At 33.0% G+C, this 72,089-nt stretch overlaps 3 protein-coding genes and 1 long non-coding RNA gene across 5 annotated transcripts; 2 read left to right on the top strand and 2 right to left on the bottom strand.

The window, feature by feature from the left end:
• Nucleotides 1–24,234: 24,234 nt before the first annotated feature.
• On the bottom strand, nucleotides 24,235–24,846 carry LOC133031555 (uncharacterized). Its single transcript, XM_061105086.1, has one exon. The coding sequence runs from the start codon at nucleotides 24,844–24,846 to the stop codon at nucleotides 24,235–24,237; it is 612 nt and encodes a 203-aa protein (XP_060961069.1).
• Nucleotides 24,847–31,033: 6,187 nt separating this feature from the next.
• Nucleotides 31,034–33,769, top strand: LOC133031077 (uncharacterized). Of its 2 annotated transcripts, XM_061104347.1 has the most exons (4): nucleotides 31,034–31,833; nucleotides 31,928–32,580; nucleotides 32,690–32,788; nucleotides 32,867–33,769. In XM_061104347.1, exons 2-4 carry the CDS (start codon nucleotides 32,302–32,304, stop codon nucleotides 33,203–33,205), a joined length of 717 nt encoding a protein of 238 aa, XP_060960330.1. In that variant the 5' UTR covers nucleotides 31,034–31,833; nucleotides 31,928–32,301; the 3' UTR covers nucleotides 33,206–33,769. The 2 variants fall into 2 exon arrangements, with proteins under 2 accessions (XP_060960330.1, XP_060960331.1); XM_061104348.1 differs by lacking the exon at nucleotides 31,034–31,833 and having other exon boundaries at nucleotides 31,913–32,580.
• Nucleotides 33,770–63,444: 29,675 nt separating this feature from the next.
• Nucleotides 63,445–71,230, top strand: LOC133030828 (uncharacterized). The gene is made up of 5 exons (XM_061103742.1): nucleotides 63,445–63,590; nucleotides 63,684–64,199; nucleotides 64,281–64,415; nucleotides 70,002–70,465; nucleotides 70,565–71,230. Exons 1-5 carry the CDS (start codon nucleotides 63,449–63,451, stop codon nucleotides 71,210–71,212), a joined length of 1,905 nt encoding a protein of 634 aa, XP_060959725.1. The 5' UTR covers nucleotides 63,445–63,448; the 3' UTR covers nucleotides 71,213–71,230.
• LOC133031076 (uncharacterized) lies at nucleotides 67,238–68,941 on the bottom strand. Its single transcript, XR_009684582.1, has 3 exons — nucleotides 68,449–68,941; nucleotides 67,738–67,801; nucleotides 67,238–67,337 (listed from the first exon to the last, which is right to left on the bottom strand). It is a non-coding gene; the product is annotated as an uncharacterized LOC133031076 (long non-coding RNA).
• Nucleotides 71,231–72,089: the final 859 nt, after the last annotated feature.

Genomic DNA, 72,089 nt, shown 5'->3' with positions numbered 1-72,089 from the left:
AAACAATTACCTCCACCCAACCACATACAACTCCACCACCTATACAACGCCCACCTACTCACCCTATGATACTCGGGCGAAGGCTGGTATTCGAAAACCTCGCACCTTCACTGTCTTCTCACCATCACCCGTGGCCTTTATAACCGAGTTTGAACCCGATAATGCTCTCACAGCCATTCAGAATCCTCGCTGGAAGTCTGCTATGGATACTGAAATTTTCGCCTTGCGTAAGAATAAAACATGGGTCCTTGTCCCTCGACAACCGGGTATGAGCGTAGTGGATAATAGATGGATTTTTCGAGTGAAACTTAATCGAGATGGTACTGTGCAACGCCTCAAAGCTCGCCTTGTCGCCAAAGGTTTCCAACAACAACCTGGTATTGATTTCTTTGAAACCTTTAGTCCGGTTGTCAAAAGTGCCACCATCCGAGTCATTCTCTCCCTCGTTGCCACCAATAATTGGGATATCCAACAAGTTGATATTGACAATGCTTTCCTCAATGGTGCTCTCACTGAAGATGTATATATGGAACAACCATTTGGTTATGTCAGCCCCACACAACCATCTTATGTGTGCAAGTTACAAAAAGCTATTTATGGCCTCCGTCAAGCCCCTCGGGCTTGGTTTGATCGACTTAAAAATGTGCTCTTTTCTCTTGGTTTTTGCAATTCTGTCTCCGACTCCTCATTGTTCTACTACAAAAATTCTGGTGCTGAGCTATATCTTCTTGTCTATGTCGACGATATATTATTAACTGGGAACAACACTCACAAGGTCAAAACAAAGATTACCCAACTCCAACAGTTTTTCTCACTCAAAACTCTTGGCTCTGTCAATTATTTTCTTGGTTTCGAAATCACTAGAGGGGCGTATGGTATTCATCTGTCACAAGGAAAATACACTACTGATTTACTCAACAAAACACACATGCTGCTCTCTCATGAGAGTCCAACTCCCATCTCAGTAAGTGACAAACTCAGTGCCACAGACAGCAAGCTATTCGAACAGCCCACATTCTTTAGAAGTGTCTTGGGGGGACTACAATATTTGACACTCAGCCGGCCTGACATCGCCTTCACCGTCAATAAATTGAGTCAATTCATGCATAACTCTACACAACATCACTGGAATGTGTGCAAGCGATTGTTAAGGTATCTAAAAGGGACAATCGGACAAGGTATTATGTTCAAACAATCTAAAGATCTCAATGTCGAATGCTTCAGTGATGCCGATTGGGCTGGATCCATAGATGACCGAAAATCCACAACTGGCTACTGTGTCTACCTGAGAAGTAATCTTATCACTTGGAGTTCTAAGAAACAAAAGGCTGTTGCAAAATCGTCCACAGAAGCTGAATATAGAGCCTTATCACAAACTGCCACTGAAGTGGCCTGGCTTATTAACTCCTTGTTCAAAGAACTTGGCATACCACACAAACTGGCTGCCATAATCTGGTGCGACAATGCAGGCGCCAAACAACTCGCCTCCAATCCTATCTTCCACAGCCGCACAAAGCACATAGAAGTAGACGTACACTACATCCGTGATCAAGTGAAACAAGGAAAAATCGAAATCAGGCACATTCCCACTTCTGAGCAAACAACTGACATATTCACAAAGGCCATCTCAATTCAACAGTTCGAGTATCTGAAAAACAAACTTGCTGTGGTGGCTCAACCACGCCAAGTTTGAGGGAGCGTGTTAAATTAAACAATAGTGTATGCCGCACCAAATCACAGCCCTATTTTGGTGTGCTGTCAATATTGGATTCTGCTGATATCACTCAATCATGAGCTGTCATGATATATCCTAAAATCAAAATCGTGGAATCCTTTTGTGTATTAGCCAATCATTGATCAAGAGAATATTTTCTTGTTAAGGAAAATATTCCTTTTACTGTATTATATATACTCCCATTATTCATGTAATTATTCACTAAGAAATCAAATACAATATACTATATCGCATACTACTGTTATTTCTTGCTCTGTTATTCCTCTGCCTTATTTTACTCTGTTTCTCACCTTTTAACTATATGTCATATATGCATTGATTAATTTGAAAAATTAATGAATCTATTATATATAAATAACTATATATATATTTATATAGTTTTATCATTAGTACTTTTGTTGGCGAAAGTGTAATGTTGGTTTGTTTCAGATACAAAATTTGACGAACATATGAAATGCACATCATTGTATAAATATTATTATAACTCCAACTTAACTCATCACTTTAATTAATTTGGTATTTAATTTTGTCACCAATTTCTATTTATTATTATTATTATGCATTATTTAAATTGCAAATCTGGTTATCATCATATTAATCCTTTCAATCTTTTTCATTCAATTTTGTGACAAATGTCTCAAACTTATACATTCTTTGTACTTAATTAAGCCTCGAACTTTAAATTTTCACATTTTTGTTTTGTATTAAAGTCGAAATAAATTAAAATTCATTTAAAAAAAATAAAATTCATTTCATTTACCCAAAAAAAAAAAGAGTCTAAATAATTAAAATTATAATGATGACATTTAATTGTATATTCTAAAAATATTTATAATTTTATCTTTCAAATTTTATAGAATTTATTTTATTATTATTGCAGTTTATAATAAATATATTAACAACTATTTATATTGCACCTACGTAATTAAAAACACAATTAAAATATATGAACTCTAGTTTAAATATTATAATAAATTTTTTTTTGAGATATAAATATGAAATAATTAAGTATATATGAAATGTATTTTTTTAAGAGAAATATTAATAATTTCAAGATCTAAGTGATCTCTACACGCACTAAAATTTGAATTTTATAATTTATAATAAAAGTAAAATTTAAGAAGTATATATTTTCATATGAATGCAATTCAATTTTGGTGGGAGTGTTCACAAAAATTAGAAGAGGAAAATATTTTCATATTAATATAGCTCACCATTCTTATTAATCTCTAGCTATATGATTTTAGTGTGTATATAGTTAATTTATAAGTTAAATAATCAAGCTTAATTATGAGATGATTTTTTTAGTTGATTTATATATATATATATATAAACATCAACAACCTATATATTTATAGGTAGTGGTATTTAAAATATTATCCATGAACTTTGAGCCTACCCACAACTTTTTGGCCCTTTAGTTGACAAAGTAGACTAAAGCATTTAGAAATTAAATGGTGTGGTAACATATGCTAAAAACACATAATAAAAAAAATATTCAAAAGAAAAAAAAAATAGGATCTACAAAGACTAGCAATTATTCGTCATATTGACTTCATTCAAGATTTATTCGAACTATTAATCAATAAGTTTTGGTTTTATAAGAAAAAATAAGTAAGTAAAAGAGATATTTTCGTCGTTTGGGGAATTGCAGTCATACAAAATTATAAAATATACTATAATTATAGTAGATTTATACACAATATTTGTACAAGAAATAAATTAATGTAAGAACTAGTCAACTAAATTGTAATTTTGTAAAAAATGCTAAATTTACTAAACAAGAAAAAGATTCTCTAAACATCCAAATGTTATATTATTAATTTATTATTCAAATAATATAATAGATTAAAGGGTAGGTATAATATTTTAATTTTTGTATTTTACAAAAATTATAAATTAGATCTTCTATTTTGTTAAATAATATTTTGAATTTGAAAATGGTATAAAATATTACTCAGAGATCAATTTTCATTGAAAAGTAACTTAATAATAACCTGAACTAAAAGTGTTATGACTATTGGGTATACTTTTTACATATGTTAGTGTTAAAAATTTGCTTCAATTGATTATGTTAAATAAAATGACGGAAATTGAACTTAGGGTACTATTTTTAAAATTATAGGATTTGATTTGTTATTTAATAAAATAGATAGTACAATTAATAATTTTTACAAAATATAGAGTTTAAAATAGCATTTATCCTAAATTAAAATGTGATCATTAAAATATAGTGTATAGTTTCACAAGTTTAACATGATCAAATGTATCACATATAGAAAGAGTAACTAATTTGTAGCTCTTTATTGAAACCCTTTTATATATTGATCGGATGAGTGTCTATTTATAACTTTTAAGTCTCTCAAATATGACTTGCTTCATATTGAACTTTCCTGCATTAGGTTCATTATTGAAAGTGGTTGAAATAAATTGTTAATTCCATCTACATTGAGGGTTATTAGTTGTTTTTCATTACAAAAAAGACCACCATAATTATTATAACATTGAGAGAAATTATCATATTCCTTTTTTTTTAAAATGTTAGGAAAATAATAAGACTCTGGTGGTATAGGAACTACAAAAAACTGCTACTTTTAGTGACAACTTTTTAGTCACAACATAAATTTTTTGTGATTAAATGTGACTTTTAGTCACAACAAAAACTTACTTGTGACTAAAACATAGTATTTAGCTATAAGTTATCACTAATTTAGTTTGATTGTGACTAAAAACACATTTAGTCACAACAAATTGTAATTTTTGTGACTTATACTTTTAGCCACGGACCTTTTAGTCACAACATAAGAATGATAATTTATAATTAGTCACAACTTTTTTAATTTTAGTCACAAATTTTGTTGTGACTAAAAGTAAACTTTTTTGTAGTGAGGAGAGACGATCTTACATACACTACAAAAGATCCTACTTTTAATCACAATAAAATTTATGACTAAAAGTGAAAAAGCTGTAACTAATTATGAACTAGCATTCCTACGTTGTGACTAAAAAGTCTGTGACTAAAAGTATTAGTCATAAAAAATCACAATTTCTTGTAATTAAATATGTTTTTAATCAAAATACTTGTTGTGACTAAAATTAAATTAGTGATAATTTGTGTCTAAATACTATGTTTAGTCACAAGTAAATTTTTTGTTATGACTAAAGGTCACGTTTGGTCACAAAAAATTATTATTGTGAGTAAAAAATTATCAATAAAAGTGACATTCTTTTGTAGTGTTAGAAACCTAATTGTTTATCGAGCTTTTCGGAAACTAATTTAAAATTAATTATGCTAAAGGTCGAAAGTGTAACTAGAAGTAAAGAAGACAATAATTTTTATGTAGTTAGGGTGTTAAAGAACCTTAATCCACAAGTCATAATAAAACATTCTCAAATAACACAAACATAACTCGAATAATAAAAAAAAAATCTCAAGCTCCTCCAAGATGTTAGGAGTGTGTGTAAGCATGTAATTATATTTATTATTTTATTTGAATAAATAAATACAATGATTTATTATTAATATATTTAATTAGTTATATTATTGATTGAATAATTTATGTAAATATTGAAAAATTCTATATTTATTATTAAGAATGTGATTTTGTATTAGTACAAAAGAATTAAGATTACATGAATGAAGAAAATAGTCAACAACTAATTAAAGTTTTAAAATTCGTTAATTGGGGTTGTAATAAGTGCAGTTTATTAAGTATCATGTTGGTACAAATTTTCTAAATTTAGATTATTGATGTGGTTAGACATCTCAGTAAATATATTTTATATAATATGATTATATATGACAATAACTGATGTGTGAATCAAAATCTTTATACAAAATTCATTTAATAATAAAGACTAGTATTCGTATCATAACAGATATTGTTTATAAACCAACCTAATGTTAGATAAATTAACAATTAACCCAAGATCTATTTGTATATAACATAGAACACAATAATAAGATATAATAATTAGGTATGTGTACCTGATTGATCCATAGCAATTATCTCTGATTGATCCACAGCAGTTACTCCAATTCGATAGTGCAATACTATCAACTAAGTCTTCCTCCCTAGATCTCTAAATCAGAAGCAGTTTATTTTATCTGATTATCAAAAGGTATACAATTGTGATGAGACAATATGTATTTATAGAGTTAGGGAGGGGACTTAGCTACAAAACCCTAGTTGGGCTGGGCCTGCTCATCAAAGGCTTCAGTCAACTAGGTAAGCCCACACTTCTGCTTCACCTAGACTTTACTCACAGATGTTAAGCCCATTAACAATTGATCACCAACAACATGGGCTAACACAGCAAAGAACTATCCAATCAACCCAAGTTTTAATAAAACCAATAAAATATAATGTAAGCCCAAATAAAAGTCTAACATTCTCCCAGTTGGGCTACATTGATTTTAATACATATATATTATATATCAAAATAATTTTATTTGAAAACGACTCATGGGTTGAACAACAGGAAAACATTTGTGGCCACTTTAAAAAATGATAGTTCTCTGATAGCATCTCAACATACCGGTCCAATTTAACCTTTGATAATGAACTATGACAGTCATATTGTTTTTAACTCAACAAAAGACATTCATAATCACAAATACCAAAGTATTAAATCGACATGGTCAATAAGTCTAGTAGTGTGGTAAGAAATTATGTTCAACATGTGATCAATTTAAAATAACATAATATCCTTATCAGTCCTCAATTTCACTGATACCGTGATGCTTAATAAATAAGCCAGTGAAATTAAACATACACCACTTAAAATAAGTAAGTGTCACTAAACTTGCTTAAAGAATTAAGCCAACAACATATCATTGTCAATAAGCAAATAAATTTAAAAGACAATGATCACAACAATATGAACCACATGCTTTCAATTCAATCATTCTCGAGAATATAACAAAACATAATTGAAAACATATCCATTCAATAATAAAATATTGAAACATAAAATGTAGTTCATAACTTTATTCAGAAAATTATAAATAATAATTTCTAAAAACAAACAGAAAACAAAACTCCCACTAACCCAAAAGATCAAAAGATTCTAAAATGCCCATATTAACAACATGTTTATTAAACAGCACGACACTTAACCCTTTGGTTAGAGGATCTGCTAACATCGACTCGGTCTTGCAATTTTCAATAACAATGTCTCCTTTCTTGACCAAGTCTCTGACAGTGAGATACTTTATTTCCATATGTTTAGAAGCACTACTAATCTTGTTATTCTTTGAAAAGAAAACAGCAGCATTATTATCACAATAGATTAGCATAGGTGTGGAAATAGAATCAACCACTCGTATCTCCGAAATAAAATTCTTCAGCCACAAAGCTTGCAAAGATGCCCCATAACATGCAACAAACTCAGCATACATAGTAGATGATGTGATCAAAGTCTGTTTGACACTCTTCCAAGAAATAGCAGCACCTGCCAAGGTGAAAATATAGCCAGAAGTTGACTTTAAATCATCTACACAACCACCAAAATCTGAATCTGAATAACCAACAACTCGAAGATTGTCAACATGCTTATACACAAGCATAAAACTCTTCGTTCTTTGCAAATATCTCAAAACTTTCTTGGCTGCAACCCAATGATCATGGCCAGGATCAGATAAATATCTCCCAAGAACATTTACTACGAAAGCTATGTCAGGTCGAGTGCAAACCTGAGCATACATCAAACTCCCTACTACACTTGCATAAGGGATGTTCTTCATTGCTCCTCTTTCCAAGTCGTTCTTAGGACATTGCTGCTTAGTGAACTTGTCCCCTTTCAGAATAGGAACAGAACCAGCTTTACACAAATCCATGTTGAACCTTTTGAGCACACGATTAATGTAAGCTTCTTGAGATAAGCCAAGAACTTGTCGATTCCTGTCACGATGGATCTCAATCCCCAAAACATAGGATGCCTCTCCAAGATCTTTCATATCAAAATTGGAAGACAGAAAATTTTTGGTCTCATTTAGTAGTGACAAATCACTGCTGGCAAGTAAAATGTCATCTACATAAAGAACAAGAAAAATATAACGACTCCCACTGATCTTCATATAAATACACTGATCAAACTTGTTCTCTACGAAACCAAACGATGTCACAACCTTGTCAAACTTCAAGTACCACTGGCGAGATGCCTGTTTGAGACCATAAATGGATCGTTTCAACTTGCAAACTAAGTGTTCTTTTCCTTTCTCCTTGTAGCCTTCAGGTTGAGACATATAGACTTCCTCATTCAATTCTCCATTCAGAAAAGCAGTTTTAACATCCATTTGATGCAATTCTAAATCAAAATGCGCAACTAAGGCCATAATAATTCTGAATGAATCTTTAGTGGAAACAGGTGAGAAAGTTTCAGTGTAATCAATACATTCTCTTTGAGTAAAGCCTTTAGCCACTAAACGCGCTTTAAACCTTTCAATCTGTCCCTTTTTATCCCTTTTAGCCTTTAAAATCCACTTACAACCTATTGGTTTAAAACCATCAGGTAATAAAACTAGCTCCCATACACCATTTTTCTTCATGGAGTCGATCTCATCATCCGTAGCTGCTAACCATTTTGAAGATTGTGGACTATTAAGTGCTTCACTAAAAGTGACAGGATCCACAAAATGATCAATATCAAATTCTCCTTCTCCAAGATAAACAAAATTATCATGACACTTTGTTGACTTCTTTTGTCGCTGAGATCTTCTTAGAGGAGGTACTTCTGGAATAACTTCTCTTTGTTGATCATTGTTTTGAATAACATCTATCACAACTGGAATTTCTTCAATAACAGGATTCTCATTAACAATAGGAGCTTCATCATTAACAAGCCCTTCATCAATAATAGGACCTTCATCATCTTCGATATCGGGAGCAATGTATTCATCAACAATTGGAGCATTACCAACTGGAGTAGGATGGAGACTACTATTATCATCTCTTGAAAATGACATAGGAATACAAATTCCTTTAGATGACTCCCCCATTTCAAGAGATGTTGAAGGAATTTTTTCAGCAACATCAAATTCCAGAAATTTAGAAGTCTGAGATTCGACAATTCGCGTACCACGAGTGGGACAGTAAAAGCGATAGCCTTTTGAGCGCATTAGATAACCAATGAAATAACAGCGATTTGTTCTCGGATCTAACTTTTTCAAATTAGGATCATAAATCTTTACTTCAACTGGACAACCCCATACACGAAGATGATTTAGACTAGGCTTCCGCCCAGTCCACAACTCAAAAGGGGTCTTGGGAACAGATTTACTGGGAACACGATTTAAAATATAAGTTGCAGTCATAAGTGCTTCACCCCATAAAAACTCTGGAAGATTTGTTCTACTCATCATACTTCTAACCATATCCATGAGAGTGCGATTTTTCCTTTCAGCAACGCCATTTTGCTCTGGTGAACCAGGCATAGTGTATTGAGCAACTATACTATTTTCTTGTAAGTACTCTGCAAAAAGCCCCATGTGTTGTCCAGATTCTGTATAACGACCATAATATTCTCCTCCACGATCAGAATGAACAACTTTGATGACTCTTCCTAATTGTTTCTCAACCTCATTTCGAAAAATTTTGAGTTTATCTTCTTTAATTAAATAGGTGAATCCATAACGAGAAAAATCATCGATAAAAGTGATAAAATATTTATTTCTGCACAATGTGGTGGAATAAGGACCACTGATGTCTGTGTGGATAATTTCCAATAAAGATTGACTGCGGTTTGCAGTCTTCTTTCTTGTTTTAGTCAATTTTTCACGAGTACAATCAACACAAGTATCCCAATCAGAAGCATCAAGAGGAGGAAGTATTTCAGATTTAATTAAACGATCAACCCTTTCTCTGGAAATATGACCCAATCTTTTGTGCCATAACAATAAGGATGTTTCCTTAATATGAGGTCTTTTACCCACAGTATTCACAACATTAAAAGAGGAATCTAAAGGAGCCAATGACAACTTGTAAAGACCATCAGAATAAAAGCAATTTCCAATAATTCGACAGTCAAGCATAATGTCAACATTATCATTTGCAAAATGAAAAGAATATCCTTGTTTAACCAAAAGCGGAAGCGAAACTAAATTCCTTTTAAAAGTAGGAACATAAAAAGTATTGTTCAGAATAATCTTATCACGAGACTGTAATTCAAGAATAAATGTTCCAACATAGATAACGTCAACTCCAACATCATTGCCCACTTTAAGCTTGGACTCCCTCTCACTTGGCTTCCTGAGATCCCTTAGCCCCTGTAAGGAAGCAGAAACATGAACAGTAGCACCACTGTCTAACCACCAAGAATCAATAGGAACATCAACTAGATTAGATTCAAAACAAACACATGCCAATGGATTACCTGATTGTGCTTGCTTCTTTTCTAACCAAGTCTTAAATTTGTGACAGTCCGTTCTCCGATGTCCCAATTTTTCACAAAAGTAACACTTCACATTAGAGTATTTGGACTTTCCATTGTTATTCTTCTGTTTATTCTTATGCTCCTTACCATTACCATTCTGTTTAGTAGCACCATCATTTTTATTCTTGAATTTTCCTTTTCCTTTGTTAGGCTTGAGGTGAGAAACATAGTTAGCAGATTCATTCTTCTCCCTTTTAAGCTTGCTTTCTTCAGCTACACACTGAGAAATTAGGTCGCTGATAGTCCATGTTTGATTGTAAGTGTTGTAGGCTGTCTTGATAAGGCTGAAAGAGGCAGGAAGAGCATGAAGAGCTCGATGAATAATGAAAGAGTCAGGAAGAGGAATATTATGATCTTTCAACTTGGACTGAACATTCACCAATTTCAGAATAAAATCTCGCACTCCTTTTAATTCATCATACTTAATTATTGTCATTTCATCCATAAGATGTCCAGTTTCAGCGTTTTCTCCAGTGTCGTATAATTTTTCTATAGCATTGAAAAACTCTTTGGCATTTGTAGTGTCTGGCAAACCACTTAATAGATGTTCAGGAATGGATCTTTTCATAGTAAGAAGACTAAGACGACTTGACTTTTCCCATTGTGCATGATGAGTTCTCTCGGCAGCTGTACTGGAGTCAGTAAGATCAGCAGGTTTTTCTTCTCGTAGGCACAAGTCCATATCCATTATGCCTAAAGTAAATTCCACATCTCGTTTCTAGGTCTTGTAGTTGGAAGCATTTAAAATATGGATGGAAGCATTATTGTTGTTCACAGAAAAGGAGACTGAAAAATTCAAAAAATTAAAACTTGAATAAGCAATATGAGCAATGTATTAGAAAATATTGTAGAATCAACTGGTCATTATAAACTCCCCTTTGGGGTGAGAATATAACACACACATGATCTACCTTCATGAAGTTAACAACAAAGGAAAAAATACATATCATTTAAGAATTTTATTACCTTTGGGCAAATAAATTTCTTAAAAATATGTATTAATTCAAGCAAAAAATAATAATAAATTTATATATTTAAATTATTACCTTTGGGCAAATAATTAAAATATATATATTTAATATTAACTCACTTCATGGAATGTGAACTAATATATGTAAATACTACCTTTGGGCAAGTAATTACACATATAGTCAACCAAAAGATATAATATTTTCTTCAACATGTGAAATTTGGTGATAAAACAAGCATTGAAAATTAAGAATTTTCAACCAAATTTCCAAAAGAGATATATAATTGCTTTTATTATATTGATAATCAAAAAATAAAGTGTCCACCATAACACATTATTTTTGTATCAAACAACCAAGTTTTATAACTTTAGAACAACAAATAATCAAAAGATATGAATATAAGAAAATTGGTGGAGACTACATAGTCAAAATAAATTAAATAAGAGAGTGACTATGTCATATGGAACGAGAAGAAACCCAAAAAATTTTCTATGATCGACAGATTTCGAAAAATAATCAAAAAATATTTTTAATAATTTTTTAACTACATAATTATCATTAAAATAATAATAATTATTAAACGGAGTCAAAAAATTAATTAAAAATTATAGAAAAATCAGAGATTAAATTCTAATAACGCTGAAAAAAAAACGTCGAAAAACGACATCCCAGGCGGCCCCACGCGCCCCCACGCGCCGCCTGCGCGAGTGGGCTTCGCGGCTGGGAGTCACCTTCAACCTCCAGCATCTGCATCCGGGTCTGAATGCGGGTCATGCGACCCGGTTTGGCCCAGTCAGGTCTGATGGTGTTTTCCGGCCAAAAAATCGACGAAAACACCGGATTTTGAATGGGTTTTGTTCGGGAATCGATTTCTAATTGATCTACGCTACTAATTTCGGGTATTAAAGATTAAATCTCTAGATTTCAAGACAATACCAATCCGAAAATTGAAGAACACAACAAAAAAAAATTGTAATGCCAATCTTAGTTTAAATCCGAAATTAATTATGTAGTAACATTCTTAAACAATTGATAATGAAATATCTATAATCAATTTTAGATTAAAAACAATAAAATCAAAAAAACACAAATTATAATTTCATAATATAATCATATAAACCCTAAAACTTTTAAAGTTAAAATTCTCTTAATATACACAATGATTTTATGCATATAATATATCAATAGAACGAGAATTTAATAATAAACAAAACCCCTAAAGTTTTAAGATTTAAAAACAAAAAATTCAACATAAAATAATAACGAAATTCATATGTAATTATGGATAATTAACATATGCTAATTAATTATACTAATTATAGGTTCTAAATCATATACAATAGGCAATCTGATACCACATGTTAGATAAATTAACAATTAACCCAAGATCTATTTGTATATAACATAGAACACAATAATAAGATATAATAATTAGGTATGTGTACCTGATTGATCCATAGCAATTATCTCTGATTGATCCACAGCAGTTACTCCAATTCGATAGTGCAATACTATCAACTAAGTCTTCCTCCCTAGATCTCTAAATCAGAAGCAGTTTATTTTATCTGATTATCAAAAGGTATACAATTGTGATGAGACAATATGTATTTATAGAGTTAGGGAGGGGACTTAGCTACAAAACCCTAGTTGGGCTGGGCCTGCTCATCAAAGGCTTCAGTCAACTAGGTAAGCCCACACTTCTGCTTCACCTAGACTTTACTCACAGATGCTAAGCCCATTAACAATTGATCACCAACAACATGGGCTAACACAGCAAAGAACTATCCAATCAACCCAAGTTTTAATAAAACCAATAAAATATAATGTAAGCCCAAATAAAAGTCTAACACCTAAATCCTAAGTGTTCAAGAACTCCTGTTCATGTTAATTGAATTTTTTGATTCATTTGTTAATCTCTCCATAGAATGAGACTAGTGATTTTTAATTTGGAAATTTAATTATGTGGATGGCTAGGAACATGAATTAACACTAAGGAATCCAATCCTTCTTAATAGGCTATAAATTGGTTCCTTAGGGTTAATTCAAGTATTAAATGATTTAGAGCTCAAATCAATAATTACATTATAGATTAATTATTCATTAGTGAATTAATGATACTTAAGGAATACGAAGTAAATTAGAAGGATAAAATAACAATTCTTCAATTATTTTTTCATTGACATCTATCTATCTTAATACTACTAGTAGTATATTATAATTTATTTAAAAAATAGTTAATTCCAATAGAGTCAAATAATAGTTTTATCCTGTTGGAAATGTCAATCAAAAAGCTTAGATTTTCCAAGGTTATTTTTGGAAGATCTTTTTCAAATATGGCAGTCAACTTCTATAATTGATATAAATAGAAATGGATCAAATTATAGTTTCATTATATATAGTAGGATTTAGGTTCATTGTTTTTTTACTAAATTACATACTAAAATTTATTTTAGATGATATGATCTTAGTAAAGGATGGTAACTTTAAGAAGGTTATGAAGTAGAGTGTTATAATTCAGTTGCTACTAGCCAAAGGGTAATCCCTTTGACTAGTTCTAATAATTTTTAGTGGGGTTCTGGTTACTTAGTTCTTGTTGTTTGGTAGATTCTGGTCAATTTGATAATTTTCTAATAAAAGTTTTATTTTGGTTTTGTGCTTTTTTCAGGTGTATTTCAATGAGCTAGGAGCGGTGTTTGAAGATGTTATAGCTTTATTGTCTAAATTTCCGGGAGCAGTTTTGTCCTATGTGGCTCATTTTGGATATTTAGCGGCCCATGGTTTGGCCAAGCATGCTCTACGATTAGACGATGAGCTACCTGGTTCGAGGAGGTTCCAACGCCAGTGGCGGACGTCTGCATCGTAAATTCATGAGTGATTCTAATCTATTTTTTTTAAAAAAAAAGAAAAAAAACTTATGAACCAATTTATTGGAGGGTTGGAACAATTATAAGATGATTATACCAATGAACAACTTAAGAAAAGATTTCTATAAAAGTATATCTATAACACATAATTAGTTCAATTCTGAATTCATAGTGGAGGAATATCAAAATTAATAAATTAACTAATATAATATAAAGAGTTTAATTATAGTTTTAATTTATTGAAACTTAATGTTATAGGTCAATGGACAGCAAGATAGCTCAATCAAAAAAAAAAATTATAAATGTAAATACAAACAATGAAAAAAAAAGGACTTATATGTAAGTAAAATATTTTACTATGCGATTAACATAATTATTGGACAATCATGAATATTTAATTAATTTAGAATTAATTGAAATACATAAATATAATTAATTTATTTTTGGGATATTTGGTATTTAATTTAGGGGTGTTCATCCAAGCTAATACGCACTATTTTACTCATAGTACATCCAATCCGCACTAAGTACGCGAACATATTTCATATTTTAGATTCAATTTAATCTAAACAATAGCTCAAATCCAATCCGTAAAAAAGTAGATTGGATCGGTTATTTTTTATTGGTTACTTTTTAATATTAAATTATTTAATATTTATAAAAAATATTTTTTTTCACATAACTATATTATTATTTTATCTCTCTAACAACAAATTAAAATAAATAAAATGATAAATAACAAATTCAAAGAAAGAAAAAAAATATAAGTATAAAAAATGTTAATTTTATTTTAAATTGTATGTTGAAAAAATATATATATGTAAGAATAGAATATACATTTAATCTATTAAATTTTGAAATATATGTATTAAATTTTTAAATTATTATTTTCTTTACATTAAAATTTTAATTGTACATATAATTTTTTTAAATTTTTTATAATTATGTGTGGATTGGATTGAATCGGTTACTCTTACATACCAATAAATATTCAATCTGCACAAGTACAGATATCCACACTTTGGAGATTGGATCAGATTGGATTGTACGAATTTGATTAGATCGGCTATTTTATGAACACCCCTAATTTAATTAATTAGAAAATTGGGGGATCGAAATACACATAATGTGACATTGCTAAATAAGATTTATACTCGTTTATTAGAGTAGCTTAGAACATATTTTAGAGTCTTTTATGTCAATTTAGTTTGATTTTACGCTTTTGTTTTAAGAAAATATGACAAAAATATAAAAAAAAAAAAATGGTGAAACACGCTAAATTTGTGCAAAAGCGAGCTTAAATGGAGTTATTTTTATCTTAGTGAGTTTGGAGATGTTCAAGATAAAAAAATAGAGCAAAAAAGCAAAAATTGGGAACTAGCCAGTCGGGGCCATAGCTGTAATGACCGCTCTAGTATATGGATTAGTAAAGGCAATTAGCACTAATTTTAATTATTTTATTATTATTTGTGAATTAATTTAATTGTGGACCCCAATATTTAGAAATAAATATTAGAGTTATAATTTCTCAATTCCGAAGATTTTATTAAACTCTAGGGGTATTATCTAGCTTATATATGTAATATGTTATTTTTGTAATTTTTGTTCGGCGACAACGGAAAATGCGATGGATGGCTAGATTGATCACATGGGTAAGTTTAGAACCTTATTTCATAGTGGGAAATATTTTAGAGAAAATATTTTATCGGGATTGAGCGGGGTTATGGAATTTGACCATTTTACCCCTAGTTTTGGTGAATACCCTAAGTTTGAGTCAAAGGGCAAATTGGACTTTTTGTTAAGTCATAGATAGGTGGCTTTCTAATTAATTGACACCTAGCCAAGCAATATTCAGCAAAGGAAAAAAGGATTTTTCCTAGTCTTTATGCTATTTTAGAGAAAATAGGAAAAAGTTAAAAAAAAAAAAGAGAAAACCCTTTCTTTCTCTTCTCTCTTTTCGTACCAGCCAACCAAGGGTGAATTCATTGCTGGATTTTGTGTTTTCAGCAGAGATTGAAGGAGGAATTGATCAAGGTAAACCCTAGTTGCTCTTTAGTTATGGTTTTTCTCAAGTTTTATTTAGTTTCAAGAGTTGATTTTGAGTTTTAGTGGCTGTTAGGTTTAGGCTTGCTTAAGGTTCGAATCATAGGGTTTAATTGAGTTGGTTTTAGCTTCTTGTGACTGGTTTTGATGGTTGGATTAGGTTGTATGCAATTTTGAGCTTTGAGTTCAAAGCTTTGAGCTTTAATGGCATAAATTGATTTGGTTTGTTTTTCTGTGAAATACTGGCTGGATTATATTGTTTGTACATTGAATAGGAGCTCTGGAAGGTTTCATAGCAATTGGTGAAAAATTGAGCAACAAATGAAAAGTTTGGGGAATACTGGTTTGCAGTGCCACAAAAACCGGCTAGCCGGTTTTGGCAGGGTTCCCCGGGCCTTTTATTTTCTCAATTTTTGCCATTTTGGTGCCTCGGTTGGGTGTTTCCCCATTTCCAGAGTTAGAATAACCCCTTTAGAGTATAACAGAACCTAGGGTTTTGGTTTGGTTTCACCGGGATTAGGGTTTTAATCATGTGGCTTACCCGGTTTCAATATGTGATTAGGGCATCCATCTAGCACGAGAATTCCGTTCAGGTCGGCCAACACACTTGAATTCGGAAAACAGGTAAGAACTGTGTATAATGTATGATGTGATTATCTGAAGGTATGTATGTGTTAATATGTATACATGCTTGTTTGTTGTGATTCATACACTACCAACACTTGTACGGTTGTGGTACGGAGTGCATTGGTAAGGTGTATGATGTTTGGAAGTACATCATAGTGTTACCAGCACTTGAACGGGAAGGTACAAGGTGTCTGTGGTACAATACTAGATAGTACTCAAGGTGCGGTCATACCTTACCTACACTAATACGAAGGTATAATGAGTGTATGTGGTACATGGTACATGGTCGTGTCCTAGTTAGAACGTTCATACTCATCTGTTAAGCTCTGTAAATAGGTGTATGGGCGCCTATTTACAGGTCGGAAATTATATGATATGTTATATGCATTTCTTACTAAGTCTGTTGACTCACAGTTTCTGCTTCCATGTGTAGGTAAAGGAAAGGCGAAAGCTGAACAGGAGTGAATCTGAGCTCGGGTGAGATTGTACATGTCAAGCAGCGCGACCTGGAGTGTTCGGTCTCGGGACATCTGGGAGTTGTATTTTGAAAGTCGCTGTGCGACCTGTAAATCTGTATATTTTGGGAATGTATGTTTGAAAAGTAAATTTTATAAAGTTTAAAAGAACGGGATCCCGGCACTTGTAAATATTTTATTAAATTACAAAGTTTAGTATTTAATGCAAAAGTTTTAATTTGACACGTTTTTCGAGAAATTTCTTTGATTAGCAAAGATTGCACAATAATTGAAAAAGCACTGTAGCGTGCCTTAGCATTAGGGCGTTACAATTTACAAAAATTACAAAAATAACATATTACATATATAAGCTAGATAATACCCCTAGAGTTTAATAAAATCTCCGGAATTGAGAAATTATAACTCTAATATTTATTTCTAAATATTGGGGTCCACAATTAAATTAATTCACAAATAATAATAAAATAATTAAAATTAGTGCTAATTGCCTTTACTAATCCATATACTAGAGCGGTCATTACAATAGCTCCAGAATAGACAAATGAGCAGTGAAGGCCCAGGGGCTACGCCTCCTTGAAGAAAATTTGAAGAAAGAAAAAAGATAAAAGATTGTGAAAAAAAAGATTGATTAGCAGTCAACTTGCGGATCCAGTACCCCAAGCTGCGGCTTTTAAGCGTGTTTTTTTTTTTTTTTCAAATTTAAATTCTAAATCTTTTTTGTATCTTTTAGGGAACTTTGTTAGCCTGTATGACAACATTATGTTGAATGTTTTGAGGACGTCTTTCAAACTCTAAACTCATAAACTCTTATTTGGCAACCACTTAATATTTTTTTCATCATCTTTTTCTTCTTCTTTTTTTAAATTTTTAATTGTGAATGCAATAGTTATGAACATGATTTTCATGCACTAATTTTTTTGCCTAGGAGTTAATGAAGTCACCTTAATTTCTATTTTATTTTACTATGATGTTCTCTTGATTTCTTTCTCTTTATTTTAATATATAGTATTTATACTTAATGCTTGTAAATACCTTGATCACTATTTGCATTTTAATTCAAGATTTGAGAGATGAGAGTTAAACATGTTATAGTTATATAGACATATAGGTTCCATATATTGGACGAGAATACTTGTAGGACTTGTGTAGCAAATAAGGTTTTTATTCTTAATGTCATTTATATGTTGAAATTTATCACAAATACATGGATATGTAAAAAATTTACATATAGATTGAGGTCTTATATCTTGTAGAAGAATATGATTAATTTTAGTTAACCTGGTATTAAAATTGGAAGAAAAAATTATATAACATATTAGTAAAATAAATAGATGGACAAGTTGATGAAATTAATACCCCACAAGTCCACGACTCATTCATTGATATTCATAATTATTGTTTGTTTATTTTAATTTTATAGTTAAATTATTTTGCCTAGTTTTAATAATATTCCTTCAATATTTGCTTGTCAGAGAGAAAGTTGAAAAATAATTATTAGTACTTGGTACTAGTCTTTGTGGGTCGATACTCGTGCTTAAGAACTTTATTACTTGAAACGATAGGTAAACTTGCTGTAGGAAATTAAGCATGCCCAAAATGCCCCTACACCAACACTCCAAAGTCACAAAAACTAAGGTCAAACTTGACCTTTCTCTCTTGTGCGGATCAAGAGAGTTTTCCCCCTCAAAACCCTACCTTTAATGGCAGTATAAAGGCTTTCTTTTCAACAGAAAATCGTAGCAGCCCAAAATCTTTTTCTCCTTTGAAAACCCTAGCAGCTACTCCCTCTCTTCTTCTCTTCTTCTTGTTGAAAACTTAGCACCTAAACCCTAGCCTCCTTTAACTTCGAATCTTCTTCTTCAATCCCTAACAGCAGCTCCTCTATTCATCTTTCAGCCGCACCTTTCTCCATCTTCTCTAGCCTTAAACCTGCAAAAAAGTAAAAGCAAAACCTGAGAAAAACAAAAGGAAAAAACTAGCAACCACAAAGATATGTTTTGATCTTCTTTTGTTAGTGAAGATAAAATAAAAACTGAAAAGAACACCACATCAATTGATTTCGAAGTTCCCTCTAAATCAGAGGTACGTCTCCGTCAAGCGACCCTCGAAGTTGCTTGAATCTCCACTATCAATGTCAAATCGGGTTACTGTTAGGTTATTTTTAGTATTAATTTTAGATTAAGTTTAGTATATTTTTAATTGAGTTTTAATCGTGTTTGGAGCATTTTTACGCTTGTTATCTTTTATTTGTGCAGATTTAAAATAGAAGAAGATTAAAAAAATATCAGAGAAAAAGATGGGAAAAAAGATAAAAATGTCTCACAAAAAGATGATATTTAAAATAGAGAAAACTGAGCAAGAAAATAAAGTTGCAACTTCAAGCCCGAATTCGACTATCTTCTTATTAGATTTTAGAAAAAGTCAAACCATAAAAGTTCTAGATCTCTCTTTTATCTTTCCGGAACATCTTGAATATCGTCCATGTAACGCCCTAATGCCAAGGCACGCTATATTACTTTTTCAATTACAGTGTAATCTTCGCTAATCGAAGAGTTTTCTTGAAAAACGTGTCAAATTAAAACTTTTATATTAATTAATAAACTTTATAATATATTAAAATATTTACAAGTGCCGGGATCCCATTTTTAAACTTTATATCCCAAAATACACAATTTACAAGTCGCTTAGCGACTACAAAATATAACTCCCAGGTGTCCCGAGACCAAACACTCCAGGTCGCGCTGCTTCGACATGTACAATCTCACCCTAGCTCGGGTTCACTCCTGTTCAGCTTTCGCATTTCCTCTACCTACACATGAAAGTAGAACTGTGAGTCAACAGACTCAATAAGAAAAGCATATAACATATCATATAACTTTCGACTTGTAACTAGGCGCCCATACACCTATTTACAAGGCTTAACAGATGAGTAAGAACGTCCTAACTAGCTGTGCTATTGACTATGATATCACCCACTATCAGCACTATGATCGCACTGCGGGACCGGCACTATGTTCGTACCGCTATGATAGCATCAATAGATTCCAAGAGTACAATTGGCCATGATATCACTCTTAACCAGTACTGTGAGTTGGATGACTCTGTCCGCTTGCATCAGAAGACATCCCAGGCCCTGCCTAGATGCATCACAACAAACCACAAATTTCTCTTGATCTGATGGCAAAGCTAACACCAGAGTTGTTATCAAATGTTGCTTTTAACTCCTGGAAGCTTGTTTCACATTTATCTGACCACACAAATATCTGATTTTTCTTGGTCAATTCGGTTAGGGGCATAGAGATTTTAGAGAATCCTTCGACGAAACGTCGATAATACCCTGCTAAACCGAGAAAACTTCGAACCTTCGTCACAGACTTGGGCCTCGGCCAATTCTTCACTGATTCCACCTTGTTTGGATTAACCATAATCCCATTCTTCCCAACAATATGACCCAGGAAGGACATCTCAGACAACCAGAATTCACACTTTTTAAACTTTGCATACAACTTGTGGTCCCTAAGTCGCTACAATACCATTCGAAGATGATGCTCGTGCTCCTCTTCTGACTAAGAATATACAAGAATGTCATCGATAAACACTATAACGCAGTTATCGAGGAAATCCCTGAATACTCTATTCATGAGATCCATAAAGGCCGCAGGAGCATTAGTCAATCCGAATGACATTACCAGAAACTCATAGTGTCCATATCTGGTTCTAAAAGCAGTCTTCAGTATGTCCTCCTCTCGAATTCTAAGTTGATGATAACCAGATCGCAGATCAATCTTCGAAAACACTGTCTTTCCCTGGAGCTGATCGAAAAGATCATCGATTCTGGGGAACGGGTACTTATTCTTAATCGTCAGCTTGTTTAGTTCCCGATAGTCAATACACATTCTGAGGGAACCATCCTTCTTTTTCACAAATAGAACCGGAGCTCCCCAGGGCGATACACTGGGTCGGATAAACCCAATATCAAGCATCCCCTGAAGTTGCAACTTAAGCTCCTTGAGTTCTGCTGGAGCCATTCTATATGGAGCTTTGGAAACAGGTTCAACTCCAGGTGCCAGATCAATTACAAAATCAATTTCTCGTTGCGGCGGCAATCCCAGCAACTCCTCGGGAAACACGTCGAGGAAGTCTCTTACCACCCTGACTGCCTCAGGCCCAAATGGTTCAGGTTTGCTGGAGTCAATTACCACTGCTAGAAATCCTACACAGCCACTATGTATGTAACACCCCGATTTCCCGAGATGTCACATAGGATAGTCCGTATAAAATAATTTAATAAGATAAAGACAAACAAATACTTCTTTATTGAAAAACAACCAAGCATGAGATCTCATTGTTTAAAACAAAATTCTTTTAGTACTGTAAACTTAAATAAGAACTAGTTAAGTCAAAATAATAGTTCCAAAATGTTTAGCAGATAAAAAAAACATTAAAAGCAAAATACTGTGCCGGCCCCCTAACATGCGGTCCACGCCTCGAGCTCTTCATTCTCACTGCTTAGCCTTACCCTTACCTGCACACAGAGTACCCGTGAGCTAACGCCCAGTAAGAAGAGCTATGTAGGACATAACCCTCCTAACTAGTTACTTGACATAATTTGCTCTTTAATATTAATCAACAGGAATTCACATTCCATAAATATATCGACAACGCATGTTGTTCTCACATGCACCAATCATGTATCATATCGCACATTATACTCACATACGATAATCAACTATACACTCATGTTGATCAGACATGAGGTAAACTGCCCTGCCTTGTGTTATTCTCACACTTGGCATCCAACAGGGTAATTAATTACCATAAGTTGTACTCACCCATGATAATGTTATAACCTGCAAGTGTTATGCTCACACAAGCAGCAAGACCCTAATATCATTCTCATGCTAACGATGCTCACAAAATATAAGGAAATCATAACACAATCAAATTAAATAGCAAACCAACCCAAGTTGTATGCATAACATACACCCTGTGTACAGATGTCCACTCTTCTTACCTCAGTTGCTAAGACCACACTTGCTACCTCGAGCACCTCAACGAATTTCCTTGTTGAGAACAAGATCCTAGACATTCATTAACACAACAATACACTCAAAATACATTCAAGTATGAATCTCTAAACTCATACAGAAACTTACGTAAAAATACGTAACACATAGGTCCATTTTACTTACATGACACACCATACATAAGGATTTATTATTTTGATTCACACAAACATATTACATGGACTCAAACAAACATTCTTAACGTAAAACATGAATTCATACAACACATTTTTACGTAAAATTTACTAAAATACTATTTATTCTTATTAAAGTCCAAATAAATAGTTAATTAATCACCAATAATTATAATAAATACCTACAGCAACCAATAAATAATAAAACATATTCCTTTTGATATCATAGACAGTAAATGGTATTTCAAAAATACATTTTACTATTTTAACAACACTTATCTATTTTTCATAATTAACTTAAGCATTAATTAAGTAAATTCATGAAAAATACCAAAATTAATTAAAAACCGAATCTAACTCTTCTAATACACTTTATAATCTGTAATAAGTCATAATTAATTTTCTTTGAATTTTCTAAGCAACCTAGGTATTTTTCATAATTAAAATAAGAAATAAAATCAATAATTCATGAAAAATACATAATCGCCTGAAAATTTAATCTACCAATTTTATAACCGTTTATATATCATAGTCCATCATATAAAATAAATCTAGATTTTTCTGAGCACCCTAAGTATTTTTCATAATTAATTTAATAAATAACACAAATAATTCATGAAAAATACAAAATTAACCGAAATTCGAATCTACCAATTTTGCAATAGTTTATATCTCATAACTAATCATATAAAATATATTTAGATTTTTCTGAGTAATCTAAGTATTTTTCATAATTAATTTAACAAATAAACCAAATAATTCATAATAAATCAAATAATTGCAAGAAAATTATCAAACTTCATAGTAGGCCTAAGAACACCTAGCACAAGTCAAGAACTGAAAGAAAATCGAAAAATAACCTCCAGAAACCCCTGAACGGAGTGTCGCCGGAGTTCTCGTCGGTTTCGTCGCCGGTAAAGTGTAACTTTGTCTCCGATGGCTCTTGAAGCGTCCTTTCGATTGGGGAAGCTCTCCACAATGCTCAGGACCTCAAAACGATCAAGAAAAGTGGTCCGAGAGGGCAGATCCGGGTTGTCTTCTTCGTTGGCGGTGTACCGCCTTTAATGGAGTCAAAATTTTGGATTTTCGTTTTGGACGTTAAAGCTTCGTTTTCTTACGTCAAAAACAATCCTTAGGGTCCCATGCACTCAAATATAACCTCCCTTGACCCAAGAACAAGCTTAAGCACGTTCGAATTCGAGTCCGTAACTAAGCCGCACCTTTGAAGCTTCAAAAATGGCGAATCTCAAAACGACGACTTCCGCCCCTTATACCACGTTAAAAAGCTTCCTTAAGTCGTATATAAGTGATCCCAAACCCCCACGTTCACCCAGGTTTCACTCCGCTTGAAGAAACGAAAATTTTCGGTATCGTATACGCCGTATACGTGCTCTCTCTCTCTCTCTCGTTGGTTCTCTGTTTTGGGTGAACGAAAATAGAGTTTAAAACCTAATTTCTATCGTGTTTAAACCCAAGCAAAATATCGCATTGAACCGAAGTGGAGCGATTCCCATTCCACCAAAATAGGCGTTCGGTTCCGTTTCGTTCGTGTATACGTATCGCATATATACTAACTGTTAATAATAATAATAATAATAATAATAATAATAATAATAATAATAATAATAATAATAATAATAATAATAATAATAATAATAATATACCCATATAACAATATCCAGACATATGTATTTATTAGGCATTATACACATGCCAATAAAATCAAATATTATATCATCATAAAAATAATCCCATACATATTTAAATCCATAAATATGTAACATAAAAAAAAAACTCTCAGCTAAATAAAATTACAGAAATACCCTTTCGGAGTTAGCGGATATTACAATTATCCCCCTCTAAAAGAAAATTTCGTCCCGAAATTTTACTCAAATAATTCTGGATATTGTTCTCGCATATCAGATTCAAGCTCCCAAGTAGCTTCCTCAACCACACTGTTTCTCCATAGGACTTTCACCAGGGTAATTGTCTTATTTCTCAAAATCCTATCCTTTTGATCAAGAATCTTTACCGGACGTTCATTGTAGGACAAATCTTCCTGCAAACCCAGTGTTTCATAGCTCAAAACATGCGATGGGTCTGACACATATTTCCGGAGTTGAGATACATGAAATACATTGTGCACCCCAGATAATGATGGCGGTAAAGCTATTCTATAAGCTACACTGCCCACTCTATCCAATATCTGAAATGGGCCAACATATCTGGGACTTAGTTTCCCTCTCTTGCCAAATCTCTTCACTGAGAGTCCTTTTCGTGGTGTCACTCGAAGAAACACATGATCACCCACTTCGAACTCAATGTCCCTCCGCTTCAGGTCTGCGTAAGATTTCTGTCTGCTCTGAGCTGTGATCATTCTAGCCCTGATCTTCTGAATAGCTTCGTTGGTGTGCTGAACTGCATCTGGCCCTAGGAGTTTGTTCTCTCCCAACTCATCCCAATGCAGTGGAGACCTGCATTTTCTTCCATACAACATCTCATAGGGTGCTACCCCGATAGTAGACTGATAGCTGTTGTTGTAAGAAAATTCAATCAAAGGCAGGTATTTGCTCCATGATCCTTGGAAATCTATCACACATGCCCTCAACATATCTTCCAAGATCTGATTTGTTCTCTCAGTCTGACCATCTGTCTCTGGATGATATGCAGTGCTGAACTTCAATTGAGTTCCCATTGCTCTCTGTAAGCTTTCCCAAAAAGACGAAGTGAACCGAGCATCTCGATCACAAACAATAGAATACGGTGCCCCATGTAATCTCACAATCTCATTCACATAAAGTTCAGCAAAATGGTCCATGGAGTAAGTCATGCGTACTGGTAGAAAATGGGCAGATTTTGTATACCTATCGACGACTACCCAAATGGCGTCATGTTGCTTTGTAGTCTTAGGTAACCCAGTCACAAAATCCATGGAAATCTCTTCCCACTTCCATTCAGGGAGCTTCACACTACAAGAAATCCCCTCATTAGCGGCGGGGATATTAGCGGCGGAGCTCCTCCACCGCTAATAATGGGGGTATTAGCGGCGGAGGCCCTCTGTGGCCGCTATTGGTGGGCTGATTTATTTTTTTTTAAAAAAAATTAATAGCGGCGGGGTCTCCGCCGCTAATACCCGCCGCTAATAGTAATAGCGGCGGGGTCCGCCGCTAATACCCCGCCGCTAATGAGTGGGCGGGAAAATTCCCGCCCGTTAGGTTTGAAATTATTAGCGGCGGGGTATTAGCGGCGGACCCCGCCGCTAATAGTTTTTTTTTAAAAAAAAAATAAAAGTAAAATAATTACTATTAGCGGCGGGGTCCGCCGCTAATACCCCGCCGCTAGTAGGCCTATATAAACCCATTCAGCCCCAACTTTCCCATTTTTCCTCTCTTCTTAAAAAATTCTAACCCTAATCCCCATTTCATTCCCACTCCGAACTCAGCCTCCCTAACCGCCCAACCCACTCCGATCACCCATCAGGCTCCCCAACCGCCTCCGCCTCGACCGACTGCTCCGCCTCCGCCTCGCCCACCGTTTCCGCCTCCAACACAGGTAATAATCAAAACTTTCTATTTTTTTTTTTGTGTTTGAAATTTTTTTTTGAATGTTTACATATATATCTTTTTCTGAATGTTGTCTGCTGTTGTTTAGGAAAGGTGTGTAATCATAAGGTTTATTATTATTATTATTATTATTAAATTATTTTTTAAAATGAAAAGTTTGGTCAATTCTGCTAAGTAATTTTGTTCTCACTATTAGAATGAATATGTACCCTTTTACTTTATTTTCTCACTGATCAGAAAATTGAAAAATAATAAAAGTTTGTGTTATTTGTTTTGAGCCAAAGAAACATGCATTTGCATAATGTATCCAATAGTATATGTTTATTTTTTAATGGGAATTTTTCTTTGTCCCGAATTAGGTAGGGTTTAGGTCCAAACTTAGTTAGTTGGCTATGTAAATATATATAAATTTTTTTATATATAGTGTAATTTTTATTAAATATATATATACTGCATTTTTGTTTTAAACAATGCTAAAAGGAAAAATAATTTCGTGTTATTTATTACCATTTAGTTTGTTAAAATATTGAATTTTTTAAATAATACAGATTCAGAAAAAAGAATTGTTAAATATGATCTCAAAATATATATGTAAATAAATATACATATTTGATTTGAGTATTTATTGATTCTAATAGGAATTATATATTATAATTTTTATTTGATGTAATTAATTTTGTTTGGTATGTTAAATATGTAATATTATCATAGTATAGTGAGAATAGTGAAAAAATTATTAAATATAATTTTAGGTTATTTTTTAAATAAAGGAAAATAAAAACAATATAAAAAACAAAAAAGTATAATATAACATAATAATTTAAATATTAAAAAATAAAAAGTTAAATAAAATGAATTTTTTAATTTTAATATAAATTGTAATTAAATTAGTAAACTTTTATGTTTTTTTTTTTAAAAAAAAACTTGTTAATAGAATTTTATGTTGTGATAATTTTATTATTATAAAAAATTGAGATTAATAAACTATAATAAAAATGAATTTTTTAATTTTTATATAAATTGTAATTAAATTAATAAACTTTTATGTTTGGTATTAAGAGAAAACATGTTAATAGAATTTTATTTTGTGATAATTTTATTATTTTAAAAAATTAAGATTAATAATGGAATTAAAAAATTATAATTTAATATAAATTTATTTTATAAAAAAAAAGTTTTAATTTTATAAATTAAATACTTCCCAAAAAAAAAAATTTAAAAATTCAATAAAAAATTGAACTTCTAATTTTATAAATTAAATAAAAAAATTAGTTTAAATTATAATATATTATATAAATTTTGAACTAATATATTTTTTTAAAATAAATAATTCTTAAAAAAGAGATTAATTATTTTTTAAATTTAAAGTTATTGATAATTAAATGAATAAAGTTTTTTAAATAAATTAGTTTAAACTATAATAAGTTATTACTTTTTTTTATATAAATTAATAAATAACATAAAAATCAAAATATTTTTAAAGAGTAATTTGTTCATTTTTTTAATTTAAGTTGTAAATATTAATGAATAAAATTTTTATTTAAATGTGTAATTCATAAAATATGTAAATCATAAAAAATTCATAAAATTTTATTAATGTGTAATTCATAAAATATGTAATTCATAAAATATTCATAAAATTTTTATTTAAATGTGTAATTCATAAAATATTCATAAAATTTTTATTTAAATGTGTAATTCATAAAATATTTCATAACACTTTACAAATTATTCAAATTTGTAACACTTTATTTGTCGCCTAAATTGTAGATGGCGACAATTGATAAGTCTTGGACCAAAATCAGAAATCGTGGTTGCCATGAATTTTGGAATGGTTTACAAGCCTTTTTAGCAATGGCATCAGAACATAAGGATTGTGATGGAAGAATTCGATGTCCTTGTGTGAGATGTATAAATAGTAGGTTTGAAAAAATAGATAGGGTTAGAGCACACGTATTTGATCGAGGTTTCATGCAAGGATATGATAAGTGGATTTATCACGGCGAGCCTGAGGATGTTGTCGATGATGTAGCAGTTGCCGATATTGAATCAGAGGATGAAATGATACCTATTCTAGAAGACTTCTTTCCCCAACAAACAGAGGATGTACAAGGAGAAGATGAACAACCAACCACAAACCCTCAGTTTGATGACTTATTTGAGGAAATTGAAGCTGAATTGTATCCCGGTTGTGATTGGATTTCGTCTCTAAACTTTTTAGCAAAGCTATTGCATTTAAAAGTTAGGGGAAAAATTCCTAATAACATCTTTGAAGAATTATTGAAGCTTTTAAAGTTTGCGTTTCCGAAGGAAAATAATATTCCATCAACTTACTACGAGGCAAAAAAGAGATTGAAGAAATTAGGCTTGGGTTATGATAATATCGATGTCTGTTTGTATAATTGTTGCTTATTTTATAAGGAGAATGCATCCAAGGAGGCTTGTCCAGTTGCGGAACTAGTCGTTGGGTTACTTCCGAGAACGGGAAAGGAAAAAAAGTCCTTGCAAAGTCATGCGATACTTTCCGTTGACACCTCGACTTAAAAGATTATATAGTTCGAGGATTACCGAAAAGCATGATATGGCATCATACTGGAAAATCAAAAGATGATGGGGTGTTGCGACACCCGGTCGATGGTTTAGCTTGGAAAGACTTTGATGCAAAACATCCCGAGTTTGCAAGGGACCCAAGAAATGTTCGACTTGGGTTAGCTGCTGATGGATTTAATCCATTTGGCAACATGAGTCTTGCATACAGCATGTGGCCAGTGGTGGTAGCTAACTATAATCTACCACCTTGGTTATGTATGAAAGATAATTATTTTTTGCTATCTACCCTAATTCCTGGTGCAAAATCTCCAGGTAAAGACATGGATATATTTTTAAGACCTTTGGTGGATGAATTAAAGGAGTTGTGGAATAATGGGGTAGCAACGAGAGATAGTTCGACCAACTCGATGTTCACCATGCGTGCTGCGCTTTTGTGGACAGTGAATGATTTTCCTGCTCGTAGTAGCTTGTCTGGGTGGAGTGGTCAAGGTTATAAAGCTTGCCCTACTTGTAATGAAGACACGACGTCCATTCGAGTGATCGGGAAGACATCATATGTTGGTCATCGAAGGTTCTTGCCAAGTAACCATGCAATGAGAAGGGATACTCGATTTGATGGTAAAGTTGAAAGAAGACCTCCTCCAAGACGATTTACTTGTGAAGAAATATTATCACAAGTTAATGCTCTCGAACCCCAAATTCCCGGACATCATGAAAATTTTGGGGGCGTGAAACGTAGAAGAGTTGCAGAAAATTGTAATTGGAGGAAAAAAAGTATTTTCTACGAGTTGGAGTATTGGAGCGAATATTTTAAAACACAACATTGATGTCATGCATGTTGAGAAGAATGTGTGTGATAGTCTCCTAGGAACCATCTTGGATAATGATAAATCAAAGGACACAACCAATGCGCGCCATGATTTAAAGAAGATGGGTATTAGGGAATCGTTGTGGATTTATGAAGATGGGAATGGGAGGCTAATGAAACCGCATGCTCCTTATGTTTTGACTCGTGAGAAAAGACAACTTTTTTGTCAGTTGTTAAAGGAATAAAGTTTCCCGTATGGCTTCGTTCAAATTTAAAGAGCAAAGTTTCTCCAGATGAGTCTAACATTATTGGGTTAAAATCCCACAATTGTCATGTCATTATGCAGCGAGTACTAGCGGTTGGTGTCCGTAAATTTCTACCTCGTGACACTGCAACAACTATTACTCAGCTGTGTAATTTTTTTCGATGATTATGCTCTAGAACTCTAAATGTAAAAGATATGGAGGATGCTCAAAATAATTTAATTACGTTATTGTGCAAGATGGAATTGATTTTTCCTCCATTTTTTTTGACATAATGATACACTTGGTATTGCATTTGCTCGAAGAAGCGATATTGGGTGGCCGGTCTTTATGAGATGGATGTATCCTTTTGAAAGGTACATGAAAAAATTGAAGAATTATGTGGGAAATAAGGCACGTCCTGAAGGGTCAATTGCAGAAGGTTATGTTGCTGATGAGGCAGTAACCTTTTGTTCAATGTACTTTAAAGGGTGTGAAACAAGATTTAATCGGCTTGATCGAAATGAAGATGCGCCATCTGTTTGTCGCTATCTCTCAGTTTTTAATTCTCAATCTCGTCCTTTAACTAGCGGACTTATCAAGCCTCTTGATCATACCAGTCGTGAAAAAGCTGAGTGGTACATTCTTCAAAATTCTCCTGAAATCCAAGCTTACTTAGAGTAAGTTTGTTACATTTTTATAAATTATTTTATTAAATTTTTAGTTTTTATTTTCTATCTCCCTCTATCGTATCTTGACATTATCATACTTCACAGTGAACATTTGGACAAGATCAGGCATGAATATCCTAATGGTAATCACGATGCCTTGCATAGGCAAACTTTCCGTCCGTGGTTTCACAAGAAGGTATAACGACAAAATTGTTAAGTTTTAATTCAATCATTTATATTCCTCTCATATTAATACATTTTATGTATTTAGATATATGAGCTGCACAAGCTTGGAACTTTACAAAATGGTGATGAGTTACTCGCTCTCGCTTCCGGGTCCGATTACTTAGCAACATTTTACGAAGGTTGTGTAGTGAATGGTGTTCGGTTTACTTAGAGTAAGTTTGTTACATTTTTATAAATTATTTTATTAAATTTTTAGTTTTTATTTTCTATCTCCCTCTATCGTATCTTGACATTATCATACTTCACAGTGAACATTTGGACAAGATCAGGCATGAATATCCTAATGGTAATCACGATGCCTTGCATAGGCAAACTTTCCGTCCGTGGTTTCACAAGAAGGTATAACGACAAAATTGTTAAGTTTTAATTCAATCATTTATATTCCTCTCATATTAATACATTTTATGTATTTAGATATATGAGCTGCACAAGCTTGGAACTTTACAAAATGGTGATGAGTTACTCGCTCTCGCTTCCGGGTCCGATTACTTAGCAACATTTTACGAAGGTTGTGTAGTGAATGGTGTTCGGTTTATTGCATCAAAGCGAGACCAAAAGCGGAAGACACAAAATAGTGGTGTTACGATTCTTTGGAACAGAAGGGTTTAATTATTACGGCACACTTGAAGATGTAATCACTATATCTTATACTGGTGCATATACAGTGTCATTGTTTGAATGTAAATGGTATAACACTAATCCATTAAGAAAGAAGACAATCACTGAAAATAATATAACTAGTATAAATACTCGTGGACATTGGTATCAAGATGAACCGTACATCCTTGCTAACCAGGCGAAGCAAGTTTTCTATCTTGAAGATCCACTCAGAGGTCGCGATTGGAAGGTTGTTGAAGATATTAGCCATCGACAAATTTGGGACATTACTGACAACGAAGATGAGACTGATGTAGATGTTGTTAGTGATTCTAACTCTGCCAATTTTTTGTTGACGGTTGATCTTGGAGAGTTGATTATGCAATCGAATGAACCTCCAGTAATTGTTGAATCGTCCGATCAGTTAGTGGATTCTGAGATAGAGAATAATGAACTGGATGAGAATTATGTTGCTGAAGAAGTAGATGATTTACTAGTTGAACATGTAGATGATGAAAATGTAAACTTAGTGAATGATGGAAATGATAGTGATTCTTCAGTGTAACTTTTATTTTGTAAACATTTGTTACTAAATTTTTTTACAATTAAAGGAATATTTAATTTCTTTCGTATTAACATTTTAAATACTTATATTTCAATTATGTGTTTCACATTTGTGAATTCTTACATTTTTTTCCGTCTTCAAATAAAGTAAAATGTCAGCTACGTTAGCGACATACCACGGTGGGGATGGTGATGGCAGGGATCCCCCTGATCCTTCTAGGGTACCGTCGTCTTGCGAAGCAGGTTTTCATATTTTTTGAAATCTACAATTATTCTGAATATAAATAGTGAATGTATGATTTACTAATAAAATTATTTTTCCCTCGAATATATATAGTTCCACCTCCGGTCAGAAAGGGTCGTGGGGTTGCCGCAAACGCTAATCTCGAAAAAAAAAGGAGAGAAGCTGGTAAGCCCTTACCGGTGGAGGTAGATCTTGAAACCGGCAAAGTAGTTGGCACTGAAGCCAGCAATTATGTTCGATTTCTTGGCCAACAAGTGAGCATGTTGTGCCCGGGTGGTCATCTAAATTTTTCCGATGTACCCCAACAATACAAGGATCAAGTGCTCAATCGCGTCAGAGTGAGTGATTTTTAATTATTAAAGGTTGTAATAATTTTATGTCCTCATTTATAAATTAACATAATTTTAAATTATTTTATTACATAGTACTACTTTGATATCGATGGGAATCCCCACCGAGACCTACTTATGGGGACTTTATATTCGGTGATGGCGGAGCGGTATAGTGAGCGAAAGACGCTCAGACACAAGCATTTCAAACAACATTACAAAAAACCAGAAGATTGGGACACAGTTCTCAAATTCCCCCCTGACTACTTGAATACCGAGACTTGGAAACCGGTTTGCGAATTGTTCGTTAGCGAGGCATTTTTGAATCGTTCAACTAAAAATAAATCGAATCGGCAACTAATGAAATATCCAACAACGCAAGGCACAAAATCGTTGGCGTCCATACGCCACGGAATGGTATGTATTAATTCTTTAATTGTTAAATGTTTCATAAAAAAAAATTCTTTAATAGTTAATAATATTTTTTTCTTATAATAAACTAATTTAATTGTTTATATTTGTATAGGGGGGTCCTCCTGGAGAGCATGTAGTTGAAGCATGGAAGGAGATCCATGTGAAAAAACCGTCTGGAAATTTCGTTAATGAATTAGCTGCAAAAGATTATGTAAGTGATTAAAATTATTTATTATTAAAATTTATATTTTATATTAATTACATATTCTAATAATTTTGATTTAAATAGGAGGAACTGATCAAGGAGCTTGATAGGAAGCGACTTGAACGACAATCCCAGAGCGATACTGGGACTGAATCTGAATCTGATACTGGTTATCAGTTTGACGTAATGGAAACAGTTCTAGGCCAAAGATCTGACTATCAAAGAGGCGTGGGTAAAAGGCTCAAGGGCAAAGGAAAGAAACCAATCCCTCAAACTCAATCAACGGTGCCTCCCCAACCAACTACTGAAATGATGAGCACCGTGGCAGATATATTCTCAGCTATGCGTGCCACTTGGGGGGGTAATTTGACGCCTGAACAACGTGCCCAAATATTTAACCCACGCCTTGACAATTTCGTTTAAACGTATAGTCAATCGCAGTCGCCTGGTGGTTCGTCTTCTCAGAGTCATGCCGCTCCTCCGGAACAGCAACAACAACCTCCTACGCAACCACAATTTCAGCCTTCCTCGCAACAACAATTCCAAAATTTGTCACAGCAGCAATTTGAAAATTTTTTGCAGCAGCAACCCCAATCTTTTCCTCAGCAATTTCCTCAGCAGCAACAACAGTCTGCTCCGCCAATGGGAAATCAGTTCTTATACCGAACACCGTCAGAGTCTCCTCCGCTCGGCTCAAACTTTGCTGATTTTGGATTATTTGGGAGTTCATCGCAGGAGAACCAATTTTTTTCAACTCCCATTTTCAACCAAGCTGAGCTCGGTAATTTGACGCTGGGTTTATCATCAGACCAAGCGTATGTGCCTTCTCCGCCACGGGCTTCGGGGACTCGTACCGAAAATAATCCAGATCAAGACTTCATAATTAGAGACTTGAATGAAGATGTTAATGAATAATTTATTTATGTTTTGTAATAATTTAATTTAATTTTGAGACAATATTTTATTAGGATTAATATGTTAAAGTTAATTACTTTGGAGACAATTTTAAATTATTAATAAATTTTATTAAATTGTTTTAGATTTATTTATTAAATATTTAATTAAATTGTTTTAATTATATTAATTAGATTTATTTATTAAATATTTAATTATTTATTTATATATAATATAAATAAATTTTTAAAAATAATTAATATTTTTTTATTATTGAGTTGTAGCGGCGGAGCAATAGCGGCGGGACCCCGCCGCTATTGCCCTGTGTCAGTCTCGAAACACGAAACTGACACAGAGCAATAGCGGCGGGGTCCCGCCGCTATTGCTCCGCCGCTATTAACAGTATTAGCGGCGGAACCAGTTTTTGGCCGCTAATACTATTATTAGCGGCCAAGCAATAGCGGCGGACCAATAGCGGCCGAGGTCCGCCGCTATTGCCCTTTAGCGGCCAAAAACTGGAGCAATAGCGGCCGAGGGGCCCGCCGCTATTGCTCCTTAATGTTGTAGTGTCAGTGGTTGTAATAATCCCGCTGGTCTTTGATGCTCTGCTTTAACTTGTTGACATGTTAAGCATTTGGCCACAAATTCAACTACATCCTTTTTCATACCAGGCCACCAATACAATGCTTTTAGGTCATGGTACATTTTAGTAGTCCCGGGATGAACCGAATAAGGTGTAGTATGAGCTTCTACCAATATCCTCTTCTTGAGCTCATCATTATCGGGCACATAAATTCGTCCCTTGAACCGAATTAATCCCGTGTCTGATATTTCATAATCTTTGGCGTTACTATTCAAAATTTCTTGCTTTAGTTCACTGAGCTTTTGATCTGTCGTCTGCCCCTCCTTAATTCTTTCTAACAAAGTGGATTGAAGTGTGACCTTTGCAAGTTGTCCTGTAATAAACTCTATACCAGCTCGTTCCATGTCTTCCACTAATTCCCTTGATACTCCTTGTAAAGTGGAAACTAGTCCGGGACCTCTACGGCTGAGTGCATCCGCTACCACATTGGCTTTACCAGGATGGTACATTATCTCGCAGTCGTAGTCTTTGACTAGCTCCAACCATCTCCTCTGCCTCATGTTTAACTCCCTCTGGGTGAAAAAGTACTTTAAACTCTTATGATCGGTGTAGATTTCACATTTCACTCCATAGAGATAATGACGCCAAATTTTTAGTGCAAAAACCACTGCGGCTAACTCTAGGTCATGTGTCGGGTATCTCTGTTCGTATTCTTTTAATTGCCTTGAAGCGTAAGCAATTACCTTCCCTTCTTGCATTAGAACACAACCCAACCCTTGTTTAGATGCATCACAATATACCGCAAATTGTCCCTCTTCTGTTGGTAAACTGAGGATTGGTGCTGAGATAAGTCTATTCTTCAACTCTTGGAAGCTTTGCTCACACTTGTCTGACCAGGAAAATTTTAGATTCTTCCTAGTTAATTCTGTTAAGGGTGTGGCTATCTTTGAGAACCCCTCAACAAACCTTCTATAATAGCCTGCTAAACCCAAAAAGCTTCGAACCTCTGAGGCGGTCTTTGGTCTAGGCCATTCTTTCACTGCAGCAACCTTGGCAGGATCTACTTTTATTCCCCCGTTAGTGACAATGTGGCCCAAAAATGCAACCTCGGACAACCAAAACTCACATTTTTTGTACTTGGCATACAATTGATGTTCTCTCAGTCGCTGCAAGGTCAAGCGTAAGTGCTCCTCATGTTCCTCCTCTGTCTTAGAATAAATCAGTATATCATCTATGAATACAATGACAAACTGATCCAGATATTCCTTGAAGACTCGGTTCATGAGGTCCATAAAAGCTGCTGGGGCATTTGTAAGTCCAAATGACATCACCATGAACTCATAATGCCCGTATCTCGTTCTGAAGGTTGTCTTCGGTATATCTTCATTTTTGATTCTTAGCTGATGATACCCTGAACGAAGATCAATCTTCGAAAATACCTTTTTCCCTTGAAGTTGGTCAAACAAGTCGTCAATCCTCGGTAATGGGTACCGATTCTTTATAGTCACCTTGTTCAGTTCTCGGTAATCTATGCACATTCTCATAGTACCGTCTTTCTTTTTAACAAATAGAACTGGTGCGCCCCACGGAGAGTAACTAGGTCTGATAAACCCTAACTTAAGCAATTCTTCCAACTGTATTTTGAGTTCTTTCAATTCCGATGGTGCCATCCTATATGGTGCGCGGGAAACTGGTGCTGTTCCGGGCACTAATTCTATCACAAATTCGATTTCTCTGTGTGGTGGTAACCCGGGTAACTCCTCTGGAAATACATCAAGAAACTCAGCAACTACCCGTGTTTCCTCCGGCTTTCTTTCAATTTTCTTGGTGTCATCAACCACATTAACTAGATACCCTAAGCACCCACGCTGCAATAGTTGCCCAGCCTTCATTGCCGAAATAATAGGGGTGCGAGGTTTCTTTCCTACCCCTCTGAACTCGAAAGTCTCTCCATCTTCTGGTGTGAAAACAACTTTCTTTTGCTTGCAGTCAATTGATGCTCCATATTTGGTAAGAAAATCCATGCCCAAGATTACATCAAAATCAAATAAATCTAATACAATCAGGTCTACAAATAATTCCCTACCATCTATCCTGACAGGTATACCCCTAAGCCAACTTCTAGAGATTACAACCTCCCCAGATGGTAACATGGTCCCAAACCCCACAGTAAATAATTCACTCGGTGCATTTATATGATTTACAATTGTGCTAGCAATAAAGGAATGAGTTGCACCAGAATCAAACAAAACTTTACAAGTGGTGTTGGCCATAGGAATCTGACCTGATACAACCGAAAGACTGGCCTCAGCTTCTGCTTGAGTGATGGCAAAAACTCTGGCTGGAACATACTTGTCATCTTTCTTGGGTTCTGCTCTGTTCCCAGTCTGTCCCCACAGTGGGTAATTGCGTTTGATGTGTCCTTCTTTTCCACATTTGTAGCATGCTTTTGCGCGACACTCGCCGAGATGACGTTTGGTACATTTAGGGCATTCTGGAATGTTTCGCCCACTGCTGCCATTAAATCGTTGGTCGTTATCACTTTTGTACCTCTTGTCTTGACTTGGCTGCCCGGACTGGTCCTGTCCTCGTTTCTTGTGGTCATTAGAATTGGCTCCACCTTTCTTCGATTCTCTCCTGGCAGCATTTTCCTTCCAAATTTTGTTTTCACTCCGTTCAGCCGTAAGAGCCATTTCGACAACTTGAGCATAGCTAAATTGACCCCTTGACACAATTTCCACATCTCGAGCAACCATTGGTTTCAGGCCTTCCACAAATCGATGTGCTCGCACTCTATCAGTAGGTACCAGATCTGGAGCAAATTTCGCCAATCTATCAAATTTTTGTGCATACTCAGTCACAGTAAGACTCCCTTGGACTAACCCAGTAAATTCATCGACCTTTGCTGCTAGAACTGCTGAGTTATAATACTTCTCATTAAAGACCCTTTTGAAATCGTCCCAGTTCATGGTATCTACATCCTTTGTTTGTTCCACCACCTCCGACCAGATACGAGCATCTTCCCTCAGCATGTAAGATGCACACTTCACTCGGTCATTCCCATCCACCCTTAGCATCTGCAAAATGCTTTCTATGCGACTTATCCACTCCTCAGCCACTACCGGGTCTATGCCTCCCTCAAACTCAGGTGGGTGTTGTTTTCGGAATCTCTCTGCTAACAACTCATGTCTAGCCTCTGTAGCAGGATATACCACTGCAGCTGGTGGGTCTCTATTTTCTGCATCTTGCCTTATTTGGACTGGCGGCTCCGGTTGACGTCTCAGCTGACGAAGTTCTTCATCCTGCCTATGAATGATTCCTTCCAGTGCGGCAATGCGCTCTTCCCATCCCTGTGGTGCTTGAGGTGGTTCATTGATCCCTCCATCATCTCGGCCTTGGCCTCGACCTCGACCTCGACCCACTCTAACTGACCTTCTAGGAGGCATTTCTAAACTCCTGAACCACACAAACCAATACACATCAAGATCATTTTGATCATCAATTTTACATGAAAATAATGTTACCCTCTCGCATGCAGAAATTTAAGGCAACTTAATTATAAGTAATAACCACTTACAGTACAGTGAGTCGAGCTCTGTAATATCCAGATTAAAATAGTATTTAATTTTTTTTTTCTCTCCTTGGGATATTAATTGTGTGAGGATAATTATCTTATATATTTGTGTTGTTAGTGAGTTGAGATTGTTGCTTAGATTATTGTACCAATTTTCTAGAGAGAGTTAAAGTTATATTAACTACGAAAGTAAAATATTATGGTATTTTCATCAGTACGTAATCGTTTAATTAAAGCCCGATATGAAAGTCCATTAAGTTTTCTTTATAATATATTTATTTGATTTAAATAATTGTATAAGTGGTATTAAATAATATTATTATTTAATTAATGTGAGAAAATTCGTAAGTTTAGAGAAATTCGCAGGTTTAAAAAACTGTTTTACTAAAACGACCATATCTGGAGTTTTATAACTCCGATTGGGGTGATTCCAGTGGCGTTGGAAAGATAATTAAAAGATCTATAAATTTTGTAGAAATAGCTATATCATAATTCGTAATTTTTCAAGGTCAAAATTAAGTCCTAAAATTACGAGATTTAGAGCTTATAATTTAAACTTAAAAGTAGGATATTTATTTATTTAATAATTTATCATATTATTATTGCTATTATGTTAATATTATTATTATTCATAAAACTAAACCTAATAAGAGTCAGAATAGTATAGGTTTCATTAACCCTAAAATTATATCGTTCTATTCTCAAGACTAACCCTAAAATTTTCAAGTCATCTTTTCATTACATCCTTAGCCAAATCTATACCACTCTTCACTCTCATCTTTGATCACCATCATCTTATGTCTATTGATCCAAGAAGCTTCATGTATTTGAGGTAAGAAACTCTACATTTACTTATTTATGGATCACAATAGGAGAAAATTCGTAGGTCTCCTTTTCTTATTTTTCAGAATGAAACATGTCTCGGTAAAACTGTCATAACTCTTTAAATACTCATCCGATTCTCGCAATCTTGGTGCCTATAGAAAGATTATTAAATTTCCCATAATTCGTATGAAGAAAAGTTTTGCTGAATCGAAATTTATCTATGTCAAAAATTAATATTTCTACGCTGTTTCTTATAGATTATTTTTTTATATATTCTATATAGGTTGTCTCAGTAAAACTTGAATATCTCTCTGAATACTTATCTGATTCTAGCATTCTTGATATCATTGAAAAGCTGATTCAATGACCTATAATTTTTATGAAGAAACCATTCACCATTTCGGTGATATTCTATGTCGAAAATTATCATCTTTCTGATATTATTGTAAATCGTTTTTTTTCATATTCCCAGAAAAAGTACTTTCACTTAAAATACCATAACTCTCTCAATTCTTGTCTATTTTTAATGATCTATATATGGTTTCAAAGCTTATTCAATTTTCCATAAGTTTCATGAATAAACATTTCGTGAATTCGGAGTAATACTATGTCGAAAAGTTAGTTTCCTTCTGTATCATGTAATTCGTTTCTTAAATCTTGTTCTTCCAAAACTGTTTTGGTAAAATTGTAATATCTCTTTGAATATAATTCCAATTTCAGAGATTTTGGTATCATTGGAAAGGGAATTTAATTTCCTAAAACTTTCGTGAAGATGTTATCTTCTAGTTCTGAACCTTTCAATGCAAAAAGTTTGTATTTTTGCTAAGTCGTATAATTCGTTACTCCATATTCCTTCTCAGAAATAGTTTCAGTAAAACAATCATAACTCTCTGAGTTTTAATCCATTTTTAATTATCTTTATATCATTGGAAAGATAATGGAATTTTCTATAATTTTTATGAAGACAACTTTTACTGAATTCGTGTAGTTGTTGGTCAAAAATAGTAATCTTTCTGCTGTACTGTAAGAGTACGAATTTTAATATTAGGGCCTTGACCCATGTCTTATTATAGGTAGTAGTGACGAGATAACAACTCTTAAGCAGCGGGATTTGAGGTAAGGAAATTAGATAGTGTTATATGTGTTTATCTGCATAAATTTGGATTCTTTGTGTACTGAAATATGAGTTATGATTTGTTATTATAAGTCTGTATATGGTACTGAGAATGTGTGGTATGGACACAATATTCGTAAATTAATATATAAATTATGGTTGTTATGACTTGTATATGTGTATGTTGTATGTTGTGTATTGTATGTTGTATGGTGTATGGTGTATTGTTGTATGTTATATGTTGTATGTTATATGTTGTATGTTATATGTTGTATGCTAACGTCTCAGGTAAAGTGAGGGACCATGGTGGGGTATGATACGGGATAAGGCCGTTGAATGTAGAGATACCCTACCCTGCATTTTCCTGAGTCGTGTATGAGATTGTTATGGTGGGTATGATACAGTGATGTTACTGTTGAATATAGAGATACCCTATCCTATAACAATGGTAGGGCTGCATAGGCCCATGTTATTATGTGGGCAGATTAGGCCCAGGATATTGTAGGGTCAGGCTAGGCCGGGTTATGTAAGTAATGGCTATGATATGCCAATGTTGTGATAATGACATTATTATTTATAGTATTGATATGATTATGTTATGAGTATGATATTGGAGTTATGATCTTTGTATATGTGTACGGTGTGAACAAATAATATAGACTTGTATGATAAAGGTTTCCATATGTACAGTTATTTGGTTATAGTTATAAAAGAGCATGTATGATATTGCTAAAACTTAATAAATACATTAATGGTATGTGTGATATTATATGGTATTGTTTGATAAGCATTTCCTTACTGAGCTTTTAGCTCACCCCCTTACTTTCCCCTACGGGTATTAGACGGGGAAGTATGTATAGTGAGCGAGGTCGGTTTCGGTACGTATACTGTGAGCGGCTACGGGCGGACAAACGATCTAGAACGCCGGTGGTGCCTTAGTTTTATTTTAAGCAGTTGATAAATCTAACACAGTGGAAATGCATTATTTAAAATTATTTACTTACTGTATCTTGTTTTACAAATGAAGGATCCTTCTCTGTTGCATTTTGATTTTTTTAAAATCCACTGTTGTATTTAAATTATTTTTTTTTATCTTTTCAAATTATGCATGAAAATAGTATTTTTGTAAAATAAGGCAAAATATCGGGGCGTTACAGTTGGTATCAGAGCCGATCGTCCGTTAGCCCGAAGGATACTCACGGTATACATACAGAAGACTGAAAAAGATCCCTCTCACTATTATGTAAGTGTTAGTTTTAATTTCTTGGTATTGCCATTAATAGTCTTATATGTGATACATATAATTAGAGCCTCATCTTAGGTGGTGCTTAGAGACATCAATAGTACCCTCTATCTCTTATGATTGATTACACTTTTTAGGAAGAAGATGTATAGGTTTATATTTCTTTATTGTCTTGAATTGAACTAGGAAGGACCGTGTTCCTTTCTTGAAAAATTTAGAATAAATTATATTAGGAGCTCATAAGACTTTATTTGATAAATAGAATATTACTAGTTAAGCTTGACAACATTAAGTTTAGATATGTACATAGAATCTTCTCTTCCAATAATTGAACTCTTTTGTTTCTTTTAAATCAACCTTTCTTGTAAGAGCTCACACATGAAACTAGAAGATCAGTTAGAATCAATGTGAAAGGAACGACCAATAGAGGTGGGGGCTAAGGATGTGTGTTCCGCTGACCCACAGATGGTTGATGTTCCAGAGAACCCAATAATAGTTAAGGCTAACGATCTAATAGAGGTATTGGAAGGACTACGAGCATGACTAAGACAATTTGTTGAAGAGTTTTCACAGGCTCAGCAAAATATCACCAACACTAGTAGTGGAACTTGAAGCACATAATGAAATGTACCAATAGCCAACTAAGTACCGACGCATATATTTTCACCTATCTATGAATGGTTGAAGAAGCGGTCTCTACACCTAGCCATGAATGGAAGCCCAACATATAGGAAGTAGGGATGACTTAGAATAGTAGACGTTATACCAGACTGGGACAGTATAATTTACGAAACCTACTTATTAAGAAGGATGAAATAATAGATCTTTAAGGAGAAGGTACTATCTTGTTGGATATTCTATAAGTTACACACTCCTAAGTTAGATGGTAAGAAGTATGAGTACTGTATGCAAAGACATTGGAGATAAGTATGTTATAGAAATGAGTCAGGAGAGGACGATGCCATCATATAGAAAGGAGTGTAGTGTGCTGAATAGAATCCAAAATGAGAAGTTAGAAAGAGACATGATAAAATTACTAGAGGTAACAACTTATTAAGGTATCTTAAATACTAAGAGATAAGCAGAGCATCAACAAATATTAGATTACCGAAGGAAAGTTGTAAACTTTAAACTCAAGGTCATCTACTTGGTGGAGGAGATAATAGAGAAAAATGTGTATGGTTTCGACAGAGACATTTTCAAAGGAGAAAGACAAAAAAGGTCCAGGCACGGCTAACAATTTGGGTACAACATGAATGAGAGACAACTAAGAGGGTGACTACTCGGAATTGATCACAACTACACAACTAAGAGACTGTGGATGCAGCTTTGTGGCGGGTGTACAACAAACAACTATAGAGAGTAGATCGCAAATTCAAAACTTGAGAAAGAGGAGGAATTAGCATTCAAGGGTGACATCCCTAGATTCCAAATACTCACTGATACAACAACAATGGTGTGGAGTATAGCTCAATGAGAAAATGTTAGGAAAGCCTCACTTAGAGACAGGAGAAAAGTGAGACACAATTAGGACCAAAGTAACTTATATTGAAGAATGTCATGGCATGTCAAGGAATATACAAGTTTTTGATAAGTGTTGGGATTAGAAAATACACTCATGCAACATAAAGGAATTCAAGGCACAACGTAAGCAAAGGATACTACAATCCAATTACGACTTATATTATGGGCAATAGTATAAGTATGTTGGAGTGTCATCTAATGAGAAACTAAGAGGAAAACTCACAAAGTCCAGCCCTGCTGAAAAGAGATGGTGTTTCTAGGCCCTATAGTGCCCGAGAAGAAAATGACTATGGATTTGTCAAAAGCTAAAATTGTTAAGAGCAAAAAAAGGAAAAATATTAGATATTTTTCTCAATCTGAAAAGCCAGTAATAGAAATCTTTGGAAGGACTCTCTCAAGCTAACAATAACTAACTTAGTGCACACTACTAAGTCTTGTCCAATTGAAAGTGCAAAAGTTAGAAGAAGAAAAAAAAACAAGATAGGTATTGATAATTTGGTGGCGTTTGGATGTAAAATGAGACGCTTGAACGAATTATTGACTTGTGCTTAAAGGTAGTATGGGAAGTAAGAATAAAAAATTCCTGACTAAGGAATTATAAATAGTGAGTCTCCAGTAATAAATCAAATACAAGTAGGGGTATAGGAGGTATAATAGTGATGGACAGAGTAAGGTCTGTTCGGCATAGTTTGCAAATTATATATATAGTATCCTTACCCTGATAACTTGGATGATCAATACATTATGAGATTGGTATGGTTGACTTATTGTTAATAGTCAACAGATAATAAATAATTAGGCTACGATAAGCCATGGTAGGGTTGAACTTATTTTAAAGGGGTTATTAGTGTGCTTTCTATGTTTTAATACATATATGGTATAGTCTTAAGTAAATAATTAGTATTGGAATGTATGTTTAAGAGATTAAAAAGTTTTAGAAGTACAATTAAGAAGTTGAGATATTTTTTTGGTGAATTAAAGACGGCTACAATATTGAGGGCATGAATATGGCTGGAATAATCAATGCTATGATAAGTATGAAGTTATGTGATACCTCAGATGGCTAGTATATTAGAAGAAGCAATCATTAAACATAACTATCAGAATCTATCGACATTACAGATTCAAACTTCACCACTATAGCAAGATAATACCAAAGTAGATAAAAGTTAGTATAGAAAACTAGCTAATCTCATAATCAAGTCAACTTGATTGAAGGGGGTAATGGAGGACCAAGCACCATAAGAGAGATTAGCAAAGAAAATACAATAGAGTGATACAAAAATCAGACAACAAAAGGAACCAAAGACTATTATCTTGGAAAATGGGAAGTCATGACAAGTGCAACGAATGCATGGATAAAGGAAATTAAGAAGTGAGCGTTAGACAAAAAGGTAGTCGGATAGATAGTTAAATATTTATACATAGAAGACCTTTTAAAGATATTCCATGTTTATTTCCAAGTACCATGGAAAAAGTATCTATCGATGAGTAACAACTATGAAACTGTAAGAATGACACCGTAGCTTTACAGTGGAATAAAAAGAGAGAGGGAGAGAGTAAGATTTTAGTCTGTAATAACATTCAATGAGAGAATGGGAATAATTAAAGAGAAGTTTGCATAAGATCTTTTACCCTACTCTTTGTGTTTGTTATTTTTGTATTATATAATGTGTTCTCAATTGTCATGTAAGGATGTTCATGAGAGAATGAATAGTTTTACTCTTGATGGCATGTAAGGATGTTCATTAGAGAATAAATAGTTTAACTCTTAATGACATGTAAGGATGTTCATAAGAGAAGAAATTTTTATAAAATTACGAGCATGTTATTGCAAAACTTATGTATTTAAAGCATGTATATGTACGTTATTGTAATGGAGTATATTTTGGTATTTAAGTAATGTATAGAGAAATAATAATACTTAATTAAGTTGTGTATATTTTATGTGTTATGGATTGACCGATAAGACATAGGTTAAATGCATGTTTATTGGGTCAATATATATGGTAGATAATGAGGTAATGCAGTAAGTGGTGAAAGACATGAAGACTCAACACCCCGAGTGTTGGTAAGTTAAATTTCGAGGACGAAATTTTTTTAAGGAGGGTAGAATGTAATATCCAGATTAAAATAGTATTTAATTTTTTTTTTCTCTCCTTGGGATATTAATTGTGTGAGGATAATTATCTTATATATTTGTGTTGTTAGTGAGTTGAGATTGTTGCTTAGATTATTGTACCAATTTTCTAGAGAGAGTTAAAGTTATATTAACTACGAAAGTAAAATATTATGGTATTTTCATCAGTACGTAATCGTTTAATTAAAGCCCGATATGAAAGTCCATTAAGTTTTCTTTATAATATATTTATTTGATTTAAATAATTGTATAAGTGGTATTAAATAATATTATTATTTAATTAATGTGAGAAAATTCGTAAGTTTAGAGAAATTCATGAGTTTAAAAAACTGTTTTACTAAAACGACCATATCTGGAGTTTTATAACTCCGATTGGGGTGATTCCAGTGGCGTTGGAAAGATAATTAAAAGATCTATAAATTTTGTAGAAATAGCTATATCATAATTCGTAATTTTTCAAGGTCAAAATTAAGTCCTAAAATTACGAGATTTAGAGCTTATAATTTAAACTTAAAAGTAGGATATTTATTTATTTAATAATTTATCATATTATTATTGCTATTATGTTAATATTATTATTATTCATAAAACTAAACCTAATAAGAGTCAGAATAGTATAGGTTTCATTAACCCTAAAATTATATCGTTCTATTCTCAAGACTAACCCTAAAATTTTCAAGTCATCTTTTCATTACATCCTTAGCCAAATCTATACCACTCTTCACTCTCATCTTTGATCACCATCATCTTATGTCTATTGATCCAAGAAGCTTCATGTATTTGAGGTAAGAAACTCTACATTTACTTATTTATGGATCACAATAGGAGAAAATTCGTAGGTCTCCTTTTCTTATTTTTCAGAATGAAACATGTCTCGGTAAAACTGTCATAACTCTTTAAATACTCATCCGATTCTCGCAATCTTGGTGCCTATAGAAAGATTATTAAATTTCCCATAATTCGTATGAAGAAAAGTTTTGCTGAATCGAAATTTATCTATGTCAAAAATTAATATTTCTACGCTGTTTCTTATAGATTATTTTTTTATATATTCTATATAGGTTGTCTCAGTAAAACTTGAATATCTCTCTGAATACTTATCTGATTCTAGCATTCTTGATATCATTGAAAAGCTGATTCAATGACCTATAATTTTTATGAAGAAACCATTCACCATTTCGGTGATATTCTATGTCGAAAATTATCATCTTTCTGATATTATTGTAAATCGTTTTTTTCATATTCCCAGAAAAAGTACTTTCACTTAAAATACCATAACTCTCTCAATTCTTGTCTATTTTTAATGATCTATATATGGTTTCAAAGCTTATTCAATTTTCCATAAGTTTCATGAATAAACATTTCGTGAATTCGGAGTAATACTATGTCGAAAAGTTAGTTTCCTTCTGTATCATGTAATTCGTTTCTTAAATCTTGTTCTTCCAAAACTGTTTTGGTAAAATTGTAATATCTCTTTGAATATAATTCCAATTTCAGAGATTTTGGTATCATTGGAAAGGGAATTTAATTTCCTAAAACTTTCGTGAAGATGTTATCTTCTAGTTCTGAACCTTTCAATGCAAAAAGTTTGTATTTTTGCTAAGTCGTATAATTCGTTACTCCATATTCCTTCTCAGAAATAGTTTCAGTAAAACAATCATAACTCTCTGAGTTTTAATCCATTTTTAATTATCTTTATATCATTGGAAAGATAATGGAATTTTCTATAATTTTTATGAAGACAACTTTTACTGAATTCGTGTAGTTGTTGGTCAAAAATAGTAATCTTTCTGCTGTACTGTAAGAGTACGAATTTTAATATTAGGGCCTTGACCCATGTCTTATTATAGGTAGTAGTGACGAGATAACAACTCTTAAGCAGCGGGATTTGAGGTAAGGAAATTAGATAGTGTTATATGTGTTTATCTGCATAAATTTGGATTCTTTGTGTACTGAAATATGAGTTATGATTTGTTATTATAAGTCTGTATATGGTACTGAGAATGTGTGGTATGGACACAATATTCGTAAATTAATATATAAATTATGGTTGTTATGACTTGTATATGTGTATGTTGTATGTTGTGTATTGTATGTTGTATGGTGTATGGTGTATTGTTGTATGTTATATGTTGTATGTTATATGTTGTATGTTATATGTTGTATGCTAACGTCTCAGGTAAAGTGAGGGACCATGGTGGGGTATGATACGGGATAAGGCCGTTGAATGTAGAGATACCCTACCCTGCATTTTCCTGAGTCGTGTATGAGATTGTTATGGTGGGTATGATACAGTGATGTTACTGTTGAATATAGAGATACCCTATCCTATAACAATGGTAGGGCTGCATAGGCCCATGTTATTATGTGGGCAGATTAGGCCCAGGATATTGTAGGGTCAGGCTAGGCCCGGGTTATGTAAGTAATGGCTATGATATGCCAATGTTGTGATAATGACATTATTATTTATAGTATTGATATGATTATGTTATGAGTATGATATTGGAGTTATGATCTTTGTATATGTGTACGGTGTGAACAAATAATATAGACTTGTATGATAAAGGTTTCCATATGTACAGTTATTTGGTTATAGCTATAAAAGAGCATGTATGATATTGCTAAAACTTAATAAATACATTAATGGTATGTGTGATATTATATGGTATTGTTTGATAAGCATTTCCTTACTGAGCTTTTAGCTCACCCCCCTTACTTTCCCCCTACAGGTATTAGACAGGGAAGTATGTATAGTGAGCAGGGTCAGTTCTGGTACGTATACTGTGAGCGGCTACGGGCGGACAAACGATCTAGAACGCCGGTGGTGCCTTAGTTTTATTTTAAGCAGTTGATAAATCTAACACAGTGGAAATGCATTATTTAAAATTATTTACTTACTGTATCTTGTTTTACAAATGAAGGATCCTTCTCTGTTGCATTTTGATTTTTTTAAAATCCACTGTTGTATTTCAATTTTTTTTTTTTTTTATCTTTTCAAATTATGCATGAAAATAGTATTTTTGTAAAATAAGGCAAAATATCGGGGCGTTACAAGCTCGTCTCATGGCGGTGAACTTTACATGTTAGGGCTAACCACATTCTTTAGGACCGTATTGCTCTGGTACCATATTGTAACACCCCGATTTCCCGAGATGTCACATAGGATAGTCCGTATAAAATAATTTAATAAGATAAAGACAAACAAATACTTCTTTATTGAAAAACAACCAAGCATGAGATCTCATTGTTTAAAACAAAATTCTTTTAGTACTGTAAACTTAAATAAGAACTAGTTAAGTTAAAATAATAGTTCCAAAATGTTTAGCAGATAAAAAAAAACATTAAAAGCAAAATACTGTGCCAGCCCCCTAACATGCGGTCCACGCCTCGAGCTCTTCATTCTCACTGCTTAGCCTTACCCTTACCTGCACACAGAGTACCCGTGAGCTAACGCCCAGTAAGAAGAGCTATGTAGGACATAACCCTCCTAACTAGTTACTTGACATAATTTGCTCTTTAATATTAATCAACAGGAATTCACATTCCATAAATATATCCACAACGCATGTTGTTCTCACATGCACCAATCATGTCTCATATCGCACATTATACTCACATAAGATAATCAACTATACACTCATGTTGATCAGACATGAGGTAAACTGCCCTGCCTTGTGTTATTCTCACACTTGGCATCCAACAGGGTAATTAATTACCATAAGTTGTACTCACCCATGATAATGTTATAACCTGCAAGTGTTATGCTCACACAAGCAGCAAGACCTTAATATCATTCTCATGCTAACGATGCTCGCAAAATATAAGGAAATCATAACACAATCAAATTAAATAGCAAACCAACCCAAGTTGTATGCATAACATACACCCTGTGTACAGATGTCCACTCTTCTTACCTCAGTTGCTAAGACCACACTTGCTACCTCGAGCACCTCAACGAATTTCCTTGTTGAGAACAAGATCCTAGACATTCATTAACACAACAATACACTCAAAATACATTGAAGTATGAATCTCTAAACTCATACAGAAACTTACGTAAAAATACGTAACACATAGGTCCATTTTACTTGCATGACACACCATACATAAGCATTTATTATTTTGATTCACACAAACATATTACATGGACTCAAACAAACATTCTTAACGTAAAACATGAATTCATACAACACATTTTTACGTAAAATTTACTAAAATACTATTTATTCTTATTAAAGTCCAAATAAATAGTTAATTAATCACCAATAATTATAATAAATACCTACAGCAACCAATAAATAATAAAACATATTCCTTTTGATATCATAGACAGTAAATGGTATTTCAAAAATACATTTTACTATTTTAACAACACTTATCTATTTTTCATAATTAACTTAAGCATTAATTAAGTAAATTCATGAAAAATACCAAAATTAATTAAAAACCGAATCTAACTCTTCTAATACACTTTATAATCTGTAATAAGTCATAATTAATTTTCTTTGAATTTTCTAAGCAACCTAGGTATTTTTCATAATTAAAATAAGAAATAAAATCAATAATTCATGAAAAATACATAATCGCCTGAAAATTCAATCTACCAATTTTATAACCGTTTATATATCATAGTCCATCATATAAAATAAATCTAGATTTTTCTGAGCACCCTAAGTATTTTTCATAATTAATTTAATAAATAACACAAATAATTCATGAAAAATACAAAATTAACCGAAATTCGAATCTACCAATTTTGCAATAGTTTATATCTCATAACTAATCATATAAAATATATTTAGATTTTTCTGAGTAATCTAAGTATTTTTCATAATTAATTTAACAAATAAACCAAATAATTCATAATAAATCAAATAATTGCAAGAAAATTATCAAACTTCATAGTAGGCCTAAGAACACCTAGCACAAGTCAAGAACTGAAAGAAAATCAAAAAATAACCTCCAGAAACCCCTGAACGGAGTGTCGCCGGAGTTCTCGTCGGTTTCGTCGCCGGTAAAGTGTAACTTTGTCTCCGATGGCTCTTGAAGCGTCCTTTCGATTGGGGAAGCTCTCCACAATGCTCAGGACCTCAAAACGATCAAGAAAAGTGGTCTGAGAGGGCAGATCCGGGTTGTCTTCTTCGTTGGCGGTGTACCGCCTTTAATGGAGTCAAAATTTTGGATTTTCGTTTTGGACGTTAAAGCTTCGTTTTCTTACGTCAAAAACAATCCTTAGGGTCCCATGCACTCAAATATAACCTCCCTTGACCCAAGAACAAGCTTAAACACGTTCGAATTCGAGTCCGTAACTAAGCCGCACCTTTGAAGCTTCAAAAATGGCGAATCTCAAAACGACGACTTCCGCCCCTTATACCACGTTAAAAAGCTTCCTTAGGTCGTATATAAGTGATCCCAAACCCTCACGTTCACCCAGGTTTCACTCCGCTTGAAGAAACAAAAATTTTCGGTATCGTATACGCAGTATACGTGCTCTCTCTCTCTCTCGTTGGTTCTCTGTTTTGGGTGAACGAAAATAGAGTTTAAAACCTAATTTCTATCGTGTTTAAACCCAAGCAAAGTATCGCATTGAACCAAAGTGGAGCGATTCCCATTCCACCAAAATAGGCGTTCGGTTCCGTTTCGTTCGTGTATACGTATCGCATATATACTAACTGTTAATAATAATAATAATAATAATAATAATAATGATAATAATAATAATAATAATAATGATAATAATAATAATAATACGTATAATAATAATAATAATAATAATAATAATAATAATAATAATAATAATAATAATAATATACCCATATAACAATATCCAGACATATGTATCTATTAGGCATTATACACATGCCAATAAAATCAAATATTATATCATCATAAAAATAATCCCATACATATTTAAATCCATAAATATGTAACATAAAAAAAAAACTCTCAGCTAAATAAAATTACAAAAATACCCTTTCGGAGTTAGCGGATATTACAATGTAGTAAATCTCTAGCCCTCAGTACAGAAATAACCGGCATCCGAGACCCCTGAACTGATCCAACATAAACAAATGGATCTTCACCTTCAGGCTGAAAAGTCACCATTTTTCGCTTACAGTCTATACTGGCCGAATACTTGGACAGAAAATCCATCCCCAGTATAATGTCAAACTCAGCTAGTTCCAGTTCTATAAGGTCAGCACTCAACTCCCTATCTTCAATCCTAACCGGCATAGACCTAATGCGCCTATTAGAGATAACCAATTCCCCACTAGGCATTAGGGTTCCAAACCCTCTTTTTAAAATATCACAAGGCTTACCCAAAAGATCAATTACTCTCGTAGCTACATATGAGCGTGTAGCTCCCGAATCAAATAATACTGCAAATAAGGAGTTGTTGACAAGAAGCTGACCTGTCACAACAGAAGGACTGGCTGCATCATCAGCTTGAACATTAGCATACACCGGAGTAGGAACAAATATCGCTTCCTGCTCTTGTTCTCCTTTCTCCACCTGTGGGCAATTTTTCTTAAAATGCCCAACCATACCACATTGAAAATATACTTTTTGGTTACATTCTCCGGGATGGTGTTTCATGCAATGTGGGCACTCAGGGTAAGAATAACCCTGGCGTCCTCCTTTGCCTTGAAACCTTCGCAACCGCTTATTTTGTCTTAAACCCACCACTGATGGCGTAGGTTTTCTCTTCTGATCAATCATGGAGCTCCTACCACTTCCACCATAATCTGGAATTAGGCAGGTAATATCCTGACCCTCTGCCATAATCTCTTGAGGTCTCACAATAATTTCCTCAGGGCTTTCAGCCCAAGAAGCGTTCTTCATATTTGAATCTCCCTGAAAGACTGAAGATTCATGGATCCAAATCTTTCCATGCAATGGTTCCACTTGATTACCAGACATTCCATGCTTCGCTGGTAATACCGAATAAAAAATGATTGGCATTTGTGGTAAACGAACTACAGAAGACCTTTGTTGTTTCAACCTCTGAATCTCTTCTTCATGTCGTTGAATCACAGCTTCCATTTTTGCAAACCTTTGCTCCAAATCCAATGGAGCCTGCAACGAATAACCATCACTCCCGTCGGAAGCCCTCCAAGGACTTTCACCTTGGTTACGGGGACAACTTGAAATCCATTCTCTCCAAGTGTTACTAGCCCTGGCCACTTTATTCTGACTCTCCATAATGTACCAGGTGTCCATTTTATAAGACTAACCTGTCAGTTAGTAAGTCAACTTGGTCAGGCAACGACCTATTTACATACTTACTACCGCACTTACGGATTTTAAGGCAATGCACTTTGAATTAATTAATTAGTTAAAATCTATTATGCTTCCTAACATGCTTTTACATTCACAATTATTTAAAATACTAAACAAGTACGGGCTTACTGAACCGTGAACCGAGCTTTCTCTGATGAAGATTGTACATGTCTTAGCAAGCTTCGGTAGACAAACCTGGGGGCTCTGATACCAAAATTGTAACGCCCTAATGCCAAGGCACGCTACAGTGCTTTTTCAATTACAATGCAATCTTCGCTAATCGAAGAGTTTTCTTGAAAAACGTGTCAAATTAAAACTTTTATATTAATTAATAAACTTCATAATATATTAAAATATTTACAAGTGTCGAGATCCCGTTTTTCAACTTTTTAAACTTTATATTCCAAAATACACAATTTACAAGTCGCTTAGCGACTACAAAATATAACTCCCAGATGTCCCGAGACCGAACACTCTAGGTCGCGCTGCTTTGACATGTACAATCTCACCCTCGCTAGGGTTCACTCCTGTTTAGCTTTCACCTTTCCTCTACCTACACATGAAAGTAGAACTGTGAGTCAACAGACTCAGTAAGAAAAATATATAACATATCATATAACTTTCGACTTGTAACTAGGCGCCCGTACACCTATTTACAAGGCTTAACAGATGAGTAAGAACGTTCTAACTAGCTGTGCTATTGACCATGATATCACCCACTATCAGCACTATGATCGCACTGCGGGATCGGCACTATGTTCGTACCGCTATGATAGCATCAATAGCATCCAAGAGTACAATTGGCCATGATATCACTCTTAACCAATACTGTGCCCGTACTGCCGAACCGACACAATTGTTGTGCCGCTATGATAGCGCCAATTAATACTCTCTGGGGTGAATATCATTCTTAACCAGTACGATGCCTTTACTGTCAAACCGACACAATTGTTGTGCCGCTATGATATCACCCAAAACATATACAATCATACATACAACATGCATATATCTCTTATAACACGCTATATACAGTTCTTACCTATTTTTCGAATTCTAGTGTGCTGGCCGACCTGAACGGAAATGCTCGCCCTAGATGGATGCCCTAATCACATTATTAGCAACACAGATGAGTGACTCGCTAAATCACTTTTCGGGGACTCCAACTTGAAACTAAAAGTTTCCCTATCGATAAACAACATGACAATACCCTAAATATCTCAAAATTGGGAAAAACTAGGGTTCCGAAAATTCCCCCAACCGGCAGACCGGTTCCCAACCGGAAGTCCGGTTCTGGGTCACCAACCGGAAGTCCGGTTCTGGGTCACCAACCGGTCGACCGGTTGCCACAGGTCCCCCAGAACCGGAATTCCGGTTCTGTGCTGGGAACCAGAAAAATCTCCCCTTGAACTCAAAACTCAACCAAACTTAACCAAACTCTCCAGTACACCTATACAATGCATTTACCACCTAATTCAATCAGAAAATCACAGAACAAAACAATAAATTCCAACTTGCCATTAAAGACCTAAACTTGAGTTTCAAAGCTCAAGCTTACCCAACTCCATCACCACCTTTCAAAACTAATAACTAGAGCTTAAAAACAACTCAAAACTAACCTAGGAATCAGATTACACAAGCTTTAAACCTTAACAGCCCCTATTCTCAAAAATCACATACTCAACCAAAGAAAAAGCTCCAAAACACATAACCAATAGTTCTAGGGTTACCTTTGCTTGCTCCTCCTTGAATCCCTATCTAAATCATAGAGAATTAGGAAGGGAAAGGTTGTCCTTGCCCTGGTTTTGCCTCAGCCGAAAGAGAGAGAGAGAGAGAGAGAGAGAGAGAGAGAGAGAGAGAGAGAGAGAGAGAGAGAGAGAGAGAGAGAGAGAGAGAGAGACAAAAATCAAGAGAAAAGCCTCTCTTTTTCTAATTTCTTTTTCTTTATTTTTCCTCCAAAATGAAATGAGTTAACTCAACTTAACTCTTGCTGAATTATCATGCTAGGTGTCACTATACAAGGCAGCCACCTAACCCACTATTTTACCAAATGAAAAAATTGCCCTTTGACCCAAAACTAGGGTAATTAAAAAGCTAGGGGTAAAATGGTCAAATTCCATAACCCCGCTTAATCCCGATAATTAATTTTCTCTAAAAGATTTCCCACTAAGAAATAAGGTTCTAAACTTACCCATGTGATCAAACTAGCCATCCATCGCATTTCCGTTGTCGCCGAGCAAAAATTATAAAAATAACATATATTTCACATATAAGCTAAATAATATTCCTAGAGTTTAATAAAATCTCCAGAATTGAGAAATTATAACTCTAATATATATTTCTAAATATTGGGGTCCACAATTAATTAATTCATAAATTATTATAAAATAATATAAATTAGTGCTAATTGCCTTTACTAATCTAAATTACTAAGGCGGTCATTACAGTCCAATTCTGAGCAATGTCGAGAGAGTTATGGCCAAAATACTATCAGCGATGCAGCAGAAAAAAATATCCCGTCTGAGGTTTTCCAAAAATTTAAATCCGAATGGGAATTTAAACATGTGCATTTTTTTTTCCATCTTTTTAGGCCTTCAATGCCTATATAAAGCGATGAAGGAAGTTAATTTCATCAAGCAATTTCAGAGAGAAAAACAGGGAGAATACAGATGCAAAGTGGAGAGATCAACCTCAATATGGGAGGCATTCTTCAGAGGGTTTACAACATTCTTCTCTTCTTTATTTTCATCTCTTTTCTTAAAGTTAATATGTGTGATTATGCTCTCATAAACATGAGTAGCTAAACATTTAATTAGGGTTAGATGGAGATTTTTTAACATTGTTTTATAGTTTTAATATGATTTATTTCCCCCCTAATTTCTATGTATTATATTTCATTTGTGCTTAACTACTTTTAATTGCCTGATCACCAATTAACTGCCTATGATTTTGATGCGAGATCTGAGAAGTGAGTGTCAATTATGCTATAGTGAAATAGAACTGAATTTTGATATAGGACGAGAGTACCTATATAGTTTAGATAGCTTATAGGGTTTCTATGTTTAATGCCTGTTGCATGTTAAATTTATCACGAGAGTAGAAAGTTTGCATGTAATTGAGATTTATATATCTGAGAAGACTATAAATTACCTTAGTAAACCTGCTATTGCATCGAAATTAACGTTAGGAAAATAATTATATTAGGCCATAATCAATAGAAATAATTGAAATCGAAGCCCTAGTTTTTATTAACTGTCAATTTTCTTAAATAATTGCTTCTTACTAGTTTTCTTATTTTTAATTCTTTCTTAATTTTTATTTAACCAAACAGAAGTAAAAGTTTAATTTCAACGTACTTAACTACAATCCCTGTGGGATCGACCTCACTCTTGGTGAGTTTACTACTTGTAACGATACATACACTTGCGTGTGCAAAATATCACAACAGTTACAAGGTTATGGAGATTTCATGCCACAAAACCAGCAGGTAATCTCAAGCTTTTCTCTCTTTTTTTCTTTTAGTTTTTTGGAATTACATAAATATATCTAACTCTCTCTCTATTTTTCTCTCTTTTCTGAGTAATATTATCTTCATAAAGAGGGCTACAAATACTGCCAAAAAACTAGACCGAAAAAACTATCAAAATGGGCAGGTTGTACTCCTTTTATATTGTTGTTGATGTTGTGTTGAGCTGAGAAAAATAGTTGAGAAACAGTTATAAAAGATTGTTATTTATTTTTCCTTTAGTTGTTGAAAGTTTGTTGGAGTCTTGAATATTGTTATTTATTTTCTGTATTGTAGAAAGCTGAAAGATTTAAGCCTATGAAACAGACCCGAGTACTCGAAGAGTTATAATGGTTTGTTGAGGCTTGTAAAAAATCTTACTTTATTTTCTTTGTAACTTGTTTAAGGTATTTTTCTCAAGTGACAGTTAGTATGGAGATTTATCCAACACTTGCATTATAAAAATTTCCTATCAAGTTTTTTCCGCCATTGCGGGAGACTAAATTAACCAATATCAAAATTAGTTATTTTTCGTTCTACTTTAGTTTATTATAACACATTTTAATTCAGTTTGCTTCTTATTTTTTTTTTAAATTTTCAAGATTAATAAAGTTTATGCGCAACGACAAGGTTTAGAGTCATTAGTAAATGATCAACCAAACTTATCCAATAATGCCGCCAATGATGGAAACGCGACTCAAGCTAATATTTCTTTGAGGGACTATGTACTCCGCGCTGTCACAGGGGTTCATTCATGTATTCCTCCACCTGCTATATAAGTAAATAACTTTGAAATTAAGTCTGCCATAATTTATAGGGTGTAAAATTATGTTCAATTTGTTGGGTTGCCTAATAAAAATCCGAACATGCACATCACTAATTTTTTGGAGTTGTATGCTATATTAAGAATGAATGGAGTAAGTAAGGATGCAATGCGTTACAACCTATACCCATGTGTGAGATGCGTGTGGGGCCATGCAAAGCCCTTTCTCTTCCTCTCCTTCTATCTTCTTCAGCGCTGGACAACGCCAACCCCACCCCTGATCAACTAGCGAGCCTAGCCCCGGTATGTTCTCGCTCTCTCTCTCTCTCTCTCTCTCTCTCTCTCTCTCTCTCACTCATTCTCTTTCTCAGTCTCATTTTTGTATAATTTTTGTTTTTCTTTTCAGGGATGTCCAGCCCTGAGACGTTTGCAATCATGATGCATTTAATACCGTGTTGAATATTGTTGTTCTGTTTATAACCAAACCAATCTCGTGTTTAATTTCACTACTACAAAATGTAGAATTCGCGACGGTCCCAAAAACACTTTTCTTGGGGGACTGTCGCTAAAAAAATTAACTGAGTGTTGAAAACCGTCGCCTATACTATACTATAGGCGACAGTTTTTAACACTCGTATAGATTAGGCGACAGTTTAAAAGTGCAGAGAATTTTTTTTTTTTAAAAAAATAATAAACTATTCTCAACTGTTTTGAACTGTAGCTTAAAATACTTTACCCGACAGTTCAAAACTGTCGGGAATAATACTAAAAAATTAAAACCCTCGCGCCTCTCACCAAAACATTAAGACACCAAACCCTCGCGCCTCCATCTCTCTCAATCTCACTCTCTCACTCCCTCGATCTCTCTCGATCTCACCCATTCACTCCCTCGGTCTCTCTCTCTCTCTCTCTCCCTCTCTCTCACCAGCGGTGCCCGCTGATCCTATTCGTCTCGTGAGTCTTCCTTTACACTTTTCTACTTTTCTTGTTTCGTCATTTTCTGAGTTTTCAAGATTAATATAAGAATTCTAGGTTTTACAAATTACATTAAGACTAAGAGATTAAGCAAAACTAAACAGGTGCCATGGCCGCAGCTTCGTGTTCTCATCATCAGCAGCAGTTTTTGAGAGCCAATATGGTGGTCGGGGTAGCACTGGATTATTAAAAGGTCCAAATCCAATTGAAATTTCAGATTAATCGTCAAAGCTCAAATTAATAATAATAATAATAACAGCAAAGTGCATGAAGAGGATATTGTCATTGTGGGTGGAGAAATTGCTGGCCTTGCCACTACTGTATCCCTCCACAGGTACATGTATACCTTAATTTTTAACAAATTTATATTATAGAAACATAATTAATATATATAATTAAATTAATCAGATTAGTTACTGGATCATTAGTGCTTGAGCAAGCAGAGTCACTACGAATTGGTGGGATTGCACTGTCTCTTTACAAGAGTGACTCTGTTTTCCTTTTTTATATTTTGTTTTGTGTGTTCTGAAAGGAAAATTCATGAAACAAGAATTTAGGGAGGAAAAAAAATTGAAGAATTCTTTATTGATATTTTTGTTTGTTTAGTTATAATTACTGGTAAATACCTTAATTAGGGGATCTCTTTGTTATTTTATTATTTTTTTATTATACGCATGAGCATTATAATTATGTTGTTGTCAAGGATTATGGTGAACACCATGCAGCCCTTCATCTGGTTCAGAAACATGTCAAGGCATAATGATCTGTAACACTCAGAAATTGATGAGGTTACTAGTTTTTTTTCCAAGTCTTTTATGAACTGACCTTGTTCCAAATTAATGGGTTTTGCACTTAGGGAGTTTCTGATTATTTCTTTGTTTTGAGTACACTTCTGCAAATTTTTGCATTAAGCATTATAATTATGTTATTTTTTGAAATAATGTGATGTATTCATATTGAAGTTGGGAAATGACTTAAGTTGCTCACCAAAGTGTCACAAGACTCACAACAAATATTGGGAATTATGTTTTCTATATCAAATTTTTTAAACATTGTCTTTTCTTTATGCCTTATACCTTATGAAATTCAATAAAAAATGTCTTCTTCCAATTAGAGTTCATTATAGTTGTGATGACTAAAATTTTGCTTTGAAGACAAATAAATAAGTGAATAAATTAATCTATTGCTTTTATTTCTATTTTATACTATTACTTTGTAGTTTTAATAGGGTTTCGGGGTGGCTCTATTTTTGGTCCAACTGATACTATAAACAGTGGAACACACCATAAATTTTAACCAAGTTATTGAGAATTGTAAAGGAATGTTAAAATGAGTGTAGTGTTTGAGAATTAAGTTGGTACCAAATGCATTGATTTAGGTTGTATGCATATTTGAGAAGTTATATATGCGTATATATATACATATACAAGTATGCTTACATCATATGTTGATATCAATGTCTACAATTGGACCCAAAATCATGTCCTTCAATCCTGCCATGTTGGATTGTTCAAATCTTTACCCCCCCCCCCCCCCCCCCCAAAAAAAAAAAAGGCATATGTATGTGTTTTATTAATTTTCTCTTAGGCTCATATTAGTATAGATATTTATATGTACATAAAGCAGAGTGACGGTCAAATTTTGGCTCTCAGTTTTTCTTGATCATGCAATGTTCTGATGTAGCATACTTTTCATTTAGCTTGGTGATTGTGATTTATAGTTGCTTAAGTTGGTGTTTGCTGAAGGGCTTTTCGTGTAAAAGAAAAAGCTCCAGTTTTTACACTGGACTACTGTAGATTATATTTTCTAACTTTTTGCTTTTCTTGCTATGAACTTATAAAAATAATAAATAAAAATTAAAGATTAGTTGGTCAGCTATATTAGGGTCTTCTAAATTCACAAAGTTATTCCAAAAAATTAAAGTGGCAATTATCAATTCAAAAGAAAATGTAGTGTAGTGTAGTATACAAGATCTTTTACTAATTAATATATAATTTTTTTTTATTTTGTTTTGTAGGGTAAGAGTAACCTGTACTCAAATGATGAGATGAATTTTCTGCGTGATCAATGGATTGGATACGTCCGAACACAAGTGGTACGACAAGGGCTATTACAATGATCAGTTTCTATTTTTGTTAATACTTTACATTATAATCAATTACTTTTATATAACTAACGATTTAGTTAGAGTACGTAGTTTGTATATATTTTATTTTATTTTTTTTTTCATTTTAAATTTTTGTTTATACTTTACCTTAACTAATTAGTGATATTATATGAATTAGTAAAAATTAATTTATGCAAGAGAAAAATAAAAGATTTTTTTTTATTTTTTCCTTTTTTCTTTTGCAATAAAATGACTGGTAAGAACCGTAGTTGAAAAATAAAAAATTTTAATTAAATCGAAAATTTTATTATAGGTGACGGTTTAAAATCGTAGCCTATAGTATAGGCTACGGTTTAAAACTGTGCCTATAACACTATAGGTGACAGTTTAAAACTGTGGCCTATAGTATAGACTACGGTTGAAAACTGTAGCCTATACTATAAGCCACACTTTTCAACCGTCGCCTATAGTGTTCACTATAGGCGACGGTTTTAAACCGTGGCTTATACTATTTCCCCGACTGTTTTCAACCGTCGCATATTCTACCCAGTATCCGCGACGCTCGTATAGGCGACGGTTTTATGGACTGTCGGGAATTCTTTACCCGACGGTGTAAAACTGACGGGAATTTGGGGTTTTTTAGTAGTGTTTTTTGTTGTTTTTGTGAATCTGTTTAAGCTTAATTATTGCATTTATTGTTGATTTTGCTTCTCAGATTTAGTCCAGGATTGTGTTTATGAATATTGTGCTATTTTAAGATTTTTTTTTCCTCAGATCTGGCTCGGGGTTGTTCATAGCTAGATCTATATTTTTTTCTTTTTTTTTGTAGCTACTTCAGCTCAAAACTGACATTAAGGAATAACAAAATATATATTGGTATTTTGTGTTGGTTATGAATAGAGCATACAATTTTACGCGTCTGTTCATAACCGCACTACTACAAACTACACTTTTGGTGTCAGTTTTATACTGACACTTATACCTATGTGCCGGTTCATAGAACCAACACCTATTCCACAGTGACAAAAAGTCAGAGTTTAGGTGTCAATTATAAACTGAGACTAATGAGTTTTGGTGTCGTTTTAAAATCGACACTTAAAGTGTTTTCCTATCGTCTCAGTTTATAACTGAGACTAATTAGTATAAGTATCGATTTTAAACTGACACGATTTTTTTTAGAAGTTTTAATAATGTAATTGAATTTTATTTTGTTCATTTTATAATTTATTTAGCATCATCATAATTTATTATGATATTACCCAATTTTAGAACCCATAAAACTCATTATAGTCCCATTAATTTTTTAAAAAAATTTAAACATAGTAACGACTGTGAAATATGTGTTTCTCATTTTAAAAACCTGTTAAAACACATAAAAAAATATTCAAATAATCCATTACAATTTTCACAACAATTATATCAGTTAAATAAATCCACGCAGAAGCTCCGGTGACTGACTAGCGGTGGTGCCACCACCTCATGGTGGTTTTCGGGGTATTCGAGCTATTGGTTTTAAATTAAAGCTCACGACAAGTGGAGAAAGAGTATGGAAGTTATTTTTCTTGAAGGGGTCCGGAGTTTCTTAGATCTAAGCCGAGACATCTCGGCTCTGGCAAGTTATTCCATAATGAAGAAGGGTGAAGGAAGCTCGAGGACATCGAGACTTGGGGGTTTTGGGGCTCGTGGAGTTCATTCGTGGCCGCCGTATACTCCTACCTTGAACGACGATGGCGCTGTGTACTCCGAGAAGGAGACATGAACGGAGAAAAAGAAGAGGACAACAAGAAAGAGAGAGAGGTTTAGGGGTTCTCGGGTTCATGGAATTCTAATGGAGTGGCTCGTCGGGATGGCTGAGAAGAACCACCTAGGTTCTAGGTTCTCCGGCGCCGCGTGAGGATGGAGCAAGAGAGAGAGGGTATCAGAGAGAAAGTGAGAAGAGAAGAGTTTATGTTAGGGATTTTAGTTTAGGGTATACTATTCTTTTTATACCCTTTTTTATTTTATTTTTTAATTTTTTTAATTACCGAAACTTTTTTTATTTTTTATTTTTTTTGTCATACCTTTAAGTCTCGATTTATAACCGAGACCAAAGATCCTTTGGTCTCGGTTATAACCCGACACTTATACTCAATTTGATTTATATATATTTTTTAACTTTTTTTTTGTCTCGGTTGTACTTTTAGTGTCGGTTATTATATGTCTCAGTTATAAACTGAGACCAAAGAGTTTGGGTGATCTTTAGTGTCGGTTTTTTAAAAAAATGTCCCTTGAACCGACACCAAAAGTCTATTTTGTAGTAGTGCCGCTGTAAATTAATTAATATATATATATATATATATGCATCTACAACTATTACATCGATTGTATTTTAAAAGCATACAACTTTTGTTTCTAGAATAGTCGACTAGTAAGGGACTTTGTCATGTATAGACTTTCAAGCTTCTTCCATACACCAGCAGCTGTATCTCCTTCGACAATTCTCTCAGGACTTTGTCACTAAGACAGAGAATAATAGCACTGTGTGCCTTCTCAAGAATTTCAGTCTTCTCCTTCACTGTCTTTTCCTTGATGTTGTCTTTACCAAGCAAAGCTTCCTGAATCCCTTGCTGCACTACCAAAGCTTTCATCTTCACCCTCCATAACTCGAAATCGTTCTTTCTTGTAAACTTTTCCAAATTGAACTTTGCACTTCTCATTGTTGTTCCGGATGTTCTTCACGCATAACCACGCTAAGCTTGCCTCTTTAAAACTTAAGAACCCATCCAGCTCTGATACCAGTTTGTTAAGAATGATCCATTCCTATATAATCAACAACATTGATCCAAGAACACTACATACCATGTTTGAAGAGAAAGTGCAAAGAAGAGCATTATATCTCGTTTATTGAATATAATAGTAATGTATTTACAGTTTGGTGTTTAAACTGAATGCCAGTTACAATGAATGACGTAAAGCTATTTATAGCTTTGTCTTAGGTGTTTAACATGTTACTAACCGATATAACTAACTGTCAAAAAGAGTTTAACAGAATAACCGACTATAACTAACAATACTGAACTTGATATTATTAAATTAGATAAAATAATATTAAATCCTTTAAAGTAGAGGTTGTTGTATGGTATACTTTTAATAAATTCATAAAGCACAATTTTTTCATGTAGTATACTTATTTATTTTATACACATAGCATTTATTTGACAAAAATTTAACATGGTTTAATGTTCCAAAACAACTTTTTTGTTGGTCATGTATCTTAGCAAATAAATTTTTTATTGCCATGTAAGATAGAAAATAATAGAAGAGTACTCACTAATATATATGAAGTATTAGTAATAACTAAGCAACACATTTTTATTATGTAACCCAGCAAAAAAAATATCGACTTATTTTTTCTTAAAGTAATTTAAGTTATATTATAACTGTAAAGTTAACCATTAAATTGTGAAATATATAAAATTAAAAATATAAATTTTTTAAATATATGTATCATCCACTGTTATAAAAACTGCGTGAAACGCGATATCATTTCTTAGTACCATTATAAATTGTAACATTTTGAGCCATAAATTTTATTTGATTCACTATTAGACTCGGTTCAGTATCAAAAGCATTATCTATGTCAATTGTTCTCTTCATCATCACCACTTCCAAAATATAAGTATATATAAATATATAAATATTATTATTATGATCTATTATTTCTTAGATGCACTATAAGCAACATAGGTTTTGGATTTGGATCTTAGATGTTCAAACACCACTTCTATTTAATTATAATAAACCCCACTACCACATATTTAAAACCTTATCCAAGTGGAATGAATGGGTTAAAGAAAGGAGTTATATATATGTAAAAGAAAGTGGAAAAGAATGCATAATGGGATTTGTAATTTCCATGATATTAATTAAGGTATTAGATCACTTTCTGGGAAGTATCGTAAAAAAGGCTCACTCTTAGTGCATTGACACTTTATAATGAACCAATTACCATAGCCCACTTAACATTCTTTTCCTCTAACTTTCGTCTTTTAATTTGCTTTTCCCCAATATTAATATTACATATATGAATACTATATATGTATATATACACGCACTTATATATATATAGTACATAATTATAAGTTTTAATAACTCATACAAAATGGATAATAATGATGACCATGGAGAGGCTTCTATATCTACTAATAATGTCAATAGTACTTCCACACCTTCAAACTCATCTTCTTCGGTGATCTCTAGTACTTCTCAATTTTCAGGCAACCAACAAATCATTATGACAATAGGTACCATTATTTATATATATGTTTTTAATTTCCATATATATATATATGAATATCATTTATATATTTATATGTTTTACGTACATAAATTATCAGATGATGATTGGTGGAGAAGAAATAGGCTCTTCCATGCAGCACTGAGTGGAGACTACACAACAGCCAAAAGAATCATCAACGAAAACCCTAATATTTTGAAAGAAGATATTTTAGAGAGTAGAGGAAGAAAGGAAACTGTTCTCCACGTGGCGGTCGGAGCAGAACAAGCTACCAAGTTCGTGAGGCAACTTTTTAGGGATTTCAAGGACAGCATTGATATGTCCTCACAAGATTTGATGGGTAACACCCCATTTTTCTCAGCCTGTGCGGCCGGAAACCTAGAAATCGTCAACGAATTTCTGAATTTGAAGAATTGTGGAGACTTCATCACCATTTCGGGTGGCGGAGATGTTAGCCCCCTTTACATTGCCGTTTCATTTGGACATGGGGAGGTAGCTTCACGTTTATACTGTAAAATTAAAAGTCTTTATCCAAATTACTTTAGCCCTAGAAATGATCTACACCAAAGAAAAAATTATGGGATTTTTTTCCAATGTATCTGCAATGATTTGTACGGTAAGTACAACAAAACAATGATCATTTGATTTAAGATAATCAGAGTTAAGAAATGACTTATATATATATATATATTTTCAGATTTAGCATTAATATTGTTAGGGGATAAGGACATAACATGTGGTGTGGAGATTGCTCGTGTGGAAGACCAACAAACAGCTTTACATTTATTGTCGCGAAAGCCTCCTTCCCTGTTCGCAACCCCTAAATCTCAAGGTATGTATAATTAATTCTTATTAAATTAAAATATGTGAATATGATATTTCTTGATTGTATTCAACATTACTAACATTATATTATTTGTTATAACATCGGTTTGTTTTTATTATGTTGCTCTTTCCCAATGTATAGCATTCGTAATCGTTTATGGAAAAATATGGCAGAATATTTTGCGAAATATATTATATTATTTTGTAGGGTATTGAAAAATATTATTTAATTAGGCAAAAGTGGAAAATAGCTCTAAAGGAAAAGTCTAATTTTCTAATAAGCCCCCTCTCCACTTAAAACTAAAAAATATTATTGTGTAATTTAAGTAGTGTTTTAGCATTTACTAGTTCTACACTACAAAAAAAAAATACTATAATTTTTTAATTACAATATAAATTTTTTGTGGCCAAAAGTGATAGTCACAATAAAAAATTACTACTGAATAAAACATAATATTTAAATAAAGTTATTATTAATTTAATTGTAGTCATCATGTTTTAGAATCACCTATTATATTGAATTGATGTAGTTTTTCTTTTGTAGTTTTCAACTTATTTTAGATAGCCATCTAAAGAATAAAGCTATGATTGAGAGTATTGAGGCTACCCCAAACCTCTTGAATTGCTCCATTGCACTCGATTCCTTGTAGGGCAAAGCATCTTATAACCTTGTGTAATCTGATACTTGTTTAGAGAAAACTAAAGTGGATCAATTAAACTTTTCACTTTTTCTTAGATCGCCACTACCTTTTTCTCGTACCAACTTCTTTCACTACAACATTTATCATTATTAGAGGCGGAGGAGTCCGCTGGTAATAATCCATTAATCCGCTGGTAAAGGGTAATAGCGGCGGGACCCGCCGCTATTACTCCGCCGGTACTACTTGGTCGTTAATAATCAGTATTAGCGGCGGACTGACACTCCCACCGCTAATAATAGTGTCAGATTTATAATGTGATAGTATTATTAGCGGCAGATGAGTCCGCCTCTAATACTTTTTATTTTTTTATTTTTTTAAATAAATTAATATTTGCTTCTTTTAAATAACAATATAAATTAATTAATATTGAATATATTTAAAATTAAAATATTATTCATTAAGTAATATTAACAACATAAATGCTATATAAAAATATTTATCATTCAATATTTACTTGTATTAATATTTAAACATTACATACTTATACAAATTAAATAAGTAATATATACATTTTAACATTCACATAACTAAATAAATAATCATGAGATCTTCCATACAAAAAATCATGAGATCTTAATTTCTTACAACCGGGTTATCTCTCAAATTCTTTATAAATATATAAATATATACTCTTACAAAAATTACATAAAAGTGTACAAATAAAAAATATTTTCTCTTCAAATCTAATGAAATTTCTTCTATATCACCTGCACACAAAATAAACTTTATCATCATGAAAGTTTTATTATATTATTAAAAAGACATTATAAACCAATAATAAAAATTTAACACTACAAAAAGAAAAGTACACTAATAATTTACAATTATTTTTCACTAAACAAAGTTTCTCCTAAAGAAACTCTAATTTCTTAAGTCAACCACTTTCTAAGCAAACCAACCGACAAATAAAAGAAGAAAAACAAAGATTCAAGAATTATTACACAAAACAAACTCTATATAAAACATACTGGAACAATAAACTCACAAAGTACTTTTATCAAACAGTTGGTGTTCATCCATAAAATTTAGAAAAAATACAAAAACTCACATGCACACATACCTATTCGAAACACACATATATATATACATACATAAATACACAATCATTCATATACTTTCGAAATCTACAGATATGACATTAGGGAAATTTGCTTCTTATAAGTGGAAAAAGATTAAAAGAAAAAACACTACTACAAAATTGGGCTTTAGAGGCGGTTTTTAAGGGCTTTCAGCGTCGGTATTGGCGAAATTCGCTACCGACGCTATTCCGGGTGACGCTAAAGGGTTACAAACAACCGACGCCATAGGACCCCTATGGCGTCGGTTATTTCATAATAACCGACGCCATAGGGGTCCTATGGCGTCGGTTGTTTCATATAACCGACGCCATAGGACCCCTATGGCGTCGGTTATTATGAAATATCTGACGCCATAGGGTCTTCCTATAGTTTTTTTTCAGCTTCCAATTTTGTATTTTAGCATAATTTATATATATTATTTTATTATTAATATAATTAAATTAAGTATAAATTATATATAATAACCATAAATACAAATTAAATTGAAAAATTGAATAAATACACATCTACATTACTCTAAGTGTTTGTATATTAGCTATCTTTTTATTAATATTTTATATTATGTGTTTGTATTTTTTTTTAGTATATTAGTATATTTTTATAATTTTTTTTAATATATTAGTATTATTTTTGTAGTGTATTGTATTTTTGTAGATAAAGGGTTAAAATTTGCATGAAATTTTTTAAAAACTTTGAACATTATTAATAACTTTTGATCCGGTTGTCCGCTTGAGGCGATTTTTTTTTTTTTGAACTTGGGTATTTTTTGTGTTTTATTTTGCTATTTTACTTAACATAAACTAATTGAATTCTTATTTTAAGTATTAGAATCAATGTTTATAATGTATTTGTTAATTCTAGTGTGTTTTGGTATATTGGTAAAAACTTATCAATCTATCCTTTTGGTCACAAGTTCAAATCCCAATATAGACCTTTTTTGTATTTTTTTTATAGCTTACTATATCTATCCTTAGCACTCAACAATATATATCGATGTATTACATCAATATTATTCTAAAATTACTTGAAGCATTTAAATATTATCTAAATATATATGAAAAATATTCTTATAAAAGTAGGTTAAAGAAAGCATACCTTATACCAAAAATTATGTACTTGTCTTCCGATAAAGTCACTTCCGATAAAATCCTAACAACCAAGTTTAAGAGAAATTAAAATCAAATATTATCCTAATTTTACTGAAATTTCTAAGAAAGATAACGACTATAATTGAACGTTTCCGAAAAATTCAAACCTATTAATAACAACAAAACACAATTCAAAACAATATGAAATAATCACAACAACATTTAGCAATATAAAAATTTACCACCCATTCGACTGCAGTACATGTATTCACAGAACCTACTTCACTAAGGATGAATATTGAAGATATTCAAACTCATCTAACATGCATATTATTTCACCCATCGATCCGGCGCATTACAATATATTACAGAACCTACTTCACTACGGATGAATATTTAAGATATTCAAACTCTACTAAGCATTCATAATTAATTTATAATAAAATTTAGTGAGTGTATACCTCGAGCTAACTAGAAACCGATCAATACCAAATAAGTCAGATCCTTGCAAATTGACCTCACAACCTACAACATAAAGAAATACTACAAAATTACAAATTTTTTTATTTAGCTACTTACTAGTTATATAATTTATGAGTATTTAGTTACTAACTAGTTAATTTATTACTAACTAGTTAAAAATACATGAATAGAATGAAAATTAGTAACTTGCTAAGTAGTTGTAATTAACTATCTACTAGCTACTAAAAAAAATAAAAACACATGATTAAAATTGAAAATAGAAAAAAATTGATACAAAATAGAGTTAATTTTTAAACTTTTGTTTCTAAACTAATTTTTTAGAAAACAATTTCTAAACTTTTATTTTAATACTCTCTTATCTCATTCTCATTCACAATATTTAACAAAACTATTTGTTTAAAATACTCAATATATACATATACAATATATAAAATACTCTCCTATTTATCTCATTTCTCATTCACAATACATACACACACAATACATATTCAATACAACACAAAATACATACATATATACTCTCCTATATCACATTTTTCATTCACAATATATATACACACAATACATTTCTCATTCACAATATATACACACAATACATATTTAATAATATAGAAAAACCCTAAAAAAATTTATAAAATAAAAAATAAAGCAATGTACAGTACTAAAATTAGTAGAAATTAGATTTATACCTTAATAGACGTTGAAATACAATGTTTTCTCCACTAAAAACGGTGGCCGGAGGTATAACCACCACCACCACTACCTCTACCTTCGGTTTACCCTAAAAAATGAGGAAAAATGTGATCTTTTCAGGTATATAGTTTTAGGTATGAAAAATAGAAGATTTAGAAACAAAAATGAGCTAAAATGGTGAAAAAATGGTGAAATGGGGGTGGTTTTTCGTGGTGGTTGGCGGAGAGGGTTTGGGGTTCTCTGGTTTGGGGGTTTCTGGGTTGGCTGGTCGAATGAGGAAGATGATGGGCTGGGCTAGGGTTATAAACCCTTTAGGCGTCGGTTTTTTTAGAAATAACCGACGCCATAGGGGGGACACCCTATGGCGTCGGTTATTTCCAAAAAACCGACGCCATAGGTGGTGTCAAAATCCCTTCCAAAAAATTCCAACCCTATGACGTCGGTTCTTTAATATTTGCTGAAAAAAAGTGCCTCTAAAAGCTTGGTTTGTAGTAGTGAAAAGATATCAAAAGGCCAAATGAAAGAGGAAAAATTAACTTTTCCTAGTACTGTAATTAAAAAAAAACTATATTTAGAAATATATATATATATATATATATAAACATATATATACACTTATAGATATACCTTAATATTTGAGAAATGGAGACTAGCTTGACTATGATTTTGGTAATGGATCTGAGCTGACGAAGGAATATGGTAGGTTTGGGTGAAATTATCTAAGATTAGAGATGAGGGTTTTTGTGGGTTTGGATTTTTGAGATGAATATTATATATATACACACATGAATAAAGAAGAAAATAAGTCCGGCGGCGGAGGCAATGGACACACATGAAAACAGTTTTTGTGGGTTTGTTGTTGCACTGATCCGGATGGTGGCTTGTCGAGGATCTGGTGGAGCAGAGGGACAAACAGTCCCAATAGAGAAGAGACGAAGAGGAAGAAGAATGGGAGAGATGATATATTTGGGTTTTCATATTGTTTTATATATACAAAATGGATTAGCGGCGGATTCCGCTGCTATTAGTCTTTCCGCCGCTAATTCTAAAACAACAATAAATAAATAAAAAATTGACTGTAATAGCGGCGGAAGGTCCGCTGCTAATATGTTTTATGTCCGCCGCTAATAATTTTTGAAATTAAAGCCCGCGAATTTTCCCGGTTAATTTTTGAAATAAAATCCCCTACACTATTAGCGGCGGGCTATCCGCCGGTATTAATAAATGCCCGCCGCTAATGAATTTTATATTTATTTTTTAGAAAAAATAATAAATACATACACGATAATACCGGCAGACCCCTACATCCGCCGCTATTAATCCCATTATTAGGGGCGGATGTGGCCCGCTGGTATTGTGTTCGCCGGTATTAATGCAAATTGTTGTAGTGTTTGTGACGAGGTATTATAACCCCGGCCACCAATTCTCATCTTTGATAGGGTCTAGATATTTCCATATATATTATCTTAAAAAGGTACTTACCAAAAAAATTATTACATGTTGATAGTTCATCATATGTTTAACTATAACAAACTTATTTTAAAATTAGGTACTATTTGTTCAAGAATTTTGGGCCAATCAAGAGCTGATCAAGAATCATCAAAAGCACTAGAGCTTGTAAAAGAGCTATGGAATCGAATTTTGAAGGCAAAAAATTACATTTATTCTGAAATCAGTAAAGAAATTCAATTCCCATTTCACTTATTAATGGAAGCAACCAAAGTTGGTAACCATGATTTTTTGGTTGTGATTTTAAGTGGGTATCCAGAATTGATTTGGGAACGTACTCATGAGAATGAGACCATATTTAACTTTGCAGTAAAAAATCGTCATGTTGAAATTTTTAAATTGATACATGAGGTTGGTTTATCAAAACAAATAGTACAAAATTTTGAAGATGAAACATCAGGAAATAATCTTTTACATATTGCTGCACTTAAACCACCACACAGTAGACTTCGTAGTATTGTTGGATCAGCTCTCCAAATGAGAGAACAAATCTTGTGGTTTCAGGTACCTAATTCATTTTTTATTTTATTAATTAATTAACATTATTTTTTTTTTATTTGAAACTAAATTTTATTATTTACAAACTATTCTTTTCAATTGTAGGAAGTGAAGAACATTGTGATCCCTTCATTAAGGAATAAAATGAATTTAAGAGGTCAAACACCACAAGATTTGTTCACAGAAAAACATAATGATTTGATGAAAGACTCAGAAAAGTGGATGAAGAAAAATGCAAATATATGTCTACTTGTGGCAACAATAATTGTTACAATAATTTTTCAAGCAAATTCTGATATCTCTTCTTCTGGGGATGAAAAAACAAATTATGACATCTCTAGGGATCAAAAAGCGAATTCGTTGAATATTGAAAGCTCCATAGTAAAAAATATTCTCTTGATATCAAACACCATAGCCATGTCCTCTTCTTCAATAGCGGTAATGCTAAATTTGTTCATAATAATTTCTCGTTTCTCAGAAAATGACTTGTTTCGGCCCTTGCCAATCGCATTCATCGCGGGAATTATTTCGCTTTACATTTCTATAACTTTCATGATGACATGTTTTTGCCTTACATCTTTTATCGGTACTAAATCGTTAGCAATACGTATTTTTACTTGTTTTTTGGAGCTTTTGCCAGTTATTTTATTTCCTTATCTTGTGTATCCTATTTTTATTGACTTAATAAATATGACATTTTTCTCAAAATTGAAGTTCAAGCCTGGAAAACGAGTGCTTGGTCGATCGTTATGATTTTTGATGAAATTGGTCATTTTATGTAATTATATATAGTGGTGGAGAATTACTAATGTAAGAACATACTATGTCATGTTATGATATGATATCTTTTGAGAGTATAGTTTGTTATATTCTATGTTTTCTTTGTCTAATTAATTGGACGTGACTTTAATTTGTCTCTTAAATTTCATTATACTTCGATCGATTCAAATATAATATTTTATTTTTGTACAATGGATGTTGATTTGTATAGTACGTGTAGAGATACCAAAATTTATTATAAATTAATTATTATTTTTTATTCAATAAATTATTAGTAAATATTGGTAGCAAAAGTCGATATCTTTACATCAATATAATTAATTAAGAAAAGGCTTTATTCATGAGTAGTTAAAAATTAAATAATTAAATTTAATTTTAGTAATTAAATAAATACTATATATATTAATTATATGATTTAATCTCTAAAACAATGTTAATAATATTATTAAATTGAACAAATTAAATACAAGAAGAATAATTGGATAAACACAGATATATAGTCTAACTTCACTCCACCACAAAACATTATTCATTCAGCATTTAATGATAGATAACATCGACATCTGATCAAAATACTTCTAACCGTATATAGATAATGTTAAAATGTCATCATTTCGATCTCCAATCTCTTAAACTAGATATTTTCGTAATTTTCATTTTCATTTTCATTTATATTATATGTCATTTTATGATATCGCGACATGTTAAGAAGACTTTGTTAAATATTCATTTTCGTAATTAGTGTGTTGTATGACAACTTTATGTTAAATGTTTTAGTTACAATTGTGTATATAAGAATACTTTGTAACAGTTTCTTAATGGTTGAATAATATAGATCTCTCTCTCTTCA

The sequence above is a fragment of the Cannabis sativa genome, chromosome 9, assembly GCF_029168945.1.
Source record: "Cannabis sativa cultivar Pink pepper isolate KNU-18-1 chromosome 9, ASM2916894v1, whole genome shotgun sequence".
NCBI lineage: Eukaryota > Viridiplantae > Streptophyta > Magnoliopsida > Rosales > Cannabaceae > Cannabis > Cannabis sativa.
This window is presented reverse-complemented; position numbering and strand designations above follow the sequence as displayed.

Bases quoted from the DNA above. Each gene is read 5' to 3' on its own strand.
- LOC133031555 (XM_061105086.1), bottom strand. From the start codon at position 24,846: ATGTTGTATGGAAGAAAATGCAGGTCTCCACTGCATTGGGATGAGTTG.
- LOC133031077 (XM_061104347.1), top strand. From the start codon at position 32,302: ATGGGGACTTTATATTCGGTGATGGCGGAGCGGTATAGTGAGCGAAAG. The intron at 32,581-32,689 runs GTATGTATTAAT...ATATTTGTATAG, and splicing joins CGTCCATACGCCACGGAATG to GGGGGTCCTCCTGGAGAGCA. The intron at 32,789-32,866 runs GTAAGTGATTAA...TGATTTAAATAG, and splicing joins AATTAGCTGCAAAAGATTAT to GAGGAACTGATCAAGGAGCT.
- LOC133030828 (XM_061103742.1), top strand. From the start codon at position 63,449: ATGGATAATAATGATGACCATGGAGAGGCTTCTATATCTACTAATAAT. The intron at 63,591-63,683 runs GTACCATTATTT...ATAAATTATCAG, and splicing joins ACAAATCATTATGACAATAG to ATGATGATTGGTGGAGAAGA. The intron at 70,466-70,564 runs GTACCTAATTCA...TTTCAATTGTAG, and splicing joins AACAAATCTTGTGGTTTCAG to GAAGTGAAGAACATTGTGAT.